At 31.4% G+C, this 70,063-nt stretch overlaps 9 protein-coding genes and 1 long non-coding RNA gene across 15 annotated transcripts in view; 2 read left to right on the top strand and 8 right to left on the bottom strand.

Moving 5' to 3' along the window:
* Window positions 1–863, bottom strand: part of LOC105140429 (uncharacterized) — a 2,157-nt gene extending 1,294 nt beyond the window's left edge. For all 3 annotated transcript variants that reach the window (XM_011047261.1, XM_011047262.1, XM_011047263.1), the window contains exons 1-2: window positions 486–863; window positions 1–360 (exon numbers count right to left, since the gene is read on the bottom strand). The exon at window positions 1–360 is cut by the window's left edge and continues 230 nt beyond it. In XM_011047261.1, the coding sequence (XP_011045563.1) occupies window positions 1–360; window positions 486–723 (598 nt within the window). In that variant the 5' untranslated portion in view covers window positions 724–863. The remainder of the gene's footprint in view (window positions 361–485) is intronic.
* Window positions 864–4,484: 3,621 nt separating this feature from the next.
* On the bottom strand, window positions 4,485–7,176 carry LOC105140428 (ALA-interacting subunit 5-like). Its single transcript, XM_011047260.1, has 8 exons — window positions 6,951–7,176; window positions 6,694–6,752; window positions 6,505–6,579; window positions 6,299–6,415; window positions 6,126–6,196; window positions 5,514–5,814; window positions 5,127–5,416; window positions 4,485–4,870 (listed from the first exon to the last, which is right to left on the bottom strand). Exons 1-8 carry the CDS (start codon window positions 7,081–7,083, stop codon window positions 4,807–4,809), a joined length of 1,110 nt encoding a protein of 369 aa, XP_011045562.1. The 5' UTR covers window positions 7,084–7,176; the 3' UTR covers window positions 4,485–4,806.
* A 350-nt stretch (window positions 7,177–7,526) lies between these two features.
* LOC105140459 (uncharacterized) lies at window positions 7,527–10,218 on the bottom strand. Its single transcript, XM_011047302.1, has 4 exons — window positions 10,044–10,218; window positions 8,672–9,252; window positions 7,966–8,481; window positions 7,527–7,887 (listed from the first exon to the last, which is right to left on the bottom strand). The coding sequence occupies exons 1-4, from the start codon at window positions 10,216–10,218 to the stop codon at window positions 7,750–7,752; spliced, it is 1,410 nt and encodes a 469-aa protein (XP_011045604.1). The 3' UTR covers window positions 7,527–7,749.
* An 871-nt stretch (window positions 10,219–11,089) lies between these two features.
* Window positions 11,090–14,147, bottom strand: LOC105140426 (protein SRG1-like). The gene is made up of 4 exons (XM_011047259.1): window positions 13,663–14,147; window positions 12,230–12,477; window positions 11,799–12,123; window positions 11,090–11,543 (listed from the first exon to the last, which is right to left on the bottom strand). The coding sequence occupies exons 1-4, from the start codon at window positions 13,909–13,911 to the stop codon at window positions 11,286–11,288; spliced, it is 1,080 nt and encodes a 359-aa protein (XP_011045561.1). The 5' UTR covers window positions 13,912–14,147; the 3' UTR covers window positions 11,090–11,285.
* Window positions 14,148–28,868: 14,721 nt separating this feature from the next.
* On the bottom strand, window positions 28,869–30,652 carry LOC105140425 (Exostosin family protein). The gene has a single exon (XM_011047258.1). The coding sequence runs from the start codon at window positions 30,436–30,438 to the stop codon at window positions 28,975–28,977; it is 1,464 nt and encodes a 487-aa protein (XP_011045560.1). The 5' UTR covers window positions 30,439–30,652; the 3' UTR covers window positions 28,869–28,974.
* Window positions 30,653–37,993: 7,341 nt separating this feature from the next.
* LOC105140424 (protein SRG1) lies at window positions 37,994–42,517 on the bottom strand. Its single transcript, XM_011047257.1, has 4 exons — window positions 42,097–42,517; window positions 38,876–39,123; window positions 38,449–38,773; window positions 37,994–38,353 (listed from the first exon to the last, which is right to left on the bottom strand). The coding sequence occupies exons 1-4, from the start codon at window positions 42,346–42,348 to the stop codon at window positions 38,111–38,113; spliced, it is 1,068 nt and encodes a 355-aa protein (XP_011045559.1). The 5' UTR covers window positions 42,349–42,517; the 3' UTR covers window positions 37,994–38,110.
* A 2,765-nt stretch (window positions 42,518–45,282) lies between these two features.
* Window positions 45,283–46,972, bottom strand: LOC105140422 (RING/FYVE/PHD zinc finger superfamily protein). The gene is made up of 2 exons (XM_011047256.1): window positions 45,907–46,972; window positions 45,283–45,805 (listed from the first exon to the last, which is right to left on the bottom strand). Exons 1-2 carry the CDS (start codon window positions 46,930–46,932, stop codon window positions 45,752–45,754), a joined length of 1,080 nt encoding a protein of 359 aa, XP_011045558.1. The 5' UTR covers window positions 46,933–46,972; the 3' UTR covers window positions 45,283–45,751.
* LOC105140423 (uncharacterized) lies at window positions 46,762–47,264 on the top strand. Its single transcript, XR_845185.1, has 2 exons — window positions 46,762–46,847; window positions 46,966–47,264. It is a non-coding gene; the product is annotated as an uncharacterized LOC105140423 (long non-coding RNA).
* Window positions 47,265–56,051: 8,787 nt separating this feature from the next.
* LOC105140421 (structural maintenance of chromosomes domain protein) lies at window positions 56,052–64,156 on the bottom strand. Of its 3 annotated transcripts, XR_845184.1 has the most exons (7): window positions 63,862–64,155; window positions 63,013–63,656; window positions 62,731–62,894; window positions 62,248–62,330; window positions 61,987–62,116; window positions 57,526–57,579; window positions 56,052–56,509 (listed from the first exon to the last, which is right to left on the bottom strand). XR_845184.1 is itself a non-coding variant. In XM_011047255.1 (5 exons), the coding sequence occupies exons 2-5, from the start codon at window positions 63,618–63,620 to the stop codon at window positions 62,024–62,026; spliced, it is 942 nt and encodes a 313-aa protein (XP_011045557.1). In that variant the 5' UTR covers window positions 63,621–63,656; window positions 63,862–64,156; the 3' UTR covers window positions 61,752–62,023. The 3 variants fall into 3 exon arrangements, 2 of the variants coding, with proteins under 2 accessions (XP_011045557.1, XP_011045556.1); XM_011047255.1 differs by lacking the exons at window positions 56,052–56,509; window positions 57,526–57,579 and having other exon boundaries at window positions 61,752–62,116; window positions 62,248–62,324; window positions 63,862–64,156; XM_011047254.1 differs by lacking the exons at window positions 56,052–56,509; window positions 57,526–57,579 and having other exon boundaries at window positions 61,752–62,116.
* A 3,145-nt stretch (window positions 64,157–67,301) lies between these two features.
* Window positions 67,302–68,122, top strand: LOC105140420 (uncharacterized). 2 transcript variants are annotated; one of them, XM_011047252.1, is made up of 2 exons: window positions 67,302–67,957; window positions 68,034–68,122. In XM_011047252.1, exons 1-2 carry the CDS (start codon window positions 67,426–67,428, stop codon window positions 68,078–68,080), a joined length of 579 nt encoding a protein of 192 aa, XP_011045554.1. In that variant the 5' UTR covers window positions 67,302–67,425; the 3' UTR covers window positions 68,081–68,122. The 2 variants fall into 2 exon arrangements, with proteins under 2 accessions (XP_011045554.1, XP_011045553.1); XM_011047251.1 differs by having other exon boundaries at window positions 67,302–67,961; window positions 68,038–68,122.
* Window positions 68,123–70,063: the final 1,941 nt, after the last annotated feature.

Genomic DNA, 70,063 nt, shown 5'->3' with positions numbered 1-70,063 from the left:
AGAAACTTCCCTTCAAGTTACTATCATTTTCCCTTTGCAGACTGGTATAGTTATGGTACATCAAGGGCATGTTCATACAACCAAGGCTGAAGCATGGAAATCCAGGTTCTGGTAGGAACGGCGTCGATTTCTTGCCATTTTGGGGACACGTAGCTGCTAGTGTGTCCATGTTTCCGCTTTTGACCATGATCATCCAAAACTGCCATGGTCTAGGATTGTCCTGTACTTGGCATTTATCACCCAAGTATATCTCCTTATTAGCTGCATACACATCTACATTTGAGGCATTAATGCCTCCATACGAACCATCTGAAATGCCAAGCTTGTTGTCTCTTTCGTCTACCATGTGAATAAGCTTTACTGCATTTCACAGTCATGATCATAAACGTAACCTCAGCGAGGAATAAAAAGAAATAGACTCAAGTCCAAAGTAGAATTTATGAGTTTTATCTGGTAAAGTAAAACAGAAAATATATATACAGCACCTTGTGATGTTGAATTATCTACATCGAAACAATCTGCCATCCTAGGACTTCCCATGCCAAAAACTTCTTTGCCAACCTCATTGCACTGATTCCATGCCTCAATTGCCACCCTAAGGCTGTCTCTTCTCATTCCAGGATCTCCAATTGCAGACATGTATTCTTCCCTAGCTATGACATAAAATCCAAGGAGGGAAAAAGCAAGCACACAAAACTTTAGTTTCTCCATAGTTAATACCATGGAGCAACTAGCCAGGAGAAAGATGATTGATTATAGAATACGTTAAATATATCACAAACAAAGGCCAAGCATATTGTATGACAATATTTATCCTGGCAAGCTAAGGTTTTGCTTAAGCAAGTGGCTCAAAGATTGTTAATTCTGAGGCTTACCGTTGTCTACAAGTTTTGTTAATCTGAGAGTTTTTTAAAGATTCAGGACTTGACTCGAATGGGGTTTTGGTGAGACTGTTTGAGACTAGTTTCAAAACTCGACTGGAAATAAGATTAGATAAAAGGATTAATTTATATTTTTTATGTTACTATAAAAATAAAAATAGTAATTATTATAATTATAAATCATGACTCCAAAGACCAACTTGAGCAAAAATCTAAATCATAAATTAAAAAATTAACTTAAGTTAATATATAAATAAAAATAATAATTATTATAATTTTCAATTTCAATTCAGTAGCCGACCGGACGACCCCGCCGTGAGCCGTGTGGCTTTATTTTACTGCTTTTTTGAATCTGTACAAGCACTATGATGCCATTGTCGCTGTTGGGTGGACAGTTGTTATGACTTCTGACAATCATGCTTTTTGGAACTAAAGTATATTCTGATCCCTCATGTTTAGTGGAGGCAACAGTCCTATCCTCCAAGACCAATTAAATCCTCAAACTTCTTGTAAAGTTCCAATTACATCCTTTTATGTTCAAATCACGTGATAAGAACTACCATATAAAGCACAAGCGAGTCCCTAAACTATAAAAGTAGTCACAGTTTCATTATTAAACAAAAAATTAGACCAAAAAGACTACTATTTTTTCTTATATAGGTAAGAAATCGCGAGTTGTTCAAGCCAAGAATGGAAGGCTTCTTAATTTATCATCTTAATTTGCTTTGATTTTTAATAAGTAAACTAAGCTACGATAAGGATATATTGTATACATTTTGGTTTACTACACATATTTTTCATCAAATACAAAAGAATATATTGTTATAAACATATCAAATTTTATTTTAATTTGGATAAATTACATTAATTCCCTATGTTGTTATTAAATTATAACAATAATCAAAAAGTTTTAAAAACTTTATATAATATGGAGGGATATAATTTACTTATAATATTTTAGATTTGTTTTTTAAAAATTATTAATTTAAATTTTATAAATTTTAGAGTTCGTAGGATTAATTTAAATATACGTATATATATTTATATTATTAAAAAAATTAAAAAAAATCCACTATAAATTTGTAAAACGTATATTGTATAAAAAGTATAATGTGATCATAAAAAGTATATTTTTTATACCAAAAATGCTCATGATGGATTTCCTTACTCAGCAGTTGAGCAGCTGAAATTGAAGATCGGAAAACCGGACTCCCATACTTGTGTATACACCACCATGCAGGCAAAACACCAAATAAGTTGTGTGCATGATAAATTCCATTTGAGGCTAGCTTCCTCTGAAAATATTCTAAAGACCTTGTGCTTTTTCATACTACAAGAAAACGGATACAGATATTGAAGGAAGTTGTAACAACCAAGATTTATAGAGTTTCATGAGCAAGCCAAAAGATGATGGGCGATAGACAATGGATCTTGATGATGCGATGGCGAACGTCATACGCTCTGCACACACGCCATGAATGATTTGAAGGGACTAATGTTGAAACTGATTTGAGTTCCGTTTCATTGAAATAAATTCATTTGGAAGACTTTTGTTTGTAAATAACTGGGAAGTGAAGAATCTGACTTCCTCCACGATCTGAAAATTGATTTTCAAGGATGAAATATTCAGTCGTATTCCCGATGAAAATTTATTGTCGGCGAGTTTCTCGTCAGATGTATCATGTCCGTTCATAATTTAACCGGTGAAGTTATTTATCGATAAAAACACAAACATAATATTCATGCAAAAATAAAAAATAATATTTTTAAAAAATCATTCAATTATAATAATATTTAAAAAATCATCCGATTATTTCATACTTTTTAAATGAGATTGTACCTTGTAGGCTTTTGTTTTAAATAACTTTTTTAACAATTAAATAGACGCTAATATGCATTAATTTGAAGAAAAAAAAAAGATATTAATTTTCAGTGGGACTTAAATCTTTTGATTCTTAATTTTTATATGGGCTTCATATAGCCGTATAAAATTTATCAAGGCATTTTTTTTTGTTTGAAACTTACAGAGTTTTTGTTTTAAAAAACATGCTACAAATAAAAAATGTTTTCACAAAACTAAATTAATAAAAAAATGAAAGTTTTGCCTTTAAAAATAATTTTCCCACTCCTTTATTTAAATTATTGAGATTCTTGTGAATTTTTAATTCTTGTGAATTTTTATTGGAATTATCTTGGATTTTTATTAAAAAAACAACATTCTTAATAGAAGAAGGTGTTTCTCATAAAAAAAAACATAAATAAAGAATGTTTTCTTTAAGTTTAAAAAATACATTTTTATCAAATACAGTTTAAATATGTCAAACTCCTACTTTATTTTAATCACCATAGAATTAAATAGAAATTAGTTTTAAAATAACCCTCGATGCTGCAAGGGCATACAAGCTAGTTTTAACTACAAAAAAATAGATTTCTTAATTAACTAGTAAATCTAGACATGTTTCTCACATTATAATTAACATTTTTCTAAAAAATAAATTAGGATTTGTAAATATTTTCTAAATCTAGTTTAATTCTTGACTCTCGAGTATTCTGAGGTTTGAAATGAGATAATTTAGATTTTTAGGATATTTTAGAATTATTATTTATGTCTAAAATATGCTAAAAAATAAGGTATTTGGGTAAAAAAAATGATTGAAGATAGGATATTTTAGAGTTATTATTTATGTCTAAAATATGCTAAAAAATAAGGTATTTGGGTAAAAAAAAATGATTGAAGATGCTACGATAAGGTATTTAGGTATTTTTAGGTATTTGGGTAAAACTAAGGTATTTATTTCCAAAGATTGAAGATGGGTCTTTCTTGTTAAGCCATTCTGTGATTTCTGTTCTTCACTAAGGTCTTGAACTAGTGGATAAACTAGCACAACCTTCTTCATGGCTGTAACTGAGTTCATCTACTTTTATTTTCCTCGGTTCTTTTTATGGCTTCTAATCAACATTAGATAAGAGGACACTTCCGGACACCGAAGAATCCGTTCTTTTAAGTGTAATGTTATCATTTTCATGATCACATGTATGTAATTAGACAGCAAGAGGAGAAGAGTATCTCCTGACATCTCAAGGCGTGAAGCTGAAGAAAATACAGCATGGTGCCACTAACCATGAACTGAACGGTCACAATATTGAGCGATAAAGCCTCTGCCAGAACCCATGTCTGAAGAAATCTGAAATGAGCAAATCTGGCTTTAATGCAGTCAACATCTCGGAGAAGCTACAGGTTGACATATCAAGGGCTTCAATGATGGACAATTGAGTTCTTCAAGTTCTATTGGAGGGTGTTCTTTTTTCTTTAATTTGACCAATATTAGCAGGGGTGTTGAACAGAGATAAATCTAGATGTTTCTCTTTGAGAGCTTCTTTGCCAGCCCCATGAAGGGATAAATGTGACTATAAGCTAAACATATAAATAATCGAATATTGCTCCTATTTGCAGCTCCATCAGAATCGGCTTTGTGCTCTTTCTTGATTTTAATGTGGTAAAAAATGAAAATGAAATGAAAGAGGAGAGGATATAGTGTCTAAAGGAACAGAGAATTGTATCATCAAGATGGAACTTCACTAACATATTAAAAACTTCTCAAAGCATAATCACTCAACGATTTCTAATGTCTGGAAAAAGATGATGACAACAGAAGTTTATAAAAATCTTCTAATTATGGAGCATGGCCCTCAGTGTCAGGTCCAAAAGGTATAGAATTTGATACTTGCAAAATATGTTTGACCATGAAAATATTTCCATCCAGCTTGATGGTGCTTGCAAATCCATCTTGAATCCTTCTGTCAGTGGAAGCTCTTGCACACAAAATATGCAGAAGACTGATAAAGCAATGAAGCCTATTCCAGGGATATTCCGAGAGGTTGGATGGACTAATTAGTGAATGCTTTAATGCCCTAATAAACGCTCTTATTTTATATAATATCCTACTGGAGATCTGTTCCAAGACAAGTATGTAGTATCCCCAATATCCCTGCAGAAAGAGCAGACACAAACAGAAATTAAAACAAGAATCAAACACAAACTTATAAGTAAATAATTTTATTCCAAGGAAATTCCAAGTCCTGCTTGGGGCTCAACTTAATCCAGCACGTTCTAGCATGAAAACGGACGAAATTCAACTCATAATAGCATTACTGATCAATTAAACTGGCAAAGAATTTTCTGCAACAATATTTATCTGGATACGTTCACGCTAATGAATACAGACTTTGGACCATTTAACTCACCTTCGCTTGAAGCGATGAATAATCGCGAAGACTATGGCGAAGAGAAAGCTAAATCCACCAACAGTTAGATATGCAATGCCAAGGAACTTATTTTTCCCTCCAAATGCACTCGTGGTAGAAAGGACTAGCAACTTCTCGCCCCCATAACCATATGAGTTATAATTGTTCTTTATTTCAACTTTAATTTCCTCATTAGCTTCAAGGTCAACATCTATCCTTCCATAAAGTTTTCTAAAATTCCGCAGTGCTGCTGGCCGCATCCAAACTATAAGGTCCTCTTGTTCACTTAACTGTTACGTGCAGAACCAACAATGGCTATTACTCATAATGACGAATCAAAAACCTTAAAATATTCTTTCAGTTCACACAGAGGAGGAATATACATACAGGTATGCTCGAATTCAGGGTTGCACCTCCAATCACACCCCCAGTCTGGGAATTTTTTGGATACACATCAGATCCAAATCTACCCTCCTTGTCACTTTCCCATGCTATGTTCATTTTGTTGACTATCAAGGCCTTGCCTTTTACAGAAAAACTATACGTGTCGTTAAACATACTCCATGCAACAAGGCCACAAGGAACGATTGGCTTGTCGCCCACCTTTTGTACTGGCCCACAGTTTTCTAATTCACTGCTCTCATCTGCTTTGCTCTTCAGCTGCAAATCACTTCGACTACTTTTATATCTGAAAGTAGGTTTTCGAAAGTCATATAGGGAAAAGATTAAGAAATCTTAGAAGTGAAGCAGAGGATAATGACATGATGAAGTAACCTTTGTATTGTAAACAACTGGTGTCCTGGATTCTGCATTAGTGTACGTAAAGGAAAATCTTTTGATTGTTCCGATATTTATTTCGGAAGAGTTTAATTTATGAACCAGAGAAATACATCAAAAAAAGAATGAAAGAAGAGGGGCATCATAGCTCCTTCTGCGTATTAATAAGAAAAGAAAGGGCTCATTCTGCATAATCTACAATATAGAAAATCTTATACTCACATGCGGTAGTTCTGGTAGAAATCAGTGAGCTGATAATAGATGAAAACAGGGCTCTTCATGTGCTTTGGAACCTGATAACAGCCAATTAATGTACATTTTACTGTAATTAAAAAATAATTACTAAGAAAAAATGGAAAGTAATTAAGAAATTAACTTCAAACAATTGGACTTACAGTCAATCTCCTGGTACATGTTTTGTCTGTTCCAACACTTTGGATATAATGAAGAATGCGATTGCTATAAATGGGAGGAATGCATTCTCTGTCATAGCGTTCCTCTATCTCCACCACCTACATTTCCACAAAATGAAAGTATGGTTGCTGGCAACCAAAAACAACCTTGCAGTAACCAAGATAATGGAAGGATTAGATTATATTACTTCGTTTGATGCAGACAAGGCTGCTATACCGATAGGAAAGAAGACAATACCGATAAAAGTGAATGCTGCAATGACCTGAATCCCATATAAACAATACAATTACAAAAAATATTCTTATTGAAAATCTAAAGGAAGGAAATGGGCATTATTCAAAATAGAAAAATAAAGTAGAATACGATGTAACCATACTAATTTCGGAGTTATGATTGGTTTGCAAGCAGGAAGCTCCTGTTGTGTGAATCTAGAATCTGCAGCAATGAAGAAACAATTCTATATTTTTAGCAACCTCGGTTGCTCATGATTAAAACGTGTTTTTACACAAACATTACAAATCTCTGACGCAATCTTAAATTAGTTAGCAGTTAATTTATAAAGATCACATACAAGACCACATGCATTACAGAAAACAAAAAACGTAAAAAGGGTCAATTGAAGGGAAAGTGTACATGGGGGTGGTTTCTCGGATTGTGTTTTGGAGGCAGGAATTGGCTCATAACCACCACCTTCGCTGGTGCTTGTGCGATCCAGGTTCACGTCAAACAACGTGGTATCATCCTCGAGGAGTGGAGACATGGCCATACTTACAAGTCGCAATTGCAAACAAGAGAAATGGAGAATCTCTTTCTTTCTTTATTTCCCTTTCTACATTTTCACGCTTTCTTGTTTTCCATTTTAGGGAGCATATGATCCGTCTGCTTCGTTTTGAAAACAATTTTGATTTGTTTGGGGATTTAAATGTAAATAGTGGAAGTTTTGTCGTAAACTTTGGATTATTAGAAGATTAATGATGAGGATCAAATTCCAATTTGTAAGTCTAATTGATTATTTAATTTATAATATGAATTTACTGACTCATTCCTGTAAATAAAAATCATCATGAATTAGGTGCAAAACATGCGTGCGCCAAACGTCTGACTAGTGGAAAATAAAAAAGGCTTAAATTGGCATTAGGCAACGAGCACGATTTTACGATTGAGTGAATCCATATGATTAGTGAAATCAATGATAATAATAACAACAATATATATCCCAAAATAATAACTGAATAATTCAGCAGTTGATGTGATAAGAAAACTACTTGATGTTCAGGAAAATCCAGGCAGCAGAAGGCCTCTTCTAGCTATCATCATCTCTGAACTCCTCTTCTTTTCCTACTAGGGAAAAAAATAATAATCTAACCAGCTATATATCCATCCTTCTCAGGATAAATAGTTGAAACTTCTGATATGATAAGAAACGAACTGATCAGTGAATCTGATCTTTTGGTACGAGAATGTCGAAGTCACTAACAGTCCATTCAGCAACTTGATCATTGCTTATGTATATTTCAGTTCCCAAGTCGATGGATGGCCAGTGTCTCTCTACAGGTTTTGTACCCGGATCCTGCATCGCCATGACAAAAGACATGAATGAACTTCATATGAAGAAGAAGAGGAAAGACTAGGACAGTGCTGAATGTACCTGGTAGAAGTAAAGTGATTGAGATAGTCTCCCAACATCAAGTTCCCAACTTCTTGGATCCCCAATCCAACCCACACCCTTCTTTGTGGGGTACCCATAATCACCCCACACAGGGTGAGGAATGATTTGCAATATTTCCTGGGGCTGAGGATTGCTGTATGGGTCACATAAATTATAGGGCTCCTCAAGATGCAGAGCATTGCCAGGAGCACAGTACATGTGATATGCATCGAAGGGGAAGCTGGCATTGCTTGTCCTATGAACTCTTGTTCCATTAGGAAACATGTGATAAGGCGGGCAACCGGCGACTTTCTCCGGTGAGCACCATGATTCTGTTCCGGGATTTATGATCATCTCACTGTATCTAGTGACATCTGATCTGACATCCCCATTGCAAGGACTGCCATCGTTTTTCCAACAGCTCCCAATGTCCATCAGGTAGAACTGGCTTCCTGGTCCGCCTCCTTGTGTAATGTTTAGCTTGAATTTTACTTTGAAGTTTGGTGACTTTGGCACCTGTATGAATATATGAAATGTTTCGAAAGTATGATACATTGATTAATCATTGGGTTTTGACAAGAATGATGTTAAAATCTGTGTATTGTGTACTTATCTTAGAATTTGAATCTGCAATTTTCAATTGAAAAGTCCAAAATTCAAAAGAACGAGTATGAGAGGAGAACGAAGGGAAAAAAACTTGACTTACTATTTTTGACATGCCCCTTGTTTGGTAGTGATAACCACCGGAGAATCCTTTGGTGGCATCCGATCTTAGGTATAGCATCAACCATGGATACTTTGAGGATGTCTTCAAGTAGAAATGAAAGACCCAACTTCCTTTCCCTAACTCCTTTTGCCAAGTGACATTGAAATAAGAGGTGCTGTTGTCGACAACTCCACTCTTGACATTAGCATCCAAATCCCAAGTCCCATAAAAACTTCCTCTCAAGGTATTGTTTCCATGCACATCGGTATAATTATGGTACATCTTGGGCATGTTCATACACCCTTCTCCAAAGCATGGAAAACGAGATTCCGGTGCAAAGGGCTCTGATTTCTTACCATTTTCGGGGCATCTAGCAGCTAAAGTGTCCATGTTACCACTCTTGAGCATGATCATCCAGAATTGCCATGGTTTCGGATAGTCCTTTACTTGGCATTTGTTACCCAAGTACAGCTGCTTCTTAGGCGCATACCTGTCGTAACTTCTGGCCTTTATTCTTCCGTAGGTACCATTCAGTAAGCCCAGCCTGTTCTCATCCTCACTCACCTTGTGAATTAAGTTGACTTCATCAAGAATCATGGAAAGAAGAAAGGAAAAGAGCTTAGCAAACATATACAAACAAAAAAGTCCTATCACAGAAAACATAATCCTATGATTTCAAAGATCTTGTTGTTTATTCGGGAATCAAATGCAAAACGTCTGTCAAATGAATTACAATTTAAAACATATTTTTATCTCACGTTATTGGTCCTTCTTTAGTTAATTAGTAACATGCAGAAACATGGAATTGAGGGGCCTCCAAAATTTTTTGTTAGTATTGGTCATTTAAGGGAAAAATAAATAAATAAATAAATAAAAACTCGGAATGATCTGACCTAGATGCATGAAGCCCAGAGAGCATGGTCTGCACTCCTTTCCTAAACAGGAAAATGTACTGACCTAGATGCATGAAGCCCAGAGAGCATGGTCAAATTCCAACGAGTAATGTGATAGGTGAAAATATTCTATCCCTAAAAACACGTGGACTAAGTAATTAATAGATACTATTAGTAGAATTACATTGTTAATTAGGATTAATAGGGTTTGCTCGGCCATGATTACAAGTTTAAGTTAAATAGTTTATGCAGAGAAAAGGTTTTAAGAAAAATATTGATATTAATTATGCAAAGCTTCTCTTATAATGAATCCGTAACTTTGGCTTTAATATTTGAAAGGGTTAAAATAAAATAAAAGGAAGAAGGAGATAAAAAACAATCCACTAGTTCCTCGCGTTCTTTTCTTGCGATATATATTAAAAAATTGCATTCATAGTAAGTAAAAGCGCAAAGATGTAGAGGTACTAAACATTTCTCACCAGATGATGTAGAATGGTCAACATCAAAGCAATCTGCCATTCTTGGACTTCCCATGTCGACAGCTTCTTCTCCAACCTCATTGCACTGATTCCATGCCTCAATTGCCACCCTAAGGCCATCCCTTCGCATCCCTGGATCACCAACAGCCGATATAAAATCATCATTGCAAGCCATAACTACAGAAGTGAAACAGGCAAGAAAAAGGAGTTGAAAAAATCTCCATGTGTCCATTGTCATCGCTGTAATTGTGCAAAAGAAAGTGCTCCTTGATTATACGAGGGCAATACAATTTGTATATGTAAGTACTTTAGCCTTTCTGTTCTATTTGAATTTCTAGCTGAAGAGAAAATCAGGTAATGCATCACGTATCTAGAAGGATAATGATAATATAAATCTGGTTAAGGATGATAGTAAGTTGAGTTCTTGTATAACTTCACCAGGTGCAAGCTAAGCTTCCTAGATCAAGCAGTATCCTATGGCAGTGGAACATCGTTGGTTTGTGGACTAGGCAACTGGGTTGGCTAAGACAAACGTAAATGCCAAACTTATCCATTTCTAAATGATAGCTCATGTCAGTAGTAGTCCTTGTGTTGTGTTTCTCTCTCTCAGATCAATCCCGCTAGTCTCCAATTAGATTGGGTTTGAAGCTTAGTTGAACGTTTTACTCTTCTCCAGAGCCATTCGAAGGCATCATGAAGGCATCAATGATTCCATATACACGCATGCCGAGTACATGGGACTAAGGGGAAAAAAAAATTCAAGGGTTTCATCTGCCAATCAATATCAGAAAAGTTCCCCTCTCAATCTGTAAATTGCCTGGCAACACATCCTCAACAGCAAACATTATATATATATATGTATATGTATATGTATGTATGTTTTCCCTTTTAAACAAGCTATCAAATAAAGGCATTCTGAAAACTTATCCCATCTTGCACTAAAAATTAAAGAAGTTCAGCACATAATATTGCAAATAAATGCATCTTCTGCCTTCATATTCCAAATTCTATCATATTGTTAGTATAACAGTGTTGTCCCGATTCCATAACAGTAAATCAACAGCACATTTTCGTCATTCCATTCAACATAATGTTTCATATATCTGTTTTTACATAAAGTATTGCAAGTCTTACAGAAATTTTCTGAACTATCTAGTTATAGCTCATTTATTTCAAACAACTTTCAAAGCACCTCTTATATAACAAATTTTACATATTCATAGGACAGAATTCGGCCAAATTTTAGGCTTGACCATCTTGTATTCTCAATGTATCAAGATAAGATTTTCCTAGAAGCTCACGAGAAAACAGGTCCTTGAAGTAATCTTGAACTGTAACTTCTTTAAACAATGCTGGTGTTTGTTCCGTTACCAAGCTAGGAGCTGGGCATACTTTGCCATCAAACCTCGGGGAATGGAATGAAGCAATTGAAAGTCTTTCCTTCTTAGAGTTTACTGTTGCACGATGCTCGATGCTACGATACACACCATTGGTTACAATCTGCCACATAAATGTACAAAAGCTGAATTAAATAGCCCATTCATCTTTCTTTCATTATCAAGCGAAGTTATGTACAAAATTAATGTTTAAAATTTGAAGGTTCCTAATGTCAACGCCGGTAAATTCTCAATTACCACCTGTAAGTTAAGCTACATTAACTTCTCCTAATTACAAGAGCAATGGACCGCTGACTAAATGTTTATTACTTGGAATTTGCAGTTAGGTTCTTTTCTTAAATTGTAAAACATCTGTTACCTCCAAAATGTCTCCAACATTGACAACAAAAGCATTTGGAAGTGCCTTTATGGGAACCCACTTCCCATCCTTCCTTATCTGCAGACCTTCCACCTCATTAACTTGTAGGAGAATTGTGAGACCAGTGGCATCAGAATGAGGTGTAAGGCCAATAACTTGTTCTGGTTGAGGACACTGCGGATAATAGTTCATCCTCATTGATTGTCTTATGCCCTCTGTGAAGTCTCTCATTTCTTCAGCTTTAATGTTTAAAGCTTTTCCCATCTGTTCAAGAATAGCAGTCGCTAGATTTTTCACTTCCAAGGAGTAGCTCTCCAAGGTGTCTCTGCATAGAATGAAGGTTACCTCAGAGACATGCTGAATTGTTACTGAAATGCTACTGCAACCACTTACAAAAATTACAAGCATAAACTATGAACAAGAGATGTGACCTCAAAGGAAGAGGGAGTTTTGGAAATAGGTGAGGCTTTCTTAAATTAGCTGGCTGGGTGACCATGAAGAACAGATCGCCCCAATCAAGCTTTTGTTCCTCAGATACAACAAAAGCTTGTCCAAAACCCTCTATTTCTCCTGGATACTGCCAGAACTTTTTCTTTTCCTCCATTGGGAGGTTGAAGAAATCCTGAAGTTGTGTCTTCATTTTGTCTAACAACGAAGAGCTTACACAATGGTTTACCAACTGAAAAAAGAAAATGCAATTGTATAGCAGTTTATGATAGTTAGAAAACCTTTGTTGAACTACGTTACAGGATACCTCTAATTTTTCTAGCATTCATGCCACTTTTGAGAAAAACTAAATCAGAGACAGAAACTAATTAAAAGCATAAATCACATCCGATTAAATGCATCATCATCACAAACTTAGTGTCATTTATCAATATATCTCTCATATATCAGTTAAACTCCATCCTATTTTGTCAGCTCTGATAAGACAGATCTCTTCATGACGATCAACAACTAACTGATCAAACTAAGTAGAAAAAATGGAAAGGATAAAAATTAATGCTAGATAGAAAACATTGGTGAAACCAGGTAGCCTTGACAATCCAAAGGTTCATGGTTAAGCAAAAATAAGGAAAATCTTGCAATTTAGCCTTCTTTTATAACGAATTATAGGGGAACAATCTGCTAAGGTAGTCATCTCGCAAAATGCCAAATAAAGAAAACAAAATATATGATCTATGTTGTTCACATACACATGAACATGTTACAGCCTGCATACCAAGCCAAAATCACAAAGTGTTCTCTGTTTAATTACTAATTATGTCAGTATTTCTAAGAGCCATTAACTATACCACTTGAGTTTCTTAATAATCTCCCCGAGGACCCAAAATTTTAGCAATTCATACAAATTTCTAATACTTCATTACATTCAACACAATAAAACTTGCTTGTTATTCTTCTTCTTTATCATATCCTTTCGGGTATAGTGGGATGAAGGTCCTAAAAATATAAGGCCGCAGCCCATAATGATAGGAGGGTGACCTCATGGGGTACCCAATTAGGATCCCGATTAAGTTCAATTCTAGGCTTAGCAGAATTGTTCTTTTTCCATTGCTCTTTTTCAGTGAACCCGCCCCCTGTTTCTGATTGTCTTGCTATGTCATGTCTCTCTGGCTATAACCACAAAACAGAGAGTGAAATTGTTCATAAAGAATTCACAACGGAATATGTAAGTTGATAAGAATCCCGGTTTCAATTATAGCTTCACGTGTCCAAATATTCTTCCTGTTCTTGCTCCTTTCTCTAATAACTCGAAAGAAGGTTTGTCCATTCATAAAAACTACGACAATTTTCACGACTTGGGTTAAATTTCGATGAAGAAAAAAAACCCAAGAAATGAAAGTGGGTATACAAGATGTACCTGGAAGAAACCCCATGTTTTGCAAGCGAGATGGAGGCGGCCCAATTCGGAATCCATCGTTTCTTGATCAAGTAATCTCTGCATATCAATAACCGGAACCTCAGATACCGGATCATGACTAGCAATGATGGGATGTTCTTGGTCATAACGGAGGTATCTTGGTGGAACAGCGACCAAAGGATCCTTGGCCAATTCTTGAACACAGGGCACAAGCAGGGAGCTTCCAAGACTTGATGGTTTGGATGCCATGTTTTTGCGCAATAACTTAGTTAGCCTTTTTACTGAACACTCCTTGTTTTTGCTTTAAAACATCTCAAGTCAAAGGTTAAAAAGCCTCAATCCCAAGTCTTCATGGCTTGCAATTTTGTCAACTTCGGTTGAACTTGGATCCTTGTTTTGTCCGCGAGAACCATCCAACCCCAAACTGCCTCCTCCAATCCTACAAACTTTGGGTCCTCGTTTTCTTCATTATATCTTTGGAGTCAGATTTGGAGGCTTGACTTTGTTTACACCGATGACATTGTGCTGGACTAACCTCACTGCTTGTTTCTAGAATTTGAGGCCACTTTGCACGTGTTTGTCACTGCGTCGGTTAAAATATTGTTTGTTTAAAATTTAAAAACATTTATTTAAAATTAATTATTTTAATATATTTTATATTGTTTTATTATGTTTGCTAGTATATTTTTATCTCATTGGCAGTGACTTAATAATAATTTTGTAAAAAAATATTAAAAAATATTTTAAATGTCTTAAAATTAGTAATTAAGCCAAACTCATGGACTTGGACATGACACCAAACATGGCTGTTAGCCAACTCTTGGATCTAACACTAAACAAGGTTGTTAAATCTAATTATTTTAAGTCTGATATTGTATCTAAATCCAAATAGTTTGAGTTTGACATGTTTTTTAAATGCAAGGTATTTAGATCTGATAATTATTATCAAATGCAAGCAAATTACAAATAAATAGAGGATAATTGTATATTTTAGTTGTTAAAAAAAAATACAAATAATTAATCATCAATAACAATCCAACCAAAATATCACGACATGCATCGAACTATATATAAACGGTACGTTTGCTCATCTATCTAGATGATAAAGGGCTAGATTTGGCTACTGAAAGGCATCTCATGTGCTTCTCTAATTGTACAAGTGTCACTACTTATTGGGACATGTAAAACATACCTGAACAACTTTTCAAATAAAAAAAAAAATAATATAAAATACTAAAACATCTTCATAATCCTTTTCAATACACATCAAACTCAAATAAATTACACTATCACAATCTACAATAATCCTTATATAACAATTCCGGAGTTAAAATCCCATACTATTTTTCTTTCTTTGTAATATTAAAAATAATTAAAAAAATAAAAAATATTATTTTAATATATATATATATTAAAAAAAAAATAACTTTTGAAAAACAGTAACTCTGCTTTGCCATCTCGTCCCTTTCAAATCAGTGGGAAAACTATGAATGAATCTGCGCCCCAAGATTACACAACTGGTTTCAAACGGATAAACCACACTAGAATTATACGCATGTTTTGGGTAATTAATAGTAGTAGCACAGCTTTTAGGGATTAAACTAGACCACACTTACATATCACAACACCAATGTTTTTCATTAGATGGTTAATAATATTTTTAAATTAGGCTGCGCATCTTCCTGAATTAAATTATTTTTCTAGAAAATATCAATAACACACCCATTGCATTATTTTACTATATTCAGAAAAAAAAATATATTTAGATGTGAGTTAATTATATTTTTAATGTGATATTTTTTATTTTTTTATTTAAGTGTGAGGACTTTTGATTTTTTAATTAAAAAATTATGTTAAATTTCATCAAATACATGGTGTCTAAGTCATTACATTGACAAGTTGATGTATATTCTTAACTGAGTGTTTGTGTTTTTATTTGTTTTCTATTTGAGTTCATCTACTTCTCAGTGCTTCTAATTTTAAAACCTAACAAATGTCCATTTTGAAATCTTATATTGGCCATATTATCAAATTTTAAATTAAAATAATAAATAGAAATAGAAATATATTAAAATTAGAATAGAATAAAAATAAAAGGCATAAAAAGTAAATTTATACGGACCATTACGAGGTAAGCGAATGAAAAATAAAAAACAGAAAGAAGTGGAAAAAAATATAGGTTTCCATCGAAGCTTTTTTTCATATATAGGAGAGTTAACCTCCCTATCCTTTCAGGAGGTGTTCGGGTTCTTTTGTGTTAGGCTTAATCTTAGAGTTCTTAAAATAATTAAGGAACAATTGGTGTGAAAGCGCAAGAAAAAAAAATTAATTGATTAGGTTTTCTATTATAATCCTTTTATTGATTAAGGGTATTATATCTAATAGGGAGTTTATTATTAATAACATAATAATGTAGAGAATAAAAAAATAAAATCCTATAATAATTTATGCTTTATTTTGTTAGAAGATTAAAACCTTCATTGACAAAGAAAAAAACAGGAAGATAAATGAGGAGATTTGATTTAAGATCAAAATCTTTTTTATTATTATTAATTTAAGTTATGTGTTCTCTATTCTTAATTTTTAATTGAGTTTTTGTATGTATATTAAGGTTATTGAGGAATGTTTAAGAATTAGAACTTTTATGATATTTGATATTTTAAAATTATTTTTAAGGAGTAAGTGTTATACTAGCAAAGTCTTAGATATTGATAGGAAGCTATTGAACACAATTTTATATGTTTTTGGTAGATTATTATTTAGGTTTGGTGAACCAGTCGATTGGTTCCTAAGTAAATGGTAACCATGTCTAAAACTAAAATATTACAAGGAGAAAATTAAAGTTGCTCAAACTGATCTCTACCATTCACAACAAAAAAGATACCTAGGCAAACCTTTTTAAGAAATATAAAGCATATCCAATGGTAAACAAAGGAGAATAGAGTCGGAGGCTATAGCTTTCTAGAACTCAATTTTCTAGAAATAACATGGTGGTCACATCTCTCAAATAGCAATAAATCATTAGTTAGTTTGTAAGGCATAACTTAGTGCATAACACGCTAAAAACCTAAATGAATGCAATGATGGATGGTGAAATTATGGTTATGGCAATCTATTTCTCTCATTGATCTCTCTTAAACCTTTCTTCTCTTAGTAATTACTATTTCACTTCTCATGCTAACATGTGTGCATACATGTGTGCATTTTTCAAATATTGATTATATTTTTCATTACCTTTATGGATATAAATAAATAAATCAAAGAAATTGTAACTACAAAGTAGCCCACAAAGTGAAGCACTTTTACAGACATTCATAATATAAATTAACATGATAAAAAAACATTAGCTTAAAAAATAGGTCAAATTGCAAAAAGTAAATCATAGCTTGACTTTTCATATGCTTGTTACGTTGCTAGTTGTAATATCTCTATAAAGATGCAATCGATAAAAAGTTGCACTATATTCACCCATGTTCAAAGAACTTAGAATTATATATATAAAATAGATAATGCATTCATGTTATTAAGAAATTAATGTCTCTAAATTGGATGAAAACTCCCTAAATTTTGACACTTTAATTTTATTGCATTGCATTGGTGGTTAACTATGATTTTCATTTATCAACTCTAAGTACAAGTAATTTTTTTATTAGAAAACACACACTAAAAATCCAAGAAGAAAAAGGCATACCCTGGTAGGGAGAGAAAAAATAGACTAAAAGAGAATGGTAAAAAGACAAACAGAGCATTGTCATTAAAGAAGAACAAAGAGAGTGTCATCCACCTAAAATAAGAAAGAAATCACCGAGACTAAATTGACAATGAGAGAGAGAGAGAATGGTGGAAATAAAGAAGAAAACTAAGGATTGCCTTGATATAGCTAGCTTAAATTCACTGATGGAAATCTTATCGGTATATTTTTCAGTATATATCCACCTAACCACATTAACTGACAGTTTTACTGATGAAATATTTTAAAAACCATTAGTAAGTTGTTCATTAATCTGTTAGTGATTTAAAATCTTTAGAAATCTTATTGGAAAACTTTAGAATTCATTGATGATTTTTCATTTATTTATATTTCCATCGATAAATTACACTAATTGTTTTTCCCAAACTCTATGTAATTCTCCTACTAGTTTATATTCCATAAGTGAATCCATTTGTGCTGTCCAATTTCATGATTTTGTTCCCAAACACTATGTAACTTTTTAACTATTTTATTGGCATTGGTTATTGCAATATCATTGACGTAGATATATTCATTGAAAACTTCGCAGTTAAAATTGATTTTTTGATTTATACCTAAACTCTTTATAATTCTCTAATAATTTAATATATGTCAATGATGTTTGTCGGTGATATTACACTCACTTATGAAATAAATGATTGATAAATGTATGTAATAAATTATAATTTATAAGTTCTATTAGTAAATCTATTGGAGATGTAATTTTTTTTAATGATCCCTATCCCATCTAATTAAACAGGAACACCTACATTCATCAATTAAAAAACAATAAAAACTCATTTAAAACCATATTCTTCAACAATAAACAATTGATATATGTACAAAACATAATGCAATATTGAACAACAATAAATATCTTAATAACCTTACAATGTTTTATATTAAAAATGTGTTCAAATCCTATGTTTATATTGAATTCTCATCATCTTTATTATCATTTTCATGTTCATCATCTTCTTCTTCGTTAAACTAAAATTGTTCGAGCCCTTCATCTTCATCAATATCGGTGTTGCTACCTATTTTTTAACACACATAAAAAAACTAATAAAAATAAAAAAAATACAAGAGGACATAAATGAAGAAAGCTAAAGAGATTGCCAAAGATTGATGGTGGAGGACCAAGATCACAAATGAAAAACTTAAAAGACTAAAATGTATAAAATTAACAAATCAATTATGACTGAGAAAAGGCCCTACTAGTGAAAATATTTTTATTTGGGGTAAAAAAACATAAATTTGGATAGGTAAGGACTTAACAAGAATTTAGAAAGACTAAATTAATTTTATTAAGAACTTAATTGCAAGAGAAATCAACTTGTAGAGTCAATATGAGTGTTAATTAGAAGAAATTGAAGTTTGGGGATTGAAATTAGATTTTGAAAGGTTTAATTGGTTAAATAAAGGGCTTAATTATAAAAAAAATTAAAGTTTAGAGGCCATTTAGGACTTAATTATAGATTTCCAAGTCTAAAGACCAACCTGTAAGTGGCATACAATTTCAAGATAGAAATTGGTGAAATTAGGAGCTAAATTGAAAGAAATTAAAGATTTAGTGGTCAATTAAAAATGAAATTAAGCCAATTAAAAACCAAGGACTCATTTGTAAAAGGTACTGAAGTTTGGGGTTGATATTTAAATTTGGTAGAGGTTTAATTATATGCAATTAAAAGTTAGGAGACAATCACATGTGCAATTAAAAGGAATTGGAAAAGAAGGGACCAAAATGAAATTGGTCAAATCCCAAATTAAAAAATCTAATTTCTAGGGTTTAACCTAGAAGACTTGTCGTTCACGCACAATTCATCTTTTTCCATAGCAATTTTAGCTGGTTAAATAGGCATCTTCAAGTGAATGAATGTGACATTTCTGACCATCTCAAAGGTTGTAACCACCACCATTCAACAATGAAACACCCTTTCTACAACCCCATACCTATAAAATTAGACATTCACACTCCAATTCTTTCATAGAAGTCTCTAACTTTTTGTCCCCGATCAACTTTCCTTGCATTTTTAAATTCTAGATTGGTCGAGTTGGCATATTTCGATGAATGAATATAAAACTACAGGCCTTCAAATTAAATAAGATTAGATACAAATAAAAAGTGTACACATTTTCTACCAACTTCATATGGTCTTAGACAACATTGATGTTAAAATAGCTCGAATGAGGCCTCAAAAATGGCCAACTTATTCAACCATAACTATGACACCTAATTGGAAAAATCACTCACTTTTTTGTATGTTCACACTCAAAACTTTCTAAATAGGTTCTTATCAATGGTTGACCAAATTTATTTCAAAATTAGAAGGCCAAAAAACCACTTATTGGTCTCAAAGTTTGGGAAAACCACTAAAAACAAAACCACCACTGCAAAACCAATCTTGTATAGAGCTTTTATTTATTGTTTTTTTTTTAATCTAAAACCCTTTTATTTTGATTAGAGCACCAAGATTGATCAATCATAATCATAATCAATCTTTGATTGAATCTAACTAAAAGCCCTAGCCAAACTCGTTAAATAATCCATGAAAATTAGAGTTGAGAAGAGGGGAAACAAGATATAAAAGGAGACAAACATTGAGAAAATAACCTAGTTGTGAGGGTTTACAAGCATCTCACAAAGGTTTATTCAGTTTTGAAATGACATTTTGTTTGTGAAATCAAAACTTTACAAAGAAGACAATAGTTGTTATAACGTTTTGAAGGGATATTTTATAACCTAAAAGTGGAGTATATATGGCTTAATTTAGTAGATCTTGGTTGTCATTTGGTCAAAATTTATATTTTCAAATAGGGTGATAAGGTTTTAAAATGCTTAAAAGAGTAAGGGCTATGTTTTTATTTTTATTATTATGATTTTGATTCTAAAGCTTGATGTTGTTTTTAGGGTGTGTTTAATGTTTTTAATATGATAAAAGCTTTCTTCTTAGGTTAGTTTTGATAAAACAATGTTTGTTTTGTTTGATTAATGCATTATGAAGCAATATTATTGATCCCAGGTTTATAAGGCTTGTTCATGACCAAAATATATCTAGGAAACTAATTTTAAATTGAAATTGCATATATATATAAGCTTGTTAAGTTTTGACAGTTATAGGAATTGAAACTTTAAGTATGTTATTAATGATTTAATGTTGTTTATTAGTTTTTTGGATTCAACTATATTTGGTATTGCTAAAGTGGTTTGTAAGGACCAAAAATAGTGTGTTTAGAGGCCTAAGAGGCCAAATATGGGTTTTAGCAGTACTTTAATTTCTAAAAATTTTCTAGATTCTAAATTCATGCTTTTTGCATGAACTTTACCTGAGCCTCTTACTTTTTTAGCTGTTTTGGGTTAATTCCTAACACATACATATTAACTTCTCATCTTTAGCAAATAATATAGAATTAAAATGTATCAATAACATGTATTCATGCATTTAGAGTATAGGGTTCTTTCAACTACCAAAACACATTTTGATCAAATCGTGGCTTTTGAGTGTTGATTAAAGAAAGTGGATGCTTGATTCTTAATCTATGTATGATTATGAACAAAACTTATCCCTTGATTGCATGAAAACTTGTTTGGTGTGTGATTTGTGTTTTATCGATTTCGGTTTAAATGATCATTGTATTCTTCATGTTCTTAGTTTTTGACTTGTTTTTGTTAAAAAAATTATGTTTTTATCTTTTTTTTTTTGTAGTTTGATCTGTTTTTTGTTTGATTATTTGTTTTGCTTTACTTTCAGGTCAAACCATGGTTTTTAGCTTAGTTCAGGGTTGAATCAATGTTTTCGAGTCAACTTGATTGGTTCTCTATATCAGGTACTAAGGCTTTATTTGGTTGGTTTCTTTTTTTGTTGAGGAATTTTTAGCCTAAGAGGTTGTTTGACAAACACACTCATAGGTCTATTTTAATAGTTTTATTTTGAGTAAAAAGATTTTTTTACCAAACAGGGCCTTAAATAAATTCCCTAAAACAATTTGGACCAATTTAAACTTATTTTAGGTTTCTCACATATTTTTCAAGCAATTTTATTATTAATAGGATCGTAAACTTACATTGTAAGATGTTGACATGGTATTATAATACCTACTTTTCATTAAAATCTTAAAAATATCCAAAAATTTTGGAAAACTTTTCTCATTTCAGAAATACAAAAATATATTTTATTTGGTGTGCATTCGACCAAGTCACTTAAAATATAAAAATCATATTTTGCTTAAAATATATATATAAACATATGGTATGATTTCACATGTTTTATATATACATAAAAATTCAAAAAATATTTTTGCATGTACTTTTGAATTTAATAACCAGATTATTAAATCCATGAGAACTTGGACAATTTTCCAATAACCCCTAAAAAATTTAATTCATGAGAATTAATGGTTAACATTATGGTATAAATACTAGACCTATAAGTAAACTAACTTTTAAATACTAGAAGTTGACTAGAAAATTTTTAAAATTATTTTGGATATTCATCAATTTTTTTAGAGTATTCTTACTATAATATATGAGTTTTGAAAAACTATTTTGTCTTCCAAGATAGGTGAACCATGTTAAAGCACCTACATGGATTTTTTTTACAAGAATTTATTTGGGCATATAAGACTATAATGAATTCAAAACGCAAGATTTATTCATGAAAATAAAATTTTATTCTAAACTGTAGACAGACCATCGGTTAGGAACCTATCAACACCTTTAAACCACATCTAGACCATACAATGCAGTTTACTTCAGGTAAAGTGCGCTAGGGGTGTTAATTTTTTTTTTCTAGTTGCAACTAGTCCCTTAACTTAGAATTTCATATAAGATCAATCCACTCGACGCTTTTAGTGATCCTGAACCAAACAATTAGGTGGTGACTCCTTGATTTCGATGATGCAACTTCATGCACATATATGCGATAATAAGTATGTTCACTAGTATTCAATATATCATTTAACTCATTAACAACAACATAAACATAAGTGTTCTTAGAGACACAAAAATCATAATTTCTTCTAACTCGGTAGATAGAGTAACTCGATATGGATCAACTAGCTCATTTATTTGAAATACATCTTCTCCCCTCACTTAATTTATCCTTACCATCATTCACAACTTCTAGGTTTGGTTTTCATAATAAATAACCAATTAACTCTTGTATAATCTTTTTTATAGGAAGGACTGTATGTGTATTATACTTGTTAACATTGTATGGCAAACAAAAACATCATTAATATTGTTAAGTCTACCACTTTAATTAATTTTAACTAAACCATGGTGATGATCCATTCTAATTCATTTAGCAGTATCATATCAATAGCAAATGAATAAAAAACTGTGTTTTACACCTTATGATATTGTAATTTAATCACCCCTTCTAACTTACTATAATAATCAACTTCAAATCCATTGGAAGTTGATTTTTTAATGCAAACCCTATTATTATAGATATTTCTACCCTCACCATAATCTTCAATATGAAAGACATATCCATTGATAAAATATCCGTTACAACAATTAATGTTTCATTTTGGACTTAAAAAAATAATTTTAAACTTTCAGCATTGTCAACAACCATTAATGATTAAAAAATTAAATAAACATATTTTTATTACAGTTAGAAACAATTACAAACTTTGTTGTGTTTTATAACATATTATGAATTGTTCATCTTATATTTGGAATTGAGATTTAATAAGATTTGAATTTTGAAATAATAAGAATTGATGATATTGCCTATAAAAAAGTTACTAGGAGTTTAGCCTAATACAAGAGAAAATGATTCAAGACTGTAAATTATGAAATTCACTTACTGAAAAAAGATCTCAGTTCATAATAGTTAAATAACATATAATTATATATTTTTTAAAATTTGATATTTGTTAAGTATCTTCTTAAAACTGTATTCTTCACCAATAGTTGTCCAGAATGAGAAAATATTGAAACATTTCCACCTAAAAACATTTCATCAACATTATCATGTTTTGAAACACAGTTGATTCTTGCTAGCATATAAGGCTCCAAATAATATGAGATAATTATTGAAATCTTTTTAATAATATAAGTCTCACACATATATGCCTTGTTTTTAACTCTTTGTTTGGGTTGAACAAGTATCTACATAAAGGTAAATATAAGTATATATTCATTAAATGACCAAAAGTTAAAAAAAAAAAAAACACATTACACATTTAGAATGAATGTTAATCCTAACCTTTAAAAAATATACATCCATTTCTATTACACAAGTCTTCTAATTTTTGCTTTATACGCTAAGTGTATAGGCAGATGCTCTATTAGATCGAAGAACAAGAGAGGAGAAATCATCTCAAATTTATATATTGTCTCAAGAATTTTCCTTTCAAGTTGTTCCATATATTGTGAACACAACTTGTTCGAGAAAATATTTATTAAAAAAATAATTAATCTCTGTGAGTGCATCTCATATCATTCTTGATAATAAATTTCTATATGCAATTGAAATGAGTGTTTGTATAAACATATGACAATCATAATTCTTCATTTTATATAATATGCATTCCTCTAAATTCATCAATTTAGCTATATTCAAAGCATATCCATAAAGAAATTGCATACTCTTAAACCATTCGTAAACAAAAAATTATGATTTTTTTTTATCTAAGGTATAAATGGATTTGGGCTTTACAATACATACTCAATCATTGAGCAACTCTATATTATAACATTCATTAAAAAAATAAAAAATTATATCTGTGTTGCTTTTATGTTATCTTTTAATGTCCATAACCATGTTAAAAATATTTTAAAACACATAAACTCCCAAAAAACACTTCACTTCACCCAATCACGGGTTACACCAAAATTAGAAAATTTCTATTTAGCGAATTGAAAACAAAATACAATATTCTTATACCACGATATTAGATCATATAATTCTTTACCTAATAGTACCAGCAGTATATCTTTTTTAGCTTTACTTTTCAAAAAATCATTTCTATTTTTTTAATCAATAATGATTTGATAAGAACTTTTGGCGAAAAAGAAAGAAGCTTTACCATTATTTGTTAAGGTGAAGGATTTATTGTTTTCCATATAATATAGAAAAGTTAATCTTCCATGTATACTCTATCATAAAACTATCTCATACATAGAAAAATTATTTATAGTTCACATCAAAGTTGTCTTTATTTAGAAAAATTATTTATAGTTCACATCAAAGTTGTCTTTATTTAGAAATTTTGTTTCCTTGAGACATTACATGTCAAAATCTCAAATGACTATAATTTTCAACCCATCAATTAACGGTTAAAGATAAATATCTATATTTTTACCTGGACTATAAAGACTGGATATTATTGTCGATAAGAACATGAATTCTTGCATTATACATATCCTCAAGGGCAAGTAGTAAACTATTAGTATAATTAGACAATAAAAATAAAGTGCAGCAAATAATAAAAATGGATTAAACTTATTTGTACACAAACTAAGATGCACATTGCGTGGTTTCATTAAAAACCGAATATGCACCCTGTTAAATTGCTTTCAAACTTCACATTAAAAAAAATACACAATTACTCCATCCTTCGCATCATATGCTCTACTATTTTTGAAAACATAGATAATCTTTGCAGCCTAGTAGTGATAGAAAATTATCTTAGTTTTTTATATGCAATAAGTGTCATTCACCTACCTATATTAGGTTTATACCGAGCATGCCTACATGTTTTACACTCAGTTAAATTTACATCTTCATCATAATACAACATGAAAAAAGTTGGGAACATATCAATTTTTTGATATCTCAGGCCAAAGAGTTTCATCATAAATTTCTGGTATAAAAGTTCTTTTTCAACTTATTATTTTCAAGAAAAATATTTTTTTCCCATCCAATTATGCTATCATAACTAGCTTCACTTATACCATAATATGAATTTATGAAAAATACTCAGGAAATGATCGATAATTTATTATAATTTATGTACCCATCTCATACTGATTTATTAGAATCTTTTAAAAGAAAAAAATTACATTTACATTTGATGTAACCATATTATTCGATAGTTTCACCCATATTTACCTAATGTTTTGTCCATGTTTTATATGTAAAATGCCTTGATATTCTTTGTTTTATTTTTCGAAGGCACTTTTGGATGAAAAATGCAAAAAGGAGTAAATTGGAGATAATTGGCAGATTTGACGTTCAATCGATGTTTTGTGCAGAGCGTAAGTTCTAGATATTGAAATGAAGTGATTCCAGTAGCACTAAAAAGCTAACATCCATACCTTTCTGGAAATGTAATGCAAGAAAAATAAAACGAGGAAGATCATGGAAATCACATCCTTCAAAGTCAAATCTCGCATTCTGCCACTGTTGACCTTTGTCTATTGAAAATTAAATATCTGGAGCTATAGAAGTCCAATTTATGCAAACTCAATTGTTTTGGATTTCTGACTCAAATGTCTATAAACGCTCCAAATTTCATCCAAGAAAGATGTTAGATGAGGGATATATGATTTTTCAAAGATGACAACTGAATTCTGCCAACAATCAAGTTTCGTGAAGAAATGAGTCCAAATTACATTTTGAAGCTTCTAAACCATCATCCAAGTTTTTATATCAGCAATTTAGCTCCTCTAAGTCAGAGTTTGAAGATTTCATGCAAGGCTATTTCTTTTTTTTTAGGGAAAATAGTTATTGAAGTACTTAAATGTCAATTGTCAACTTAAGGGAGGACTACTTTGTAAATTAGGAGCTAGAGTTTCTTAGCATATAAAAAGAAAGAGAGAGAGGAGAGAAGGGGGGCAGCAGCCAGAAGTGAAGAAACACAAATTCTCTCCTCTACAAACCCAAAAAATCATGCTCTCTTCATTCTTTAAGAGTAGTTGTTCAATGGTTATGCAAGGCTAAGCTCTTTTCTTGGTTGTAAGGACACAACAAACCTTCGGATTTCAAGAACAGTAAGATTTATTCTTTCTTTTATTTTCAGTTTATATTATGAATAAGTATGGTTGTTTTCCTATGCATATTTTCTATTATTGTTGTTGATAATTGCTAGAGCGGAACTTTAAGTTATTATTGTGAACAATTTATTGCTAAGTTTGGTATCAAAACTGGAGTTGTGATGTATGAACTTGTGAAGCAACTAAGCTTGATAATTGTGGCGGAACTACATTATTAAACTTAGGGAGAACACTCAAATATCTAGTTCTTAGGGCTGTCATTGAACTAAATCATTAATGCGGACATGGTGATTGTTTGTTGGTTAGGGTTAGTTATACGACGGATCCGTTAATTAACCAACATTAAGAAAAGATAAAAATTTAGAATTTAAATTGTAGTTTTGTTTCAAGGATTAGTTCTAATTTTCATTGGTGGATGTGTGCTTGCAACCAAGGCTTGTTTTCTTGATAAATTTCGATTTCAATTGATTTTGTTTGCTAGCTTAATTTCTTCCATAGTTTAGATCATCACAAATCAAAACCCCCCAATTGCATAACGTATAGCATAAAAATCTGAACTAAATCTCCCTTGTGGGATCGACCCCTTGCTTGCTCTATACTATCTTGTGTGTTGTGTTTTAAGCTAGGGTAATTAATTTTTGCGACCGCGACATCGCAACAACATTTGGTTCTTCATGTACACATGAACCTTTACCTGAATAACAATAATTTATTCGCATTACATCCATCATCATATTCCTATAATAACTACTATTATCATTGACTTCATGTATATTTCTAGAACTAAACATTGAGCCGACAATCCTTTCTAAAATGGTATCTGTATGCAAACCGACACAAGTATTTTTCAACGAACTCTTTTTTTAGGAGATGCATAATCACAATATTTGATTTTTTGTTTTTGCACTTCATATGTAAACATCTAATTTTACATCCACTGATATTCTTTGGATTTGAAAGCGTAAAATTAATAAAGCCATTAACCCCTCTATAATAATTTTCACTACACACCCCTTAAAGTGAATCTAAATACATTCATAAATGATCATTCATTACTTAAAAAACCTATATAGATTAATGATGATGACATTTATTAATAATGTAACAATAAATTTAAACTATGAATTTGGTAATTAAAAATAAATTCACAATCTAATAATTTACTATTGTTTTTTGTACAAAAAATATAATGATGCGTAAAAATATCAACTAAATAAATCCAATTAATTGCAAGTAATCAATAACCCAAGTAGTTATATATTATTTTTTCAATTCAAACTTATTCAATCTAAATTAATATAATTTAATTATTATCAATTTAATAAAAATCAATTTCTCCAAAATTTTCAACTTTACAATAAAATTGACAAAATATAATTGTTACTAATTAAATAACTCATAATTTGTTTTAGTATAACACATCTAAGTTATAAAATTATGATTAATTATATCAAATTACAAAAAATTCAAATTTGCCTAAATCACAAACAAACCTTATAATAGAAATCAAATTTAATTCTCTATGAAAAAGTTGTAAAACACTAAAATACGCGAGCAAACTACACTACAAATACTAAAAAATAATAATACATTAACTTTAAATATCAATAAGTATGTTTTCTTACTTAGTATCGAGAATATTTAGAGAAAATTGTATTAAAACAATAATATTGACACTATAAAATGTTGGGTGGTTGAATTTATAATGATGAGATTTAGATTTGTGTCAAAGTAGAAGAGACATGTGGTTGTTTTGATTTGCAAAAAAGAATAAGATGGGGAGAATGAGAATGTTACTGATTATAACACTATTAGATCTGCCAATAAAATATAATGATGGAATATACTCTTGCTTATTGATGACATGTTATTTTAAAGATGGATTCACCTATAGAAAATTTTTTTATTTTTTTAATTATTTAGTCTATTTATCTACAAAAATAATTATATCGTGATTATTATCAAGAATTTTCATCGCCATAATCATTAGAAGTACCAAAAAAAATATTATGTTAATAATTTCAATGATACTATATAATTTTTTGGTGGTGATAGTTATAGTTTACCAAGCTTCACACATATGCTGAAGCTCGGGAAAATTAAAGAGCTCTGGAAATTTTTTACAGTTTATAAATTTTATCTACTGCTTATGTGACTTAGGGGTAGAAGTTAATTGTAATTTTTTAGTTAACAAATAATTAAGATTTATATAAAAATTAGGCAAAAATGTTTTTTTAAGAAAATCTAAAAGTTCTCTTTTTTTTTTCACTATTTCTTTTTATCGTGATCTTTTTACTTTTCTTCTAGATTATGTAGACTTATGTTCATAAAAATAGATTATCAACAAGGTATGCACTAAGCTATAAAAGACTTTTATTGGACTTAGTCAATGATGTTCTTTTTTGGATTCGCCTACATTATGGGTGTTGAAACACCGAAGATGCTAAAGAGACAATAATGGATAATCTGCTAATATTTCTGCCAAAAAAAAACCCGAAATCGAAGCAGTAAAACTATATATTGCTGTAATCTCCATCATTAAATGATAAAGGTTAAGAATGCGCTATGTGTTGCCTTTAGGAGACCTGATTCGACTATCTTAGTTAACACTGAAGGCAGGAGGCTCCCTTGATTAGACGTTCAACTTTAAACGCTTGGCCCACAATGCCTTAAGGGCAACATCCACAGCATCTTGAAACCCTAGATCAGTCGCATTTGGATGTGCATAAGTGAGTCTTGGCATCAACTTTATTACTGTACTTCTCATTCTCTCCACCTTCTCTCTCTCAATCTTGAAAAGCTCTTCCTCAATGCTAACTACCCTTTTGCTTCCATTTCCCGTCTTCAAAGCATTTTCATCTATGTAAACTGAATACTCTCTCGCATCCCCAGCTGGAAAAAACCACTCATACTGAGTATACACAGTGTGAGGTGAGAAAAACACAGGTATGCAACCTGCCAACACTGAGTCAAAAGTTGACCTCCGAGTGAACGAGTCACCGGGAGCTTGCAAGCAAAACTGGGACTGAGACATCACCTTAAGTACCTCAATTGGGTTATGGCATTTACTGGGTCCTTTCCCACATTTTAGAAGCTTGCATCGACCTGACTCGCTGCATTGCCTTATTAACTCGTCCCTTACAGCAGCTTTCTCAACTCCTCTACGTGGCCCCCCTATAAAGGAGAAGAGGTGGGGCCTACTTGATTGTCTCATCTGGTTCTGCCACGTCATCATCTCGTGGGACGTGTACGGGTGGAAATAGGAAGGGTAAGGGATGCCGTGTTGGTTGTGGACTTGATCCCAAGGGTTTCGCTCTACCGTCAGCACCGACATGTTTTGCACGTCTGGCAGATTTAGGAGAGAGTTTCCAAAGTCGTTATTTCTTCTCAAGAAATCCCATGCGGTCCTTCCTAGGACTAAGAAATGGTCCTTACCGTGATGCCTCTCCCACCATGGTTTTGATCGGAGATAATCTGCTAATCGGACGGCTAGTTCATCGCGTGCCGTGAGATTTGCATCGTGGAACTTGCTTGAGGCATCGAGTCCACCATAGAATGGCACGTAGAATAGCTTGGCATTTATAGGATCCAAAACACGACATGGATGGTTCTCCATACGAGCGTGAAAAATCATCTCCGCAATGAACTGGTGGGTGGCAAACCATGTGGTGGCGACGGCGGTCTCTACCATGTAGGAGAGTGGTTGGCCTAATCCGCAATTTGCCACATGAGGACACATGTCAGTGTAAGCATTTAGATGGCTGCAATCTTTAAGTAAACCCTTGTTGAACTCAGCGGGCATGTCATATATATACACTGACATTCCTCCTTCACACTTGGATATCGCAGATGATTTCGATGTTTTCTTGGCCTTTTCATCTACGTTTAGTTTCTCGATGTTGTTTTCGCTCGTGGAGGAAGGCAAGAGAAAACATCTTAGAATAACTAACCAAACAGAAAGCAAGAAACAGAGTAGTAGAGCGTGTCTCAACTGTGGTTTAAGGAATGAGTAATGTATTTCGTTGGTTTTAGAGCTCTTCCCTTTCTCCGTCGACCATGGAGATGCAGATGATATAGATTTTTTCTTCACAACCATTACTGTAGATGTCTCCGACCATACAAAGAGAAAGGGAAGGAGAAGGATTGGAAGGGTGGGGAGTGGAAAGCCTTTCTGTTTCAAACAGGACAGAAAAAGAGGATGAAACCTCTAAAAATGGTGGCGTGAGTGACAGAACATGTCAAAGACTGGTGAGCTGTATGGAGTCTGGTGAGGACAAATTTTCCATTAATGAAAGAAGAAAAAAGTTGCCCCCCCGAAAAGAAAAGGAAAGAAAGATGGAAAACTTATTAACTCGGGGACAAGTTTTCCATATTCATGTGCAATCTCCATTGACGTGCCCTAATCTCATCAAATCTATGTCCAAAAACAAGGATTTACTATTAATTACTCGGCGTTTATCAACCATAACTTGGATTAGAAAATCGAGTAGCATGGTTGAATTCTCCCGGTAATCAATGCTGTAATCAATACGTGCATATCATCACTCAAATTAATTATGCGATGGTATACACGTTACTAGGACTATATACAGCTAATTTCTAATAGCGTAGCATTATTATACTATATCATCATTGACCCTTCTTATGGATCAATATTTTTAATATAAAAAGTGTTTAGATATTGCTATAATTTTTTTAATAAAAAATTAAATTGCATAAGAATAAATTTGATATAATAGGATAAACTTGGTAAGTGAAAAAACAACCTATCGATTAACCTGTCAAATATACGATTTGCGTCATAATACCAGAATAATATGATAGAAAAAATTAAAATAAATTATAAAATTTAATTTCACATCAACCTAGTATTGAAAAATAAAATTAAAAAAAGATTAATTAAAAAAATATAAAAATGACTCTACTCACCTCAGGTTAGCCCATCAAACTCATAACCAGGAGTCATGAGATGAGGATAACCTCATGAAAATAAACTAAAATAAATAATGAAGCCTAATTCTTAATCAAGCTGATGTTAAAAGATAAAATTTGTATATGTCAAAATGATTAGTTTTTATTAGTAAAAGATTATTTGTTTAGATTGTTAGCTTATCCAAAATAGATAAAGAATTAGTCAAGTTTATATCTTATATGATATAATGTGATTATTTATATAATTATATAGTTTATTTGGATAAATTATATAGGAAGTTCAATTAAGTTTTATCACAAAAAAATAAATACAAGTTATTAAAAGATAATTGTCAGATAAGTGCTTTTATGAAATACGTTAGTAGTTTGTTGACAACATAACAAATTAAAAAAATTGAAGATAATGTTTATTAAAGTTTTTTTTTATCATTATCTGTATATAAAAAAGAACAATCAGACACATTTTGACGCAAAGTAACACTTGCAATGAAGCAAAAGTGTTTAACTAACTAAGAAATTACTTAGAGTTTCATAACATATACTCTTGACATATGAATGGAGTGTGAGGAAAATTCTCAAGAATAATTATTTCTTGAAGAGTTAAAAAGCTTGCAGATTTTTAAAGGTGAGTTCTTATGTTACTAATCAATGTTTGCAAAAGTTAGTGGATTGCTTCTTAATATAAAACAAATAACAATGAGATTATCAAAAAAAAATTAAAAAAAAGTTAATTAGGTGAAGAAAAAAAAAACTCGAATCAACTAAGTTAATTTTTCAAATTCGTGATTTAAGTTATGAGACTAGAATGTTCTCATGAAAAATAAAAAAAATTATAAAACTCAATCCTCTATAATCTAAATACTGAAGTAAAAAATTAAATTAAAAAAAGATAGATTGAAAAAAAAAGACACTATTTGAATGAATAGTATTAACTCGCGGGTTGGACAGTAAAACTATGTTAAACTTATAAAAAAATAAATAAAAAATTATAAAATTCAATTCTTAATAAACATAACATTAAAAAGTAAAATTAAAAAAAATATAAATTAAAAAAAAAACTATTTTAATAAATAATATTTTACAAGAAGAGGTGCACTGAAATTCACTTCTCTTTTAGTTTTTTTATTTATTAATTTTCAATGACGTGTTGAAAGTAATGGCAGCATCGAAACCGCCGCGAGTCATTCCCGTGTGAATTAAAAAGGAATAGAACTACCTCGGTGTCGGCTCTGCTTGTTGTCGGAGGATGAAGGGATCTTCGCCTCTCTCTCCCCTCTGATTATGGCTCGCCCGCCCAGTCTAGTACCAATACAGGGGGCGGGCCCTGAAAACAGTCAAAATTCTTCTGATATTCATGTTTCTGTCGTTAGTAACTTTCAATCATTGACCAAACAAACATGTACCTTTCAAAATTGAAGATCATTCTTCAATATTGAAATGACCAGCGAAGTTGACTTCCATTCTAGAGCTCTGCTGGCCCTCTGATGATGATATCTTGGGCTTCCTGCAAGTTATTTTCCCAAGTCCAATTCCAGCACCCTATTTGCTGTCCCAGTGCAGCGGACCCTCCCATCTTCATATGATTGCTTCCAATTAAAATATGAACCGACGCGCTCTGAAATTTCTCTACTTCAAATAATTAGCTTCATAATTTTCTTTTTAAAATATTTCAAAGTGTTTTTTTATATAAAAAGATTCCAAGTAAATATTAAAAAGTTTATACAAGTATCTAATTAAATAAATCAATAACTTTCTTTATGAAAAAATAAAAAAAATCATTAACAATAACTATAAAAAAATGTTGAAATTTTAAAAAATGAACTTAGATCAAGATATTTAATCCTATAAAATAAAATATTTGCTCATTTATGTTTGTTGAATTTGATTATTAAAATCAATAAAATATAATAGAAATAGAAACATACATAGAACTACTTAAGTAAAATAAAATGAAAAAATATTACGCCAAGCCGAACATGTTATAAATATTATTTAAAAAAATATTTTTATTTTTAAAAATAAAATTCATCTATAAAAAAAATTATAGATGAATAAGAATAATATCTTAGAAAATTAAAGACAAATAATTTTTTTGAAAAAGATTTTTTCTTCGTAAACATTGTAAAAGATTGCCCAATAAAAGAGGGCATCTATTATTATTTATTTTTAATCCTATAAAAAATATAGAAAAAAATCTGAAAAAGTCAAAAGGATGCACACAAAAAAAGCCTAAAAGATTTTACAAGTTGGTGGTGAAAAATCAAAATAACAAATGGAAAAGTTGGAGGACTAGAATGTACAAGATTGACAAATTAACAACCTATTCTAATTGACAAAAGACTCTATTGGTGATAATATTTTATTTAGGGTATATAAATACTAATTTGAATTAGTAAGAACTCAATATGGATTTTAAAAAACTTAATTAATTTTATTAAGAACTTAATTGTAAGAAAAATAAGTTTTTTTTAGTCAATTTGCATGTTAATAGAAAGAAATTGAAGTTTAGAGACTAAAATTAAAATTCAAAAAGTTTAATTGGTCAAATTATAAAAAAAAATTAAATTTTGATTGCTAGTTAGAGGTGTGATTGAAGAAATTCAAAACTAATAACCAAATCGTAAAAGATGCGAGACTTCAAACGCTGAAATTGATAAAATCGGGACCAAGTTAAAGAAAATTAAGAGTTCGATCATCAATTAAAGATTAAATTGTACAAATCAAAATCCAAAAATCAAAATAAAGAAGACACTAAAATTGGGGGCTTCAAATCAAAATTTCTAAGGGAAAAATTACAAGGATTAAAAAGATTTTAAGTCAATTAAGGGTGCATATGCTAGAATTAAAAAAACACAAATTAAACTAAAATCTATCAAATTCCAAATTAAAAACCCTAATTTCTAGAGTTTAATTTGAATGACGTGTCACTCAAGTTTAATTAAAGGATTAGGTGACACATTGTTTGGCTATTATATATCCCTTTCCTTGATAGTTTTGGATGATTGGGTTGGCACCTTTCAAGAGCTTATTATGGAGTTCTAGACCTCTAAATGACACAAGAGTTCTTATAAATGGAAGAAGAACATCCTTTCTACAACTCAAATTCCATAAAATTGAAGGTTTATATCCCAATTATTCTATTTTTAGATTCTTGGTCGATCGAGTTGACACCTTCAAGCAAATAAATGTAAAGTTACAAACCTTCAAACTGAGCAGGTATGGATCAAAACAAAAGATATATATCTCTTCTACCAAGTTCAAATGGCATTTAATGATATTTACATCTAAGTTGTTTCGATGAAGCCTTGAAAATGATCAACTCTGTCAGCCTTAACTAAGATATTCATTTACGCAAAACCATCCAAGTTCTTCATATATTCACACTTAAAAACTCCCAGATGATTCTTATCAAGGACCATAAATCTTTTATTCAAGATCAAAAGACAAGAAATGCATGTTTTTGTGTCTAAGAAATAAAACCACTTAGACAAAACCATCATCTCCAAAAATCATTAAAGGACAAATGTTTTAGTTATTAATATTTATCAATAGCTCTCTTATTTTGATCAAATAGCAGAGTTTTGATCACTCTATATGGGAATTCATCAAAAACCCTAAAAATACCCAATAAATATTGCATTTCACCAATGTTTGACTTTGGAGGAACAAAACCTTTTAAGGATTATACCATTTTTATATTGATTCTTAAAAAAAAAAACATATATCATATAAAAAAAATTCAAAATATTTTTTATTATGTGAAAATAACAAAGTATCAATATATGAGAGATCAAACTTGTTCAACAATCATATTGTTTTGTTAGGTGTAAAAAAACACATTTTTTTGTGTAAATAATCCTACATGTATTTTTTTTGTTGAAAAATGTTGAAATCCGAAGTGAAAACATCCATATGCAAAATCAAACATATTCATTCATAGAAATTAAATTATTTTGCCCTTCATAACCCATCTCAAAATCTCGCTTTAGAGTATTGATTTCAATCGTATCACACTGAAAGTAAATTTTAGTGACTTAATTCCTTTAAGGTTGCTAAACAATGGTGTAGACTTCAAAACTTTGATTATTTTGAGATAAATATAAAAATCAATAATAACAAATCACAAATTATATGTAGTAAACAGAAAATACATTTCAAATCTAGTAACTATTTTTGAGAGTGACTAGATTAGCAAAATAACCTTGACAATGAACTAGGATTTGTTTATTCATACACGTGTTTGTGGTTTTCATGGCTCATGCATCACATGCTGGTGAATGTTCAACACATGCCATCTATTTTTGGGCCCCTTCAATTATTTGGTCTATGATTATATAAGAACCCTTCAATTAAGTACAAAATTGAATCCCATCTTAGTCTATGTCTTTTTTATTCAATTTAATAACTCATAATCTAATAAATCTTCAATTTAAACTCAAACTTAATCCAATCCAAGCTCATTGATGGGTTAGCCATAGAACAAGGATAGGGTAAAGAAACATGATAGTTGACAGCTCTTATTAACGTATTTTGATCATGCTCATTACCCAGGTTACAACATTTTTCTTTTAACTCAGTGATCATAGAGTGCTTTGCTTGATCTTTTCCTATTGATTTTGTTAAAAGTTAATTCATATTTTAATTAGAGATCAAAGTTGCTTTTGAACATATCAAATCAACATAATCATGTCATGTCAACTTTTAGGCTATAAATTTTAAAAGTCGATCAATACAAACAATTATATCATGAGATTAATACAACAATGTTACCGACACCACAAAATTATAGCCACAGTTGATGTATAAATAAAAAATATATATATTTAAATGATAAGGGAAGTGGTTGGAAATCCAAATGACTATTCAAAAGATTTAGTGGAGGTGGTTGGCAACAAAGAACAATGATTGGATTCACTTCAACACATATAAAACAAGTTTACAGTGGGATGAGAGATCCTGTATATTTTGAAAACATATCATTTCAACAATATTCAACTTTCAAGGAACAATTAACATCTTTTTAAGGATTATACTTTTATTTCTGGGTTGGTTCTTCAAGAACACATATGTATGTAAGAAAACTTATTTCTATTGTTTTTATTATGGGAAAAGAATAAAGTATCTATGATATCCAAATGATAAGACTCGTCCAAGATCATATTACTAGGAGGTTGATTATTAGGTTAAAAAAATTTATTTATATGTAAATAATCCTACGTACCATGTATTTTTTTAGTGAAAAATGTTGAAATCCAAAGTGAAATTAAACACATCCATATGCAAAATAAAAAACATTCATACACAAAGATTAAATTTAAATTATTTTGTCTCTCATAAACCATGCATCCTCTAAATCTCATAGCAGATTATTGATTCCAATTTTGTCACAGTAAAAAATAGATATTAGCAAGTTAATTCCTCCGGGGTTGCTAAACAACGGTATAGACTCCAAAACTTTGATTATTTTGAGATAACCTCGGAAATGAACTGGGAAGCGGTGGCGCATGATAGACACGCGCTGGAACGTGACTAGGATTTGTGGATTCATGCGCGCGCTTGTGGATTCCTTGGCGCGTGCATCACACTCGCCGTCACTGGATCTGTAAGAAAACACAAAGAATGAATTTTTTTTCGTGTCTATGATTGGGATTTGGGCTGATTTTTGGTGGTTGATGTTGTTGTTGGTTAGGGTTAAAAAGGCAGATCAGTTTCGATGTGTAAGTGTTTCGATCGGTGGTTGTTCTGGATTGTTGCAAAAGTTGGTGTCAGTGGCGTATTTGTTTGTGCAAAGAGGGTAGCGGAGCGACGAAGGGAGTTGGTGCTGCTGGATTTGACGATGTGGAAAGGGTTGCTGCAACTGTATGAATGAGGAGACAAGGGCTGTTCCATGGTGGACAGAGAGTTTGGTACGGGGAAGGAGGTTGGAGTCTGCCGTCAGGGACAATAAAAAGCAAAAGAACGTGTTGGCAATTAGTGTTTTTTTAGTAGAGAAAGGTTTTTTTCCTTTTCTTTTTTACTTTCTCCTATTTCTGTCGTGATTTTTCCCTGTTTTTTTCTCCCTAGTTGCATATATGGTGTATAATTTTGAAATCCGGTTGGCCTGGTAAATTAATCTAAAACTTGGCTGATTAAAAGCTGCAATCAGGTTGGGTTAAAGAAAAAATCTATTCTAATATAATTGACTTGATGGATTAACTAGATGATTCAGTTGACTCGTCAAGATCTAGTTACAAGTTTATTAACTTTTATTTTTTTTATTTTTTATTAAAATGATATTTTTTGATTTTTTTTAAAAAAACTAACCTAATGAATCCAGTGATTCAGTCAAAATCTAGTAACCCAATCAAAAATTAAAATCTAAATCACGAACGAGCTGGATTTCAAAACTATGATATGGTCTGTTATCGTTTCATCTTTTCTTATCATTTATCTAGTCATTTTTATCTCTTTTATCTTATAGTTGATACTAAACTTTCATGTTTATTTTTGTCCTTCTTTTCTTCTTTAAATATCATGTCACTCTCTAATTTTTTTTTTATTTGAAAATATATTAGAAATAAAGGTCACAGACGAGATATAAAATATTACTTATTTTATTTTATATGATCAACCTCTTGAACAATACAATATATATATATTAAAAAGAAAACATAAAAAACCCACACCTAGAACTAATTAACAGATATAAACATGGATAATATATGGTTTAGCATTAACTCTCACCTGATAAAGACACCCTTTCATTAATAAAGCAATATCATATGTCGCTTAATACTAAAATATCTTGACAATTCCCAGACCATGCACCCAAATTCCCTGCTATCAATTATCCCCACTCATATTCTCATAGCATCAAGGTATGATTTTTCATGAAGCTCACGAGCAAAGAGGCCGTTGAGATACTCTTTAGTTGTTATACTCTTAAACATTGCTGGAGTCTGTTCAGTGACTAAACCGGATGCTGGTCCAATTACGCCATCATAGTTTGGAGACAAAAATGTTGCAATTGAGAGCCTTTCTTTCTCAGAATTCACTGTTGCCCGATGCTCAATGCTACGGTATGTTCCATTCGTTATGATCTGCAGAAATGATGTGCAAAAGATAATCGCAAGAACATTATGATCAATATCCAAGTTCCAAGCTAACATCGTTTGCAATTATGCATGCATTTTACCTCCAGAATATCTCCAACGTTTAAAATGAAGGCATTTCGGAGGGGTTTGACAGGAACCCATTTCCCATCCTTCTTTACCTGGAGACCTTCCACTTCGTTGACTTGCAGGAGTATAGTGAGACCTACAGCATCAGAATGAGGAGTAAGGCCAATAACCTTATCAGGTTGAGGACATGGAGGGTAATAATTCATCCTCATCGACTGAAGCCCGTTTCCAAAGAGCTCTTCTACTTCCTCTGCCTCTATCTTTAGTGCTTTAGCCATCTTTCCGAGGATTGTAATGCCTAGGTTTTTCAATTCCAATGAAAATGCCTCCACGGTGTCTCTGCAAGAAGAAATTAAGAGCTAGTAGCTAGGTTACTAATTAAGAAACGAAAGTACCTTAAAAAACTCACAGTATACAAAGACAGAGAGAAAGAGGGAAGACCTGAAAGGAAGAGGAAGCTTTGGAAACAAGTGGGGTTTCCTTACATGAACTGGCTGGGTGATCATGAAGAAAAGGTCACCCCAGTCAAGCTTTTGCTCCTCGGACAAGACAAATGCTTGTCCGAAGCCCTCTACTTCTCCTGGAAACTGCCAAAAGAGTTTCTTCTCTTCCATTGGCAGGTTAAAGAAGTCCTGGACATCAGTCTTTACTTTCTCCAACAACGAAGCGCTCACTTCATGGTTTACCAACTACGAGGAAGAAAAATCGATCACTGTATATGTTTATTCTTTTTTGTTGGAAATGGTGCTGTGTCGAGTAGGATTTGTATGGTAGTAGTTAATGCACGTGACAGGAATTTTGCCTCTCTCGGTTTATTTTATTACGAGAGAAAAGATGATTTTGTCGCGACAACTATGCCGACGATAGCGATAGGGATTAAGAAAAAAATTAAAAAATTAATTAAATTGAAAAAAATTAAAAAATTAAACAGTAAAAACATTAATTAAATCAATTAGAATTTTTAAAAAATTAACCGATTCAATTTGATTTTAATTTTTTAAATTTAAAATTAAAAAAAACTAAACTAAACTGAACTCAAATAAAAAAATAAATTAAATCAAAAAAATTAAATTAAATTAAAAAATTAGTTTTTATTCTAAAATAACTGAACTAAAATAATAAGTTTGAATCGATTTTAATTTTGATTTAATTTTAATTAAAAAAAACAAATTTAATTATTTTTTAATAAAAACCAAAGATAATCACAGCTATATCTACCAAGTATATTCATTAAACAAGTGAAAGCAATTTATCTTAAATAATCTCCATCAAATGTTTGAACTCTGTGCCTCTTTATTATAATTATAATTATGAGACGGTCGAATCTGGTCATAGATTATAATTGAATTAAATTAACTCATCATTTGATTTTAAAAAAATAATTTAAAATAAAATTATTTTAATAAAAAAATCAAAATTTTGCGTTGAAATGTCTTAGACGAAGCTTCATATCAAAAAGTCATCTAATTAGATTAGAGTTTAAATCAATAAATTATTGGGCATACCGGTGAAGCCGAACTAGGTAGTATTGTAATTATGCTTTTTATTATATATAAAAAATACTAATAAATGTCAAGTCACAATAATAACCTTTATTTAATGCAGTATTATACATCATCTTAATTATTATTAATTACATGATTAGGCATATATTAATAATCAAATGATATGTGTGTGTATAAATATAAACACATCCGCGCACTTGATGATATTATAATGATGACGATTATGATGATATTATATATGTTTTTTCATTGATCAACGCAACAAGAAAACTTCCCACAGTGTACATCTTACATTTCTTACTCATGACTGGATAATTGGTGATGATGTGATGCAAGCCGGATTAATATTCTAATTAAAAAAATATAATGTGTTTTTTAATTAAAAATATAATTATGAACTCAAAATATAATCTATAATAGATAATATTTTTTTAAAATAGTGATATGGTAATATATTAATATATTGAATAACATTTTTTTTAATATTGAGATACTTATATATTAAAATGTATAATTTATTAAATCTATAACCCATAATTATGAGATTGTGATATCTCAATAGAAAAAAATTAAAATAAATTATAAAGATTAATTCAATCAATTTAATATTAAAAGATAAAATAAAAATAATAAAAAAATAATAAAAAAAAACCTAAATAAACTTGAACTAATCAATTAAACTTGCAACCTGGATCATAAAACTGGGATAAATTTATAAAAAAAAAAATACAAGACTCTATTTTTAATATATACAATATTGAAGGTTAAAAAAAAATTAAATTCATGAAATTGAGATAACTCGATAAGAAATAACTTTTTTAAAAAAAACTATGAAACCTTAAATCCTAAATAACTTAATATTGAAAGATAAAAAAAAAAATTAAGTTGTTGGAGTTTAATATTAAAAAAAAATATTCAAATAAAAAATTATAAAAAAATAAATAAGATAACTTGGGTCAACCTGTCAAATCTTTAATCCAAATTATGAAATTATGATAACAATATATAAGCTAAATTAAAAAAAATATATAAAACCCAATTAAAAAAATATTCTATTTAAAAAAAACCTAAATAATAAACAAAATCAACTTATAGATCTAATGTTAACCAGGGTTAAACTTATAACCTAGATTATGAAATCATGATAGATTTAAAAAAAAAAATTAAAAAATTAAATATTAAATAATAAAATTTAAAAAAATATATTGTTAAAGAATAAAATTAAAAAGAAAATCTACTAAATAATGTTATTTTGTATTGCGAGTATATCTACTAATTTAACACATCCTTTAGTATTTTGTTAATTCACGATGCAGTTTAGGATATAGATGACCAGGAGAGGCCGTTAGCGTACTACTCTCTTGTAACAAAATTAAACTTCACTCTCTTGCTAATGAACTTGTTCTTCAATTAACACTCACAGCTTTCTAATTTTTCAGAAGGTTTTAGGATCGAATTTAACACAAAAACAACGATAGGCCAACTCAATATCAGTACTGTGTTTTTCTTTGACTGCTCTTCACTATAGTTCGATTATTAATTAGTGTGTTGATCCCAATTAATTAATATTACAGTGGACTTCGTATTTATAATTGTTTGCTTAATTTTATCAACGAAGACAGCAACCCTGTAGAGCCCGACTAAGACTGATTATCAAACAGTTCATAACATTTATGGAGACGAAGCTGCACATGAAATGTGCTGTTAAAGTTACTTTGAGAAAACATTGAGGATTCGGTTGTTTCTCTTTGTCTGCTTTATGAGGGGGACTCGATCCAAATCCAGGATCACAAGTCAATCGCTGACAAAACCTTGGATTTTTTTGAGAAAAAAGGAAAAATAAGTAAAAAACAAATCCATGTTATGTTAGCAAAAGAAATTAGATTTTTTCAGGGCTAAACCTTGAATTAAGGGGTTGATGTCTGTGAGCAGGGGTGGATAATGATAAAAATGAGTTTGTTGTTATTATATGTAATTTTCTCGCCTTTTCAGTAATATTTTTTCTTTCTTTTTCTTAAGCTTAATGCACCTTGGAGATGGTTATGGTTGAACCACAAATGGAGCTCGAAGAAATCGCTTGCCATGGAATAAACGAAAAAAGAAAAAGGTGACGAGGAAGAAACAAAACAAACATGAGTGAGTGAGTGTGGTGGGTACCTGAAAGAAACCCCAGTCTCTGCAAGCAAGATGGAGCTTGGCCAGTTCAGAGTCCATTGATTCTTGATCTAGTAACCTCCGCATATCAACAACCGGGATCTCATTAACCGAAGCACAGCTGGGAATGATCGTGGGCTGGTCTTGATCAGGACGGATATATCTTGGTGGGATGGCTGCCGGGTTTACCTTGGCCAATTCCTGGACGCATGGCACAATAAGAGAGCTTCCAAGCTGAACAACGTTTGATTCCATGTTTCTTTATTTGTTTTAGCGGTACTGGTGTTTGCAGGTTTCCAGCTTTCTTTCTCTATATATAGGAGGAGAAAAGACCACTCTCCTATGCAGTAATATAGGAGAGAAGCATCCGGCAAATTCCCTTCAGACTTCAAAAAAAAAAAAAAAGGCGTTCTAGAAACAGAGGTTGAAAGGCGTTATCTGATCGACATGTCAAAATTATGTGGCGAGATCTTCCAAAATCTCCAACCCTTTCACACTAATATATTTTAGAAGTCATATAATAAATTTAATAAAATTTATCTTCTTATATATATACATATATGATCATACTGTCCAAATATGTTTAATATGAATCCATTTGAACAGCAAAGCAAGAGGATTTTGTCAAGGGGCCAAATGAATGAAAGGAGTTTTTAAGGAAAATAAATATAAGGTGAGCATTTTGATGATGAATATGACTGAGAATCTACCATCATTTATGAATGTGGGGAAGAGTAGATACTTTGTTTGTAATTACTTGAGAGCTTCTTCCGCTTTGGGGACCAATAATTTCCTTGTTTTAGCAAGCTCTTTAATTCTTATCCATTCAGACATGGTGGTAGTTGCAAGGCCGAGTCTACAATCTCTAGAGATTTGTTCAGATGATGATGATGATGTGCTGCATAATTACTATTAAGAAAACGTGTAAAATGCTAAAAACTTCGAAGACGTGAGATATAAAATAATGAATTACTGGAACTTCACAATCAACCCGACCTGTCAGACAAGAACAATCCCATTTCTAGAAAAGTCTTTGAAATCTGTTAATAAATGGATTTAATTGCCAGGTAAAAAAAACAAACGAAAGCTAAATCCTCTCTGATTCCACTGTGTGAGAGCATGACCATTTCATCAACATATTAATATTCCAGCCGTCGCATATTATCGTTCAGAAAATCAGTTGTTTTTTTGCATCTTCAAACAATTTTACTGCCGAATATCAAACCAGGAAGAAGTTGGAAGACAAAGGCATGGACTTCAGAGGATACCTCATTCCTTCTGCAATATTTAGCGTGAAACGTAAACTACAAGATGCATGCCTGCTCTCAAGCTGAAAACACCATTCAAGAAGCAGGGAAATTCCACAATGCTTTTGGACGCATTGATCCTAGCTCATAAAGTGCCTTTTTTTTATGCCACTTGTGGAGTTTTCGTAAACAGTTCCATAACTATGTGTTTTTGAACAACCAGACAATTTTGAGAACAGAAGTTTGACATGATCTGAAACAGAGTTTATCTTTATTGTTTGCCAACAGGATGTTAACGATTTATCCAGATGAAAATTCCGAATCACGACCAGATGTCCTCCGGGATCCGGCCACGGCCGGATGTTTCACATCTGTTTCCTTTGACTCCTAAGACAAGGGCAGTATCCTCCTCTTCCGAAGTGGATGAGATGCGTGCCTACGTATGCACACAGCGATGCATATGCTTGTGTGAATGTGTATGAATATCCAACCATTCTAGAAAGAGAGAAAGAAAGGTCAAGCAATATGGAGCTTGACTTAAGAAATTTGTGAAATGTCAAAAAAAAATAAAAATCAAACTCTCAACTACCTCCATAGCTAGGAAGATGCTGGTGGATTTTCTCCTTTTGACTAATGATTCTCCAAGGTCATTGTCATTTTAAGGATAAGCCAGCTTCCTTTGTCTCCTTGGGAGACCATTTCTAAAGTTGTTTTTTTCTTGGCAGAGTTTTTTAATTTTATCATGCTGACACGTGATGACATCTTTTAGGGAAGATATGGCAGTGAGTGGTTTTCTGAGTCAAAAATGAAGAGATTAGTCCAAACAAAACACCATCATGTGAATTAGATAAATTACGAATTTTAAATATTTGAAAGTTTTGTTATGTTTATTTTTTAAAATATTTTTTATTTAAAAATATATTAAAATAATATTTTTTATTTTAAAAAAATTAATTTGAATATTAGCATATTAAAATAATTTTAAAATATCAAAAAATATTAATTTTAAAAAAATACTTTTAAAATATAAAAACAAACAATCAAAGATGTTAAGTGTTAATATTATCATTTAAAATAGCATATTTAACCCGTATAAATTTTCAAAATTGCAGAGTTACATCTTGGTATTTGACCTGTATAAATTCTTAAAATTGCAAAGTTACATCTTCTACCTGAAAGTTCTTTCTAGAAAAAAAGAAAAGCTATGACTTATTTTATTAATTGATAATGAAGCTTTTAAGTGGGCTATTATGCTGTGATTAATCCTGCAACACTAAGGAAGCTTGTCGAGTAAAATTAATGTGTCTATGTAAGATTTTGGTTCATATTAAATTATATAAAGTTTTATTTAGTTGCTCCCTAACAAATTCACTTGAAGAGGGGAAAATATTTTTGCTATTTTATAATTGACTTGCACGTCCCAAATTAACCTACATTTCTCCTAATAGAATGGCTCTAGTGTTTGGTCAAGCCAAATGTCAATTCAGGAGTCAGTCGATGCCAGCACAAAAGATGTAAACATCATTAGACTCTTCGGAGAAAAACATTCAATAGCTAGTGGAAAAGGGCCGTCCATGTTAGCTATCAGACAACAATTTGATTCACTTTACCAGGAAAAAACAAGATCACTAATATAAAACCGCGTTCGTTCAGAATCCATTTCTATATCAAGTGTTGTTTAATTGTCAATCACGGGCACTGAATCCGGACTCTTTGTCTTTTTTTCTCATATGCTATGGAAATTCGCAGACAAAACCCTAACCTTTTTCATATGCTTTTACTTTTTCTGGCCCAAAGGATGGTGACACTTGAAGCATCAATCTATTCATTGGCAAGAGCACATTGTGATGATCACGTATACATCCACTAAATTTTGATTTGCCCTTTGAACATTTACATAGATAGTACTTTGAATGTCATTGCAGTATAAACTGATTGCCACTTTCAAGATAAAAGGCAACAAATTAGATTGCCATTTCAATTCCAAGAATACCAGATATTTGTTCTACAAGATAAAACAAAAGAAAAATGTAAAATCCAGTTAAAATGCCTACTATCTCCAAGTCGAAACTCTCCCTACGCAGTCGACATGGAAAAAGGGCAAGCGAAGTTTTTATGTCAATCACCAAGTAATTCAATGGAGAAGAAAATCTTGAGAGTTAGAAGGCTAGCCACAAATCATTGATGTTCAGAACAAATCAACTAGACCATTAGATGCATCACAGAGTAAAATTAATTGTATCGATCCAAAGCATCAAAACTAGCACCCTAAAATCTAAAAAAGATGACTATCTTAACAGCGTTGAGAGAGAAAAAAACTGTAATTTCCATCGAGGACTAACACGTTCTCAAACCTTCATCGATAGGTCGTTCAAAGGCAGACCTATTGCCTCCACTGAAACAGTTACTTTCTATGCTCTTCTCTGGCTAGTGGCTACAATCTTGAACTTCCCTGACTGTTGTTGCTGCATAAATAGGAAGAAAAACCATCAAAAACCATACAAATACGATACAGTCTTCCAATTAAAATCTTGAATTAAAAAGCAAGAGGAGCAACTTTCTTTACCTTATCCCATAATTCAGTGTGGCTTTTGCAGAAGCCAGCAACTATAGTCTCCTTCCTCTTCCCTTCTTTAAACTCGATACAAAGATCCTCGTTCAACCCACAAGTAACATGAAATGCCAGAGGACACTTAGGTTCAGAGCACTCAATAACACACCCTGTTCTACTCTTACAAACATAACATTTCCCTTCCCATCTCCTTTTAGGAACCTTGGAACAATTAATCCCTTCACGGCCATCTGGGTCGTCGAAGAACACCTCAGGAATCAAAAGTGCACACACAACATGAGCCCACGACCCATCAACACCCTTTGTTGTGGTGGGTTTCAAAGCACCACCTTTTGTTGGACAAAAGCAACAAGATAAGGAGGATTGCTTACTTTCTGACCTGTACGATTTAGAAGCCGAACACTGAATACAAAACCAATCACCATCAGGAACACCCTTTATTAAAGGATTCCCGTAGCAAGTAGTGTGAACCATTAAATCACACCCATCACAAAACACAATAGGATCTGTTGGATCCCCATCTGTGCTTCGACAAATAGAACACAAAATCCCATCATCCTCCTCCTCTTCTACTTCTTCTTCCTCCTCTTCCTCTTTGCACTCCTCTTGGTTGTTTTCATCAAGAACTGTGACTTTCTCCTCTTTTTTTAAATCTTCTTGTTCACTTTCAATTGACTTATCAGTAATAATATCAAGTGGGGTTTTCTTGTTTTCCTCGTTTGCTTTGATTTCTTCATTGAAAGAAGGGTTATACTCAACATTGAGATTGAAAGGCGAGAGTGGCTTACCGGATACCAAATCAGGATGCAATGCCCAAACCCTCTTCTTGGTTGGCAAACAATATGCAGCAGTGGTACTGACTTGGGGAGCAGCATCAGCAAGAAGTGGATTCCGGGACTCCTTTCGCTTCTTGGCCGGCAATTGCAAAGCGATGGGTACATTTTCTTTGTTTTCTTGCTGATGCTGTTGCAAGAGTCTGTGTCTTTTGAGAGGAGGTAAGGCTTGGAATTTGGTATCCATTGTTGTTACTGCGTGTGTTTATGGATTTTGCAGGTAGATAGAGATGGAGAGGAGAGGGCTTTACGTCTTGGTGGGGTTTTTTTCCTTTTGAATTATCAAGGTAAATTGATTGCGGGGGGGAGAGACGAGAACCCGGGAAGGGAAGTTTGTTGTGGCGGGAAGCTAAAATTGTAACCCCTCCATTTTTTTTGGTCCTATAATTTGAACGATGAAAATTTAGGTTTAGAACTTTACTAATAAAAAACTTTGAAGTCCGGCCCTCTGACTATGAGTAAGGTCTCGTTTAAGTCCTCCTACTTCTGGTAATTTTAAATGAATGAATGGTTCATCAATTTCTGGGGCTGGTGCCATTGCAATATACACATCTTTGATCGGCTGTTGAAGAGCAGATCTCTGTGAAAGAGAGAACCAAACTGCGTATCATACACCAAGCACTTCAAAGCAAGAGAAAACATAGAGGATGATTTAAAGGCAGCAAGGAAAGAATTTGGTGAAAAAACCAAGCAATTCCTGTACTTGTTTTCTAGATGTCATATATATATATATATATATTGATTTAAAGGCAGCAAGGAAAGAATTTGGTGAAAAAACCAAGCAATTCCTGTACTTGTTTTCTCGATGTCATATATATATATATATGCTTCCACGAAAGTGTGTTATAAGTTGTATTTTAAAGTTTTTTTTTTTAGAAATGCATTTGAAATAACTATTTTTAAAAAATTATTTTTAATATTAACACGTTAACACAATTTAAAAATATTAAAAAATTAATTTTAAATAAAAAATTCAAATATTCTGATTGTAATATCAAACACATATTTATTTACGTGTATGTAGGCTCTTGCTCCCCACATTCTTGATATTTTGAATACCAATTTATTTATTTTTTTATTAATAAATATAAATATTTAAATTCATTTAAACTAATTTTTTGAGATTGTAAAGTTAATAATCAAGTAAATCTCTAATAATCTTAGTGTTATAATATTTAGATTAGTATTATCCGAAGAATAAATCTAAGACTGCTATACCCTTTATAATTACCAACTTGTGCTGCTCTAAAAGGCCATAAAATTGATCATCCTGGCCTGCCCTGCCCTGCCCTTTCAGAACATCTTGCTGTTCTGTGAGCATTAGCAAGATCAATGTAGAAGAATTTCCAGCGCCTTCAAAATAGCAATTTGAAATTACGAAACCTAAATCCAATGCAAAATGCAAAATACTATAAAGAAACAAGGAAGCCCAGTGCAAAGTCCACTGCTTGAATCTTTGGTCTATCATAATTATACCGGAAATTAAAGCACCACAAGTTCCTAGCATCAACCACGAAAGTACGATATCCCACATTTCTGACATCAACAATGAAATGACGGCTTTTTCTTTTTTCTTTTTTATTTTTTATTTTTTCTTTTTCCATCATGTTACAATGCATTTTTTCGAGCTACGAGGAGTAAGAATACACTTTATATTGCCTGCACACATAATATATTTCATAATTAATTATTATACTATGCTTGCTTTATAAGTATGAGCTATTTTCTATGTAATAAGACATTTCTTATCTCTGTTAATTGAATATTTCTAGCCAAAATGTAATTCATATTCAATAATATCTTTACAAATCAATTTTTATACAATTTTCAAGATGAACCAATGTTTATAAATATATCCTGGATCAATAGATAAACAAAATAGATTATAATTTTTTTAACTTATAATTTCACTCTCATTTTTCTATATATTTTTTTAATTTCTCTTCTATATTTACTGATTTAATTATTAGAAATTCTCTTGTTTTATAAAAAGAAAAATATAATCAAGCCTTTATTCAAATCACCACGTCTTAACTCAAAATCTCAACTCTTGAAAAACCTAATTTATATTTAAAGTTTTTTCACTAAAATGGCATTTTATAACAAAAACTAAAATGCATTAGCTTTTTTACTGTAGCAAAAATATTGTTCACTCATTCACAATTCATTGTGGACTATAACGGTGTATTTTTTTGATAATTTTGATTTTGATTTTGATCTTTGAACTTTTATTTTACATGATTTGATTCTTTTGAGCTCAAACTAACCCTCGGTTATTGTTTTTTTTTTTAGAATGAATGATTGAATTGAAAGATAAGGGACTGAAGTAAAACTCTTGAGTAACTTAGGAGGCGGGTTGAAATTTCATTGAAATATTCATTTTAATTCTCCATATTTTTAAGATGTTAGGTGACTAATCTCTTCAATTTCAAGATAATATATTTTGATACCTAACTTTATTTTTCTCTTTTTTCAATCCTTTTTTGTTAGAGAGGGAGGGAGGGAGTCACCAGATTTTGGTCTAGAGAGAAAAAGTGGTCGTTGGGAAAGATTTCAATTACAAAAACAACTAATTTTTGTGTTAAAAAGGTTTCATATGATGAGAGAGGTTATGTTTATTATTTTCTTTTACCTTGAAAAAACCAAAAACAACATATCTGAGCTTGGAAATAATTTTTATTTCAGGTGGATTTTGGGTTTGAAGGTGGTTTGTTGGCTTTTTGATAGTCATGAATTGATTTAACAAGGTCTTTAAATTGTTTTCTACGTATATTGAGTAAAAAATAGGTTGAAATGAGATTTTGGATGAAAAAATAAAAGATCTTATTTTTTCGACCACCACAGTAGCCAGATTTTAGGTTTCCTAGGCGACATGTCATTTTTTTAACTATTTGAGGTGGACAATGTGTCATCATATCCATTAAACTTAAAAAAAATAAAATAAAAGCTCGTGCATAGGCCGTTGCTTTATTAGGCCAGGCATTAGGCCTAACTTACCAGGCCCAGCAACTCTTGGCTTGATTTTTTTAATTTTTAGTTTTTTAAAAAATAATACATTATTCGTAAATGTTTTTTCAAATAAATTTTTGGTTTATGTTTTAATGAGTATGTTTAATTTTTAGAGAGGTAAGTACAACTCATATGTGGTTTTTTCTTAATTTTATATAAATGAATTATTTTTTAATATTTATGTTTTTATAAGATTTTTTATATATGCAGCGTTGTATTATTTTTTTAAATTATTTTTCAATAAATTTTATATGTTATGTGTAGTCTTGCATTTTTTTTTAATTATTGTTCAATACATTTTATATGTATTAGTTTCTATTACAAATTTTATATGTTTTTATATTACAAATTTATTTTGATAAAAGAGTTTATTAAACATAATCAAGTAAATTACTTGTGCTATAATTTAGATATTTTGATCTTCATTTTTCATTTGGTTTTCTCAATTTTATTTTATTTTTATTGTTGATGAATTTTTTTTCATTACTTTACATAATGGTTATTGGGTTGTTTAATTAGATGCATGTATAAGTTTTTCAATTTACATCCAATATATATATAAAAGGAAACTATTTGACCAATATTTACCCAAAAAAATTTAAAGGCTTTACATACTCTTAAAATGTTTTCTCTTAGGGAGAATTTAATTTCTAAGACAAGAGTTTGAGGTATGTACCATAATTATTTTATACATTGAGTCCAGACATATAGATGGATATATAAAATGTTTTTACAAACACTTAACTAAGTTATTCAGGTCCTTGCAATAATAAGAAGTTGACAAGTATTTGTTACTCTATAGTTTATGAGACTTCACTTCTCATCCAAATGTTGGGCTTCTATACTCTTTTTGAGTTGCTTAAACAATGTTTATATTAGATTGATATCCCTTTTCATTTTATAATTTGATTCTTATACAAATTTAAGACAGTTTAAGTAATTTTTTTGCATATTACTTATTTGTTCTTGAAAACCAAATCATATACTTTTTTAATGCTATCAGCTTTTGAATGCATGCTTAAAAAACACCTTTTTTTTTTCTTCCAAATATCTCACCATTAAAAGCAACGCTTGTTTTTTAGAAGTAGGCCATGACAACTGATTAGTACTTAAAAGTGCATTTTTATCATGGTTTTATATCATTATTTTGCACTTGAAGTATCAATAATTCCTTAACCAAAGCATGATTTATAATAATATATCTAATAATATAAGATACCTATAATTTGTGGTAAATGTCTATTTTTAATGCAGGCCTATCACATAAATGAAAGGATTGATTGATGACTTGAAAAACTTAAATTGCAAGGATAAAGAGATGGCCAAACTTAGAAAAGAGATGTCGGTGCAATCCAAACCGGAACACTGTTCGGTAATTGGGTCATATCTAGAGCTATATATCTCAGATTTAGGTCCAATTTATATGGATGGAAAGATAAGACATAGGCCTACAACTTTTATATGGAGCCCAAGATCTAAAAAGGCCATTATCAAGTCCAAATTGTAGCAACAATAAAGAAGCCCGAATCTGTTTTCCAGCCCGAGCACTGTTCGGTATTTTGGCCATATCTAGAGTTCTAGAAGTCCAAATGAGCTGAATATTTTACACAAGAAAGCTTAGACAATGACGTTTTGGGCAGACAAGAGAAGATAAGGATTGTCACCAAGTCAAAAGTTGGCCACCCCACTTATCAATTAGTCATCAAATCAATAGTTCCCAATTTTGGCCTATAAAAGGAGGCATTTGCCATGAATTTAGGCATCTTGGTTTCCAGATCAAGATCATGCTCTTCCTTTCTCTCTTTGTATTTTTTGTAATGTTTATGTTTTGCTTTCATTAATATTAAGTTTATGCCTTTCATTTCCTTTCCTTTACTTAGTTAGCTTTTATGTTCTTATTTTGTTTATCTATTTTTCTTTCTTTCATTATGTCTAGCTAAGTTAATTATGTCAAGGTGAAAAGGTTACACTAATGGTGTAAGAATAAGTATAATGTAAACTTAATATGGACTTTAATGTTTGATACTAACATGTTTTATATTTGTTATCTTGTTCACTCTTTAATACTTTGCTTGTTAAATGACTAATCTTGATTTATGTTGTATAACACTTGGTACAACAAATGCTTGGCACTTTCATAGCCCATAATGTATGGTATAACCGACACCTGAGCTATGAAAGGAACTTGATTTGTTGTTAACATAAGTTATAATCATGAATGCTTGACGAGATTTACAAGTATTAGCATTAATTGAATAAGATGACTAATGTAATCATGTTAACAATATATAATCTGATTGGAACCTCCTTTGTGTGTGGTTTCCAATTCAATAATAAGAGTTTATACTATACTTGTTTGATATACCATTAGTGGAACCTCTAACCTTGACATTTGTTATTATTATTGCTTAATCCTTACATTAATATTTGATCTCCAAGTTCTCATCATCATCATCTTCTTCTTCTTCTCTTTCTTTATTATTATTATTATTATTATTATTATTATTATTATTATTATTATTAGTACTACTACTACTATTATTATTATTATTATTATTGTTGTTGTTGTTGTTGTTGTTGTTGTTGTTGTTGTTTTATTATTGTTATTTATAATTTGTACAAATAACCTCCCTGTGGTTCGACCCCGGTCTTGCCGGGTTATTTATTACTTCGACACTCCTGCACTTGGGAGAAGACATCAACCTTTTAGACGTGTCAACAACACATTAGCAACCTATCTAGTCATAATCTGCTATTTGTTAATCCTTATTATGGCTATCACATTGTGTTCCAAATCCCATCCAGAACACTACCAAATATTGAGCAGCAAACACTGGATACAACATATGATACTACCAAAGATTTAAGCAAATATCCAAAGAAAAAATCAAATGTGCGAAGAAGAGATGAAGCAACCACCACTTGTTTATGGATTCCAAAAGAATTCTAGGCTTTTGCAAATCCACATAAAATGACAACAGTCCCACAATAATGGGTGGCATTGGATGGCATCAAGGGAGGTGCAATTTTAACCATGTTCTAGAAATAGTGATTTTGATATATGTACCAACTAGTTCAAAAAAACACAGTCTGTTTATGTAGTCACATATGTCAAAGCTACTTGACTTTATAAGTGCATGATATTTTTTTTATACATTTATAGTTATCAATTTACTCTTTTTATTATTTCTTTTAATAACTAGCCTCTACTTTTCCATCTTACATAGACTTGGAGAAACCAACGTGTTAAGTATTATCATTGATCAAGACTTATCTACATCTTATTGGGTTATAATATGAGTTTAACATGTTTTGTATCTAATTAGTTAGTTATACATAATATTATTATATTCATGTAAATATATATTTATTATTAATATAGGTTTAATTTATTTTTAATATTCATATAATATTATATTAATAAATCTAATATTTGATTTATAAATCTAGAGTAAAGATAAAGTTTATAGAACAAAAATACTTTGTAAAGAAAACTATATATTTGTTATAATTATAAGATTCTTATTGCATTAAAGTATTGCTTCATAAATATTTCTAGTTGATGCTACTTTAAATTTTGGATATTCATTAGTAATAAAGATTGATACACATTGTATTATTTTCATTATGAAATGAAGCGATTCTTCTCACAATCTGAGATGTAAGAAATACTTAGAACTAATATATAGGCGCTTATCATAAGATATGTATACTAAATTGACTCGTATAGAAATTTCATATAGAGATATCACTTGTGTCTATGGAAAAACTCATGTGACGGTTGTGTAAATGATTTTTAAATTTGAGATCACTAAATAATTTTATATAGAGAGTGTTATGGTTTGATATTGCAATACATTAACTTGGTAAAGGTAACAAATGGGCAAACATTTGGTATAATATAAATTATATAAAGGTATTTAAGTGATCAAAAAAATATTTATTATCCTAGGTAAATTAGAGAAAATGTTTCACACATTCTCAAATAGTATTGATTGTTAAATCATTGCGTAGATAAAATGAGATTTTAAAAGAGTGTTAATAATTTTGTGAACAAAAATGATTTAACATGGTAGACCCATTCTATACTAAAATATCTAAATTAAAACATTATTGATAAAGATATAATAATTATACTGAGAAAGCAGTCATTGAAAAGTCAAGTTAAATCACCTATGACTTTCCTAATATTTGAAGGATCATGACATGTTGCTAGACGATACACCTATTTTTCATATATAAATTAATTAATTATTGAATTAATAATAAATCTAATTATTTTATTTATTTAAAACTATAATTTATATTTGGACCAACATATTAACCCAATGGGTTACATACATTAAAAACTATTAGTCAAAAATTAAATTAGAATTATTAATTAAGTGCAACTTGATTGAGAATAATTCTAAAAATGAAGCACTATAATTTATTCAATTCATAGATTATAATTTTAGTCATAGAATAATCAAGTAGGGACTTGATTGATTAAATTTTTAAAATTATCCTTAAATAATATATATATATATATATATATTATTTAAGGAGCAAATAGATATTTTGTCATTTATAGGATTCTCTATAAATATAAAATTATGCCTTTTATTTTTTTTAAAGGTTGTCTGTTAGACAAAAAAACTACACAAGTCACAAAATAAAGAGTTATCACTATAAACATAGAAATCATTGATGGTTCATATAAATTATTGTTGGAAACTGAATAATTAGATAACTTATAATTTGCAATAAACTAATCTTTAAGGAATTACTCAAAAACAGAAAAAAAAAAAAACAAATCTTTAAATAATAAATCCTTAAATTTATAATAAAATCATAAATAATTTAAAATAATTTAATTCTATTATTTTTATTATGTATATGATATTTAAAAACTCAACAAAAATATAAACTCACAAAGCTTCACTAGGAAAAATAACAAGGGTGTTTCCCGCCAAGTATCTATGAGGTGCTCCCACACTACAACCATTGCCACTTCTTGCCTGCATATAAATGATCACTTTAAAATCCCATGCCGCGGGCGGGAGAAATCTGGTCCTTTATAGGCCGAGTTCCCGTCCACATCCCCTTGTCCCACCATGAACCAAAACCCAACGAGACAATTGAAGGGACTAATAAGGCAAAGGACCGTTACCCAGCGACGGTGACATCCCCCACCGCTGCCCTGAGGTTAAAATATTTGCCCCCTCCTCAACAGTGATATATCAAATTTGGTCCGTTTTCCTTGGAGTTTTAACTTGATCCTTGAAAGATGAAAGACCCCTTCAGTTATTTATAAACAAAAATCTTCAAAATTGACATATATGTTCCCCTTTTCTTAAAAAAATAGTTTTAAATCCATAAAAAAACAAAATTTATCATTTTTGTCCCTAAAAAAGTACCTTAACATACGAATATTTTCCTGCAGGGAAAAAAATGTTAGCCCCCATGTCAATGAATCTGAAATCATCTCTGCCTTCACCAAGGTAGGTGGTCAAATGAATAAAAAAAGAAGAAAACCCTTGCAATAAGAAAATTATTATTAAGTGATTTAATGCAATGAAGCCTTTAGCCATCCATAATTATTGACCTCCAACAAGGGTGGTCGTGGCCCGGTTGGCCCTCCTTTTTGCGTAGGCCTTCTCTTTATTAGATGGATTAAATAGGTGTGACTGGCCTGCTCCACTAATTTTTAATTTTCTTTTTTAGAGGGGCGAATTACCTGTCTTCAAACTTTTATTTAAGAATAATAATAATAATAAAAAAAAAAAAAACAGATTACCTGCTCCACTATTTTTTTTCCTGCTATTTAATTAAGCATATTAACCTCACAGCAATTAGTCACACGCACACAGAGAGCAGACCATCTTTGTTACAAATAAAAAAAAAACAAACAAACAAACTGGATATTATTAATACTAATGCCACCTGATTATTCAACTCCCCAAACCCTAGAATCTTTTAGCCGTTTAGAATAGTCACAAAAATTATTTTGATAAATATTTTTTATTTAAAATTATAATTTATTATTATTATTAAAATTTATTTTTAATATTAACATATAAAATGATTTAAAAATATTAAAAATAAAAATAAAAAATTGACAAAACAATTATACAACCACCACGTGAAACAGTCCATCAATCAAGAACTGATAGACCTCCGGAAAATTCAAGCACAAAAAGAAATATAAATGCTCACGACACCGAGATAACTTTGACCTGCATGCCATGATAAACAAGAACATGCCCCCTCGCTCGCATTAAAATCCAAAATATGTCGTCACAGAAAGACAAAAACTGGCGTTGAATTTTGTTTTTGAAACAAGGTATCCCATAAAGATAACTTTCCTTCCATTGGTGGCATTTGTTTGTACTTTTCAGAAATACAATATCAAAAAACCTACGTGTTTTACATGAAAATGCTCAAAATGACAGCTACTTGACTCCTTCAAATTTTACCAGTATCATGTATGGCGTGACCTTGAAGAATCCAAGATCGACAGAATCGAAGAAAATCATTGTATTAATTCTTTCTTCGATTGAACTTTTGCCAATCAAACAAGGCCTTGCACATCCTTGCCAAGAAACCTTCTCTAAAGGAATTGATGGAAGCCTCAAAAACTTGTTGCAACCACAGATGTGGCTGCCACCGCAATCAATAGTGGCGAGTAGAAGGGAAATTGGTTCGATCCCAATTAGAGTGCCAAATATGATTTTGGTTCCAAATTGTTGTCTGTGCCTCTCAGACAGCAGAACCTGTGAAGAGGATAACTTGTTAAATGTGAAAGATGAATGCTATCAATCTGAAAATAACCATGCAAAAGTAAAAGCAAAAAACACTTATAAATTCAGATTCGATCCAAATTTTATTAGCAAGCAATCTATAGGTCAGTTGGAGATCCTGATAAATCTCTACGAAGAATTACAGAGGCAACACTGGATGAAAGAACAATAGAGCACATCTTTGGCTGCTGTAAAGCTAAAGTAATGTGAGCAAATAAATAACCCAAAGATTTGACTTGGATGAAGTACTTGCTCACATTGACCAAACAATACTTGACCAGAAAAGAAACAATCAACTGGCAATTCTAGATATCAGCCAGTTGAGCTGGCATGAATGAAAAAAACATTGGCTGGCTGAAGATTAGACTGGAAGGTCTTATCTTCACACAAGTTTTTAAATTCACCAGCATGGATCTGCATGTATATTGGTCTAAAAGACCACCAGATTCGTGGTCCCAAAAGTTAATAAGACATTTTTATCCCAGCATATCCCAGGAAAAGGAACTCCGTTTAGGAAACACGCTTCTCATTCTACTAATGCCCAAACCAGAGTAGTTCATCCAGCAAGTTTTGCAAACAAAGCAAGCTGCTCATGAAAACCTTGAATTTCAGCTGAATAAAGTATCAACTTGTATTTGCTTATCAATCCCAAAAAAGAAACTTAAAACTTGATTCCTCATATATTGATGCACCAAATCTGAACAAAACTGTCTCATTTACTCTCATAAGCAGGTCCATGAGCAAGCTCTCGGGTAAACTCACTATCAAAGTTCTCATAGGTGTACATGTTCATTAATCTAACTGGTTTCATTATCTTTAATCAAATTAAGAAAATGTTTTTTTCTCTATACAAGCCCCCAGTTTTTCAGATCGATGGTTGCAGGGGCAGAAGATAATGTCAGTTTCATAACCAAAATATGACAGGAGTACCACAACCAAAGAACAAAAAACTATAAGAGAAAGAGGGAAGGGGGGATGATTTTACATACCCCATGATCCACCATGGCGAAGGCAACAATTTGTTGGCTTAAAGGTCATGAGCCCTAAACAAGAAACATGAAAGTATCAAACACACTTATCGTAGAGAAGGTAACAGCACTGCTGAACAAAAATACATCAAATAGCGTGAGAACATGTCAAAGGTGGAAAGAATCCTAAATGCTTGAAATAAATAAATAATAATACTGCCATGTAAATATGAACTGGTAAATAGAAGGCATCCACCTGAGATACAACTAAACACCATTCTCCAGAGAATATATATATATATATATATATATATATTTTATATTATTATGTAGTATGCCAACTACATAATAATATAAAATCACATCCAGCTAATTATTAAAAACAAAGAACAAACAAAATTGATAGCATATCTGAAAAGGTAGGCTACTCGCATTTGGAAAGCAATGCTTACATTAAAAAAAAAAAAGAAGACAATTTCTTCTTCTTTTTTTTGTGATGGCGGGGAGGGGTTATAAAGACTGGAAAATCCACTAACAAAAATAATTGAAACGGATGGAGCATTATAAATTATAAGACCCTATGTACCATCTACAAAATATAGTAAAAAACAATGCAACTACAGTAAATACCAGGGATACTAATACAGTGGAGAATATTAAAAGTAAGCATCAATACAAGCACACATCTATACTTTTACATCTCTGCAAAATAACGTAAAATATTTTGCTTTACACATGCTGCTCAATCAAATATTAGCTTTTCTAGAGACTAAATGTCAACAGGAAAAATAACTCTCAAATTCAACACACAATATACTGAATTGACAAATGAAAATCAAGACAGGAAATGAGCCTGTAAAAAAAAACAAAACAGCAGTGCATCACTCGTCCTGAAGTGGTTGTTGTAAATTATATAGGCTCAGAACCCTACTTGATTTTTCAATCTGAATCTAGCCAACTAAAATCCTTCCAGTTAAGATTTTTTTTATGTAGGTAAGAGGGATTGATCCCTATTCAGATTGCAATGTTTACAATCATACTAAGGACACTCCTCTCAACTCAGCTAACAAAGACCAGTTTCAGATTTTATCAGGTCAAGACAAATGTGAACCATGTAGTGAGTGAAAAGGAGGACAAATCTCCAAAACATATGCTCTCACATATGCTTATAACACCTATCCAAAATCAACAAAAGAAGCACTGATATGGACAAGATGACTGATGATGCTGCCAACATATTCACATCTGTCAGGATACATACTCATTATAGATGAATTCAACATCACAACACATTTTCTAGTTTTATCCTTCCAGCAGTAAAACGCTGTCAAGATGCTGCTTCCTAGAGAGTTCATCACTCTTACATTATTGCCTGTATAAATTAAGTAAACATCAAACCATCAATGCAAATCCCTTCATTTAATTGTTTCTCCTATTATTTATCATCCTCCTGCACTACTGCGATCAGGAAGTGCCTCTAAAACTTGCATGCAAAAAAGTAAAAAAAATAATTAATAATAATAATCTTATAAACAAAATTATGAACAAAAAAAAGAAGCAAACCAACAGCTTCCCAGTCAAAGAAATACAATATATAATAGGAATAAAACACGAGACAGCTAGCAATATCCATATGGCTTCAAACATTGCAACCAGAAGACAGCTCAAGCAGTCTATTTTCTTGACTTTGAAATGCCTCAACCACTGATTACAAAAGGCTCCCTATCATATGCTACAACCAAGAGATTGGCACCAAGCTACTAGTGTACTTACAGGGAAAGAAATTAAAAACATTTTGACTGGTAAAAAAAACGAGGGGAAGGAGATACAAATAAAAGACAGCATACTCACAGAAATTTATATCACTTACTTGACCATAAACCTCATCTTGCAGCTTCACAGTGGAACATGTCTTGCAGAATGACCAGCATACCTTGGCCAATGAATAAGAGTCTAACGAACACTTGGCCACTGATATTTTAAATGAGATGAATTCATAGAATCCATTTCAAAGGGAAAAATGAATGATGTGTCTCCACATAGCCAACTCCACATCATAGACTAGTAGAGAAGGCCTCCCATTCAGGAACTGACAGCCTCCAACTTAAAAGTTCAGTTCCATTTTCAAAGCTTATTTCTCACCTTAGTCATAATGGAAAATTCACTGTTGCAGAAACGACAAATCATCTAATGGTGAGGGGAGATATATCTTCTACCTTGGCAAACAATGTAATTCTGTAATAGGAAGTTTGTTTTCGTGTTTCTTTTTTCCCTTCCTGAAAGGGGGAGGGGAACATGGGGGCTCTTGCTCATAGAAGCAACAAACTTTGACTGAATCCAAATACCTAGCCTGACATCAGTGCTCTAAGATCCCAGAGGAAATAAATACAATGCCATCATAAAGGGAAAGGAGTAAAACAAGCCAGCTAAGAACTTTGCCAAACTGCTAAAGGTTTGCTTGACTGCATGGTCCTGGTCGCAGAAGGTGAAGAAATGAAGATAGTATATATGTACACAAAAGCTAAGTTAACTAAAAGGTTAGTGCAAGCAACAGCTATAACCAAATTAAATGTAAAACTAGGTCAACTCTAGGATGTTAGAATATTACATAAGCCAATTCACTTTTGGACTTGGTTAATAATATTTAAGAAATATGTGCATGAAATTTTGGGATTGATTACCATTTTAGGCCTGATCTAGGCTTGTCTTGCTATTGACTAAACCCTGAATTTTACACCTTTTTGAAGCCTAAAACCTGATTATTTTGTAACTATCAACCATCAATATGAGGAACCCCTTTTAAACCTAAATTCATTTGTCTAGCAATTCCTGCAACCCGATTCTCAAGTTCCAAATGCAGCTGCAGCCACTCTGTTCCTTTAAAGCCTCAACCAATTCAAACCTAACCAGACTAGCCCTAAGATCATACTTCTATCATTGCAAACCTTAAATCCTGAAGTTTCATAAACAGTTCCAATCAGAACGTAAAGTATAATAGAAGGATTCTTCAAGACAGTCTGGCATCAAAACAACTAGAAGAGCATCTTACTCTGAATAGTAAGAATCTCATACCAGTTAGAGATTAGTCAAGATTTGAAGTGCAATAAGAAGAAAATTTCCAGAGCAATGCCACAGTGCAGATGTCAAATGGACTTAGAAGTATAAAGTATAAACACTAGACTGAAACATGGAAGTATAAAACATAAACACTAGACTGAAACAAGGTAGCTAACTGAAGAACCAAGCAAAGATCTCAAAAGTGGTAATGATTTGAACCTGATCACACATCTCTAGAGTAATTCCCTTGGTCAATACGAAAGAAGATTAGGTTTCAAGACAAGAACTGCTTGAAATGTTGGCGTATCCCAGGTCAATTGCTTTAGCTTAACACTTGTCTTTTTCTCCAGAGACAGAAGAAAAGGAGAAAAGAGGGTGGTGGAAAAATGGCATCTTAAAGAACAAGCTGCAAATTTAATAAAAATAGAAACCAATCAAAGGATAGATGGTTTTCATCACCTGCTCGATGACAGGTCAGAGGTCCCCAAGTTTACTCATAGTGTACATTGAAGATGCTCTCAAAACAGCAACACCATCCTAATGGTCAAGGATGCATCCTAACAAACTAGCTGTAAACTTACAGGAAGTTGTAACAGATAATTATTGATGGCTCATCGACAGCTCAACGGCAGATCAAACATCCCCAGTTAAGTTCATTTGAACCTTGAAGATGCTCACAAAATAGCAACTTTATCCACATTCTACCATTTCAGTTGCCAAAACTACCATCAGATTCCATAGATCAAAGTTAACAGATTCCAGAGATCAAAGTTTCTTTCTATATTTTGGAAAGAAATTAATATCTCGAACAACAACAAAAAATACTAAGCAGAAGCTTTTGAGCTAAGATCTCAAGGAAACCAACCAAGGTCTGCAAGAAAGTGGAGCTAGAAGAAGGCTAAACTTCACGGTAACAATTATCAGAAAGTGCCTCAGAGTAAACTCCAGAAGTTCAGGTGATCAGAGAGCAAAATATTTAACATAATCCAGTTGCTTATCCACCACATGGTGTCCTAAAGTTTAGGGGCACCTGAATATCATACTTGTCCCAAAAATAGGATATTCAGCAATTTGGATGACTTCACAACCAAATGCCTCACAACTGAGAGGCATAATAACCAATATACAGCTGTGAAGCATGCATATCTGACCCTTTTCAGTACATGAATTGGAATTCATGAATCCAAGCATGGACAAAATACACACACCAAAATGCATTAAAAGAATAGGAGTTTATGCAAACATTTGCAGTAGAAGATGACAAATCAATGTAGTGCATTGCACCCCAAAAATAACATGAACTGTCATTATTAGCAGGTACAACTTCATCAAGTGAAATAGATGAGCATGACTCTTAAAATAAGCATACTGAGAAAACAGTTCAAACCCAAACCCAAGTATCTAAGGAAGTGCAGCCTAAGATACCATTTGAAACACATCTTAGCTTGGTCTGAAAGCCAATCTATCTGGGTCCTTGAGCTCGCTGCATATCATATGCACCCCAGGAACCAGGTCCAGCTCCATACTGAGGAAAACTTTCAGCATTAGCTTGCACCTGAAATTTTTCCAGAATGAGAGACATCAAAACTCATTTCCCAGAACATAAACAAGCATACAAGTGCAACTCATGTACAGCATGCAACAGATGTATAAATATAAATTTGGAAACACACATCAAGATCTTACAGGATTCATGCCGTAGACAGCCTGATATGGATTTGCAGTGTATCCGGTTTCCGGATTTCCATAATTTGCATTATAAGCTGCAGCTGCAAAGAAAACTTAAGATTATGAAAAACTAAGGGCCAAAATGTCAACAAAAGTGATGCATCAAGCTCTAGAGTGAAAATAGAAACTAAATAAAGGCAATCCATAAAAATTGCTTGTTTAAAAAATTGATCTCATTTAAGACACTTAAAATCAGACACACCAGTTGAACTCATACATCATCTGAGATGAATAAAATCACCTAAAACACTTGGCTTTAAAAGCAGTTAAAATATACAAAAAAGAAGAAGAAGAAGAAGAAGGATTATACAAGTTTGAACAAGTGATTTCTGTCGTTTGTTTTTCACATTCAAAGTACATATTGACTTGTTTCCAACCTCACTAACCAACTCAATCAATTTAACAACATGATCCCCATTAAGGATTCAGACAACAGAGTACCTGGATTTCCTATAGCAGCGGCAGCACGAGCTCTCTTCTCTGCATTAGCAATCTCTGCCCGAAGCTTCTCCATCTCCCGAGCCATGCCAACCAGTTTTTTCTCCATCACCACGCCATGCTCGTAATTCTCCGCATAGCCTTTCTTCTCATACTCGATGGCAGCTCTACATGCAAAAAAAAAAAAAAAAAAAAAAAAAAAAAAAAAAAAAAATAAGAAGAAGAAGAAGAAATTCTGGGCTCAAATTTCATTGCTCTAGATAATAGAGATCATGCTGCTTTTACCGCGCACGCTGCAGTTCCTGCTTCATATTCTCAATTTCAGCCTTCACAGATGGCACTTGTTGCAAATCTGCATTATACCTAGCCAAATCTTGACTCATCGCCTGCATCCGACCCGTAAGCTCCTGCTTTGCATCAGTAAGTTCTTTAATATCAGAACGCACATGATGAAGCTCATTCCGCATAGCTTCCACCCCACGAAGATCCATCTTCATCCTCACAGACTTCTCATGCAACTCTCTCATCTGAACATCCTTCTCAGCATGAAATGCATCCCCAAAATGTGCCATCCTATGCAACTCATGCTGTGCAGCTTCCAATTCCTGCTTTAATGCAACATGGGTCGCAGCTAGGCGCTGGTTGTCAGCTAATAAAACTTGAATATCTTGGTGCTGGGCTGCAAGACGATCCTCGAACATAACGTGATGAGGAGGAAGGCGCCTGGGGTCCATCCCAAACTGCGGTTCTCTCATATCCTCTAATAAACCTGGGTGAGGGGGCAATGGTCCGAGTCCCCTGCCAAAGCGAGCCTCATGTATGGCAGCCGGTGGTAGTGAAGGGTGAGGTCCGCCTTTCATGGGCAGAGGCGGTCCTCGATTTCTCCCAGACATATTTTTACTGTTTATTAATTAAGGAAAATTCCAAACCTGAAAATTATAACCAACAAAAACTATTGTAATAAATTTTTAAGACAAAATTAGCATAGCCATGTTCTAAATCTCAAATTTGTAACAGACTAAACCCTAAAAATATGAACAAAAGGATAGGTGTGATCGAATAACGAATAAATTAAGAATTAGGGAAATCAAGAAAATGTTGGAAAATAATAATTAGCAGTGTAGAATTACTGACCTTTGGAGGAGAGGAGAGGAATTTGGGTGATTGAAAGACACTAAAGAGAGGGGATAATTATAATCAGCGGGTGAATATATATATATATATATTTAAAATTATATTTTATTTCTATGATGCTAATTAGTTAATTAATTTAACTAATTAAAACCTAAAGTCAAATTTGGATGGATGGATGCCTGTGTAAAGTGAGAGAGGATACGTTGAAGAAGAAAGAAAACAAAGGCCGGGCAACCCAACTGATTGAGAACGGAAGAAGAGAAGACAGGTTTTTATTATTCTTTTCTTTTTTAATTCTTCATTTGTTTCCTTGAGATTTATACCTTTTTTATTTATTTATTTGAAATGGGTTATGAAATTGAAGGTTTTATATATATATATATACACACACATTTCGTATTTATTTTTTTATTGTTAATTTTTATTTTTTTATTTTTTAAACTGAATTTATTTTTTAATTTTAATTTTTGATATTTAATTCAATTTTACTTTATTTATATGTTAGACTTAATCTTTATTTTTTTTATTATTTATTTTATTTTGATAATTTTTTAGATTTAATTATTTTTTTTCGATCTTATCCTTCAATATTAAAATAATTTTTTATTTTATTTTATTATTAACATTTAATTAATTATGAATTGAATTTTATAAAAATTTTAAATAGAATACTTCTTATTTAATAATCTAGATCACGAATTTAAAAAATTAATGTAAGTTAATTTTTATTTTTATTTTTTTTTTAATTTTATTATTCAACATTGATTTTTTTTTTTTAATATAGGTTTTGTGATTTCATTGTTTTCTTCTATTAAGTTATTCATTGGTTTAACATATTAACCTGAAATTACTCCGTTTTTAAATCAAGATTATAAGTTTGTCGTGCTAACTCGGGTAAACTCATATTATTTTTTTTCCTTTTTTTATCCAATTTTGTCTTTTTCAATGTTTCATGTTTAATTGTCTAAGAATTTAGATGCATTTTTTTTTCTTTTTTGAATAAAGATTATGTTATATGGATTATTGAATAAAGGTTATGTTATATGGATTATTTTTTTATTTGATTTATTTATTGTTATTGTTTTTTTATCATCTAATTAAAAATAAAATCATTTTATTTGATCTAGTTGGATCTATAACTCAAGTTATAAATTTTTTTTTTCTATTTTAAAATGTGCTTGAAACATCATAGCATTATTTATTATAACAAAAAAACAAAGATGAGTCAGCTTGATGCATAGCATGGGCCAATTTTTGGTTAAACATAAAAATTAAAAGTCATAGTAAAATATTGTGGATTGTGAAAGGATTCATTGTAAATTCATAGTATTTCCTTCTATTTTATCTTTAAAAGTTTTTAGTTATTTTTTTTTAATTTAATCTTTTCATATTTTATTAATTTAAAATTAAACTTTTTAATTTGTTTTATGTTCTTTTTTTTAGGCTATCATAGCTCAAAAAAATATTTCAGTATTAAATTGGTTTTTGATTTTGCACAAAATAATTTCATTTGATTGTTAAAAATTATAAATGAGGGGATCAAAATTGAAAGTTAGGTGAAGTGCTAGCTTTTTATTTAAAAATATAATTTTTTTTTCAAATTCATAATTTTACATTGTGTTTATTAGTAATTTGATTTCATAATTTGACTTGTTTTCTTTTAAGTTATCATAATCTTAGAAGAATATTATAAGATTGAGTTAGTTTTCAATTTTATATTAAAAAAATTAATTTTTTTGTTTGAGAAAAATTAAAAATTAGAGGACCGAAAATTAAAAGTTTTATGAAATGACAATTATTGTTAAATTTATTTTATTTATATTTTAGCTATTTAGTTCACGAGGAGAGACAAAAGGAGAGTCACTACATTACATTGAAGAAGAAGAAAAATTATCATTAATCATGTTTTAACGATTAAAACTTGTCATTTTTAATTTTATTAGGAAAGAGAAAAAAAGAGTTAATAGATTACATTGAAGAGACAGTTATTATTGATCAATGACTAAAACATATTATTTTTAATTTTGTTAATAAAAAAAAGTCACTAAATTATATTGAAGAAGAGAGAAAGTTGTCATTGATCATATTTTAATAACTAAAACATATTATTTTTAGTATCAATGAGTTTTATTTTTAATATCAATGAGTTCTATTTTTTATGAAAAATTTTATTTAAATGTTTTTTGCATCTCATATTGCAGGGAAGGCAAATCATGCTTTAGAAATATTTTTTGAATGAAGACAAATTTTAAGTATTTTATCAATTAAACATTCTTTTAGATTAGATAAGATGTCCTGTGCTTATGAGATGTTTCTCTAGTATTTTTAGATGAAGAAATGCTTGAAAAATAATGTTTTCGGGTCCAAAGAGAGTGAGTGACTTTCCAACTATTCGAGGTGGTTAAAGTTGAAACTATATTGTGACGTGTTGTTTGTCATTGCAGATAATGTATCATTTAATTTAATTAAAAAATTAGTTTTTTTTTTGGGATAAGATCATATTTTTTAAAAAAATATCTGATTTTTTGGCAAGAGATTATTTTTATTATTATATAATTAAATAAAATATAATTTTAAAAATTAAAATAATTAAATCAAGATATGTTTACAATCTGAATTGTGTATTTTATTAGTAAATTTGGATTAATTTAAGTTAACATAATATATCATTATTTTAATATTAAAAAAAATATTTATAAAATACCAGTAAACAAGTGCAGGTTTCGATTTTTTTAATTAAAATTTCTTACCGCTCCAAAACGCATTAACAACCTTGTAGTTTTTTCTTTCTTTCTTTTCACTGTGTTCAGCCACTGCTTTAACAAGTAGGCAGGCAATACGCTGCGGGCTACCTATCTAGTGACTAGTCATCATCCCTCGTCCAAGCAGCTGTCCAAGTTCTGATTTGACTACTTGCAGACAGTAGACTGTTTCTGTTGCGCTTCAATTCTGGGTGAGAAAGAAAGCCCAGGCCAAGCCAGTTCTTTTACCTCAGTGTGATCATCCTGTTCAGATTATACACCCGTACTTCTTGTTTTTATTTCAAATTAAGTCACATAGTGTAGTGGATTATCGTTGGCTGTTTCTGCAGCAAAATATAAGGTGCAGTTTTTGATGGTTCAACAGAGCAGTCAGAAATCAGCATGAGCTGAAAATTGGCTTTAACTATTGGCTTGATTTCAGGAAAGTATATATAATTCAGCTCTCAAAGCTTAGCAGTGGATTACATTTGGTAATCACGAACCACACAAGAAGGCAGGCATGCGTCAGTACTGTCATGTATATTTGCTTATCATCAGAACTTACTGTGGCAAACTTTATATCCCTCGTGAGTTGCTTTAATTAGCTCAAAACGGTGAGATACTCGCAACGGCTAGTACACAGGTGAACCCTATACATGAGCAGCCAGTGGGTCTAACCCCTGCTAGCGGTGGACCTCACGTGAAGTTCATCATACACACCCGGATATAGACATTTAAAAACACTAGCTATATGCTACACGCTTAGCAACATAGCATGCTAGATATCATCAGTAACACCCAGTCTCACTCATACTAACCAGTTATGGAAGCACTGTGGAATTTGGAGGACACATGGAAGCTGACGAGCCAAGAAGCAGTCCTCTTATTTGTATGCTCTGCCTTCGCAGTCATTGCGCTCTGCACTGCCACAATGCTCAAGAGGAAGGCCCAGAGAAAGCCAAGAGTGAACCAAGACCCAAGCGCAGGTAGCTCAATAAGATGGTCTGATCCTGAGCCTGGTTCTAATGATTGGATCACAATAAAGACGGTGTTGATGGAGTCAATGAGGTGGAGTGAAGCAAGCAAATGGGAGGAGGGAGGAAGTGGGAGTGAGAGTGGGAGTGGGAGGGGGAGAGAGATGCTACGACCACCACCACTTCTCGGGTTAGAAAGGTGCGACTCAAGTACTGAGTGGCAAAGCCGGAACTCCTTTTCACCTGCAGTGTGGCAAAGGCCTATCCTCATGGGAGAGAAATGTGAGCTTCCAAGGCATAGTGGGCTTATTCTCTATGATGAAAGAGGTCGGCTACTTGATCATTCTCTCACATCATCTCGTAAAGAAAATATTCATGAGGTAAAGAAAGGGAGCATCTCTCTTTACAAAATTTGATTGATACGTCCTTCTTCCTAACATGGTTTCATCTATTGTTTACAAACCAGCAGCTGTTCTGAGAACTACCAAGGTTGATTTGCTATAGCTGTATTTTATTGCTTCTATCTTACCTGTGTCGACCAAGCTTTTATTTAATTCTAATTAACACAAACATATCTATTAAGAAAATGACAGGTTAACATGATTTGAGTATCAACCAATCTAATTAGTACTTTAACTCTCTCTCTCTCTCTCTTGTAATTGTCTCAACTCAGTGAAATAAGGAAATAAAATAAAATCGATATCTGCTACTGACATAGCACTCACTTAACTGTATTAATTAAAGTGGGAAAAATATGTCCTCGTGATTGCTTGTGTTAATTAGAGATAATTAATTACTAGATATTGTTGTTTAAAGAAAAATGTGTCCTGGAGTATTTTTCCAGGACGTAAGAAAATGATGTTCAGGCGCTGCAAATGTTGTTTAAAGAAAAAAAAAAATATCAATGTTTATTCGATTATTATAACAGATAAGACAATGTGTGTAAATGTACTGGGTCCTAAAAAAGGTGATAACATTAAAAAATAAAAAAATATTCAAAATAAAAAAAAATTATAAATTTGGATTTTATAATAATTCAATATTAAAAAATAAAATTAAAAAAATAAAATGAAATTTTGAGAAGTAACATGTTAACTTTATAACTCGAGTTATAAGATCAAATCAATCTCATAAAAAATAAATTAAAAAAACTAATAATAGTTAATCTCTAACATTTCCAATATAAAAAACTGAAATAAAAACAATTAATAAAAAAAAAATTAAAAATAAAACACTTGTTAATCCAGGTAAGATCATCAAATATCGCGAATTAGACCATATAGATGAGATAACCTTATTGAATGCAAAATAAAAAAAAATGAAGCTTAATTTTTAAAAAAAATCTAATTTTGAAGGACAAAAATCTAAAAAGATATAAAAAACCATGACTCAAGTTACTAAATCGAAAGCACCCTATCTGAAAAAACCATGAAATTTAATTTTTAACAAATTAAATATCAAAAGATAAAACTGAAAAAAAATTCAATTATACAAAAAGATAAAAAAAAATAGCAATTACGAGAATGCCAACCAAATTTAAAATGAAAAATAAATAAGAGAGAAACTAAGAATTTTGAATTGAAAGGAGAAATTAAAAAGAAAAATCAAATTCATAAAAGAATCCAAAATAAAATAAAATTAAAAGAATGGAGATCAAATTAAAAAAAAAAACAAATTACAACTATAGATCCAAAGATGAAATTGAAACAAATTAAAATTTGACTAAAGAAAAATAGGTAAAAATTAGAAATAAAAAATAAAAATTAAAGTTGAAATATTAATAAATAAAAAGAAAAATATGAAATTTTGAATGGTTATCATGAATTTCAAAAAAATAAAATAGAAATGAGATGAAAAAAAATAAATTATCAACAACACACTGCCTAAAACATCACAATGCACTGCCTCACAGGAAAGAAAGCACCACAATGCTTCCACCTCCACCATGAGATGTTTGTTCACTGGATGATGCCTCATGCTCCCCCTGAAAGGGCACGATTGTTCCCAATCATCAGCCTTTTGTTTAAATTATATTTTTAATTGTTAATATAATAAATTGATCCCAATCAAATTTATTATAAAAAAAAAAATCAGGATAAAAACACAAAAAATACCACTGGACACTAGTTAAAGAATTGTTTTTAAGGATAATCTAGTCATTTTATTATGCTTTGAAAATAAAAAAGACTAAAAATCCCTCTAGAAGTTGGCAAAATAAATTTTATTTTTAAAAATAATTAAATTATTTTTTTATTATTTTTTTTTAAAAATATTTTTATTCTCGATAAATTTAATAATGAGAAATAACTTTAAAGAAAATATCATATTAGCCCAATAACCAGGCCAGTGATTTTGTCTCAGAAGGAGCTCAATAACAAGTCCAGTAATTTTGTTTAAGAAGGGTAAAAAAATAATTTCAATTTTTCAACATTTATTTCTTGTGCTACAGTGATTTACTGATGACTCCCCCCCCCCCCCCCCCCGCCG

This window comes from Populus euphratica, unplaced genomic scaffold (assembly GCF_000495115.2).
Source record: "Populus euphratica unplaced genomic scaffold, PopEup_1.0 scaffold186.1, whole genome shotgun sequence".
In the NCBI taxonomy this organism is placed as follows: Eukaryota; Viridiplantae; Streptophyta; class Magnoliopsida; order Malpighiales; family Salicaceae; genus Populus; species Populus euphratica.
Note: the sequence above shows the minus strand (reverse complement) of the source record. Positions and strands in the feature narration are given on the sequence as shown.

What these genes read in the sequence shown, in the direction of transcription:
- LOC105140426 (XM_011047259.1), bottom strand. Translation starts at nt 13,911, where the DNA reads ATGGCATCCAAACCATCAAGTCTTGGAAGCTCCCTGCTTGTGCCCTGT. An exon ending in AAACATGGGGTTTCTTCCAG is followed by an intron (nt 12,478 to 13,662) that starts GTACATCTTGTA and finishes TTCTTTTTTCAG; the next exon opens with TTGGTAAACCATTGTGTAAG. An exon ending in AAACTCCCTCTTCCTTTGAG is followed by an intron (nt 12,124 to 12,229) that starts GTCACATCTCTT and finishes CATTCTATGCAG; the next exon opens with AGACACCTTGGAGAGCTACT.
- LOC105140428 (XM_011047260.1), bottom strand. Translation starts at nt 7,083, where the DNA reads ATGGCCATGTCTCCACTCCTCGAGGATGATACCACGTTGTTTGACGTG. An exon ending in CCTTGTCTGCATCAAACGAA is followed by an intron (nt 6,416 to 6,504) that starts GTAATATAATCT and finishes GTGGAAATGTAG; the next exon opens with GTGGTGGAGATAGAGGAACG. An exon ending in TTCTACCAGAACTACCGCAT is followed by an intron (nt 5,815 to 6,125) that starts GTGAGTATAAGA and finishes ACCTACTTTCAG; the next exon opens with ATATAAAAGTAGTCGAAGTG.
- LOC105140420 (XM_011047252.1), top strand. Translation starts at nt 67,426, where the DNA reads ATGGAAGCACTGTGGAATTTGGAGGACACATGGAAGCTGACGAGCCAA. An exon ending in TAAAGAAAATATTCATGAGG is followed by an intron (nt 67,958 to 68,033) that starts TAAAGAAAGGGA and finishes CATCTATTGTTT; the next exon opens with ACAAACCAGCAGCTGTTCTG.
- LOC105140424 (XM_011047257.1), bottom strand. Translation starts at nt 42,348, where the DNA reads ATGGAATCAAACGTTGTTCAGCTTGGAAGCTCTCTTATTGTGCCATGC. An exon ending in AAGCTTCCTCTTCCTTTCAG is followed by an intron (nt 38,774 to 38,875) that starts GTCTTCCCTCTT and finishes TTCTTCTTGCAG; the next exon opens with AGACACCGTGGAGGCATTTT. An exon ending in ACGTTGGAGATATTCTGGAG is followed by an intron (nt 38,354 to 38,448) that starts GTAAAATGCATG and finishes TCATTTCTGCAG; the next exon opens with ATCATAACGAATGGAACATA.
- LOC105140425 (XM_011047258.1), bottom strand. Translation starts at nt 30,438, where the DNA reads ATGGTTGTGAAGAAAAAATCTATATCATCTGCATCTCCATGGTCGACG.
- LOC105140459 (XM_011047302.1), bottom strand. Translation starts at nt 10,218, where the DNA reads ATGGCTTGCAATGATGATTTTATATCGGCTGTTGGTGATCCAGGGATG. An exon ending in TGACCATTCTACATCATCTG is followed by an intron (nt 9,253 to 10,043) that starts GTGAGAAATGTT and finishes TTCTTGATGAAG; the next exon opens with TCAACTTAATTCACAAGGTG. An exon ending in CAAGGGGCATGTCAAAAATA is followed by an intron (nt 8,482 to 8,671) that starts GTAAGTCAAGTT and finishes ATATTCATACAG; the next exon opens with GTGCCAAAGTCACCAAACTT.
- LOC105140421 (XM_011047254.1), bottom strand. Translation starts at nt 63,620, where the DNA reads ATGTCTGGGAGAAATCGAGGACCGCCTCTGCCCATGAAAGGCGGACCT. An exon ending in CAGGAACTGCAGCGTGCGCG is followed by an intron (nt 62,895 to 63,012) that starts GTAAAAGCAGCA and finishes TTTTGCATGTAG; the next exon opens with AGCTGCCATCGAGTATGAGA. An exon ending in CGCTGCTATAGGAAATCCAG is followed by an intron (nt 62,331 to 62,730) that starts GTACTCTGTTGT and finishes TTTTCTTTGCAG; the next exon opens with CTGCAGCTTATAATGCAAAT.
- LOC105140422 (XM_011047256.1), bottom strand. Translation starts at nt 46,932, where the DNA reads ATGGATACCAAATTCCAAGCCTTACCTCCTCTCAAAAGACACAGACTC. An exon ending in ACACTGAATTATGGGATAAG is followed by an intron (nt 45,806 to 45,906) that starts GTAAAGAAAGTT and finishes CTATTTATGCAG; the next exon opens with CAACAACAGTCAGGGAAGTT.